We start from the raw sequence: 72,089 nt of genomic DNA, 5'->3' as shown, positions 1-72,089 counted from the left end.
ATATTGTAGTGAATCTCAATGTGAGGCAAGGGAATTGATGTCGGCATCAGCTCTTGGTCCCTATCAAGCATGGTGAGCCACACTAACTTCGGGATCTAGCTAGGGTTCTTTCACTAGGCCCAAAGGTTATAGATGCTGGTATGCTCCCGTCGCCTTGAATGCTCTTCAATGTAGTGCACAGCGTGACATTTTTTGATAACCTGAGCTGTAATTTCTTCAGAGAAACAATGGGCAGGCAAGCCTTCGATCTGCAGACACACATGGAAGTCAAAGTGGGTGGACTCGGCGAATTTGCGCTCACTCCAATCCGTAAAACAGAAGTCACAACCATAGAATGGAAGGTTGTAGGTTCAGACCACCTCATCGTGGATCTGGCGGTTGCTAAAAATGATGAGGAAATCCTCAGGATGGTGCTTCACCGCCTGACTCTCGTGCACCCGGACCCTGAAGGCTGCAGACAAAGCATCAGTGAGATGGTAAGTCTCTGTTGTTGATCGGGGGCAAGCCAGCCAATAGACAACCGCCCTATCTATCGACTTCTCCATTCTTCAACTGATGTTCCCTGTCATCGAGACAACCACATCCTCCTCCAGTGGTCACGTCGTAGGAATACCCTCGAAAGTAGCCCTCAGGTTTGTTACTTGTTGCACCTTCTTTAGTGTTGTCAGGGCGCGCAACCAGATTGGACAGGAGAGTTTTCTTGTAGGAAATGGTGGGATTGCTTTTCTGACTTGTGTTGCTTGCAGCCTCAGTTGCCTTGGGGCAAGACTCAGGCAAGAACGTGTTGAGTGGTTGTAGTGTGCTTCTTGGTGGCTTGGATTTGGGATGACTCTTGCACTTAAAGGAGCGATGGCCAGAGCAACGACATCTCCAGCATTGCGATGGTTCATGGTAGGAGGCAACTTTGTGGCTAATGGTGAGAAAATTCAGGCACTGCCCTCTTCTGTTGCGCTCTCGGTTGGAAGTAGTGAGTAGTGAATTGGAGCTGTGCTTTCTCCACCAATGTAGTGATTTCACTAGCTGCCAACTATCGTCAAAAGCAGTAACTTCGCAAGCTCGAGCCCTGCGCTCTACATCCTTGGAGGATTCGGCATAGGGGATGGTCACGTAGCCTTGCCCATTACCCTGAAGGTTGCATGTAGGCATCAACCTCGTACAACTGAGGTTTGAATGCTCCAGCCTGGGAGAGTATGTTGTGTTGATCTCCTGTTGCTACTTCCCTCTGGACTGACCCAGCGCAAGGGGCATGTTCTTCTTTGTTCTTGCATCAAGGTCAAACTGGAGACGAAGCAGATCTTGTGGGATATGACTTGCAATCCCTGGAGTAAATGAAGGCCGAGGGACCTTATTTGTGTTGCTCTGAGGGAGACGAGTGTCGTTGCTATCGCCGAATTGATGGTATCAGGCAGAAGGAGATGGGGCATGCGCAAACAGCAACTAGTTAATTGGCGCGGCGCAGCTAGGCCCTGATGGTAGCGCGGTACTGGTCTGCTTGCACTGCTGAGAGATATTGGGTTGGCAGAGAGGATGAGCATTACCTGCAGATGCGAGTTGTCCATGTCATGGCCGGGCCAGGGTCGCCGGCCGTGACGGAGCATTTGCCCCCGGGGGGGGGGGGGGGGGTTGGAACACAAGATCTCACAACCACTAACAACATGCTACGAAGCATCGCCGGCTAGAGCCACAGCTGGTGAAGTGGCCGCACCCAGAGCCCTGGAAAAAACCGCCGTGACGAACACATCGACCCGATCTGAACTCAAAACCTACTTGGGGGAACTTGTGTGGGAGGGAAGGATCTTGTTGGATCTAGCGGGGGAATGGTTGATTCAAAGGACATGGTTGTATTTCTTGGTGGGATTTGGATTTCGGGGGCGAGTCGCCGCGCCTATCGCCAGGGACCCATAACGGTTCCATCCTTGTTTTTTCTTTACAATATACTTGTAATATTGAGCCATAATAATAATGATTTATCGCTCGTGGTTTTTACCTTTGTAATAGAGGGTTTTTTTCACGATAAATCCTTGCGTCTCGTGTCCATCAATCCCTAACAATAACAAACTCGACTAAAATCACAAAAGGCAAAAATCCACATAGCAATCTCTAATTATATTAAGTATCACAACCTGAACACTGGTTTCCTAACGACCTAAACCATAACAACAAACCTCTACGTTGTCTGATTTGAAGCTTTGAATCAGCACCTATGCAGGCAGCTGATGTGCCTCCTGCCTAACCGAAATCACGCTCACGATTTATCATCAGTACTAGCCAGCTAATAACGTAACACAAACCAGTTCTGATTGTCTCAAAAGTAAAGAAAATAAAAGAGAAGTGAGCTCAACTTCTGAAGTAACAACAGCTTCAGACAAATGTCAAACTCAGCGACGTCAAGCCGGATCCTTGTCGACTTCAGAAAACGATTTCTGAAGCGACGATCGATGGAGACATGTTTACATTGACCTCTTAGTGCCGTCGCCCCGGCCGGCCGGTGCACGCGTGTGGAGAGATCTTCCCGGCACCTGGTGCGCCACCAACACTGCCGTTTGGCCGCACCTGCCTGTCCCCTGCGATGCCCTGCAACGCAGCTCGGCCCCTAACCTACCCTTCCTTGTGACCTCCGCCGTCTCGTCCGCTAGCTTCCCACCCGTGCATGGCGTACCAAGTCCATGCAACGATGCAAACCATTCCAAAACTCCTTGCGAGCGGTGTCAGCTGCGCGCTGAACTCTCGTTTACATCAGGGTTAAGCCGTACCCGAGCAGGTTTAGCTACTTCTTGCAGGCGCCTTCCCTGAATATCATCGGGTTGATTCAATTCGTTCATGGGAAAGAAGATCTTTGCTGCTGCGGTGGTTGCAGCACTGCTGCTGCTAGCGTGCTGCTTCTCCGGAGTGCAATGTCAGGAACAGCCTGAGGTGAGGGCGTCCCTCGTCGCCTTCCTGCCCGAGCTCGCCGGTGGGGATGAGCAGGTGGCGCGGGACCTCACGTGGAACGCGTCGGTCGACCCGTGCGGCCGCGGCGGCGGGATGCGGTGGCCGGTGGGTCAACGTCACCTGCGACGCCAACGACGGCCTGGTCAGGAGCATCTTACTCGAGGGTCACGGGGCGAGGCTGAACGGCACCACCAACGCGACGCTGCTCTGCGCCGCGACGGCAATCCACGTGGTGAGCCTACTCCGCGTGCAGGAGCCTCAGCCACCTCTTCCTCAGCGGTAACCAGCTCTCCGGCAGCCTGCCGCCGTCCCTCGCACAGCTCAGTCTCCGCGTGATTGAAATCTCAAGAAACAACTTCTCTGGCGAGATTCCCAGCGACCTTAGCAAGCTCCAACTAAAAAGATTCATGGCGAACGATAACCATTTCAAAGGCACCATCCCGGATTTCAACTTCACCGTCTCAATATGTTCGACGTGTCGAACAACAACCTCACTGGACCAATCCCCAAGAACGCCAGCAAATTCGGCAAGGACAGCTTCTTGCCTAACGCCGCCGGCATGTGCGGGCTGCCAATATTGGGGCCGTGCAAGTCATCCCCTTCTCCATTGCCGGGGACGGCCCCATTCGGCGCGCCGCCTCCGAGCTCCGACTCCGAGGCCGAGGACGGGCAGGGAAAGAGCAACAAAAGAAGAGTACCAAGGATCGTTATGTAACTCGGGTACGTCCTCCTCGGCGCCGCCATAGCAGCCTTGGTCCTGTACAAACTCTGCTCCAAGAAGAGGAGGAGCAAGCTGGGGAGGAAGTCCAAGCTGGGCGGGGGCAGGCGGGCGTACGACATCAGCAAGCAGACGACGACGGCGATCACGACGTCGGCGAGCGCGAGCAAGTCAGCCTACTCGCTGCCGACGTCGGGCGAGCAGAGCGCGGCGGCGGGCGCGGGCGCGGGAGGACGTACTACTGCGCCATGCAGAGAAGCTGCAAGCTGGTGGTGTACGAGTTCCAGAGCAACGGCAGCCTCTCCAAACTCCTGCACGGTAACCTTCTTCGCCAATAGAAGCATTACTCTAGAAATTTTTAGTTGGACAAACTTTTAAGGGAGCTGCTCATCCTCAGTTGCCTGGAAACTTAGAAAATCTCAGTCGATGAACGTGAATGGTCGGATCCCCATCGGACCACACTGCTTCTTTCTTCCCCACCGAGCCATTCTTCTCCACCGTGTTGCTTCGCTCCACTGCGCCGTCGCTGCCAGGGTTCCAAATTTTGCGGGCTGTTTTTTTCGCCTACAGGTGAAATCACCGAAATTCATGAAATTCAGGTGAAATTTCGAAAATCTTGGATAAAGTGACCCAACCAAAATTCATAATTTTCGACCAAAGTTTGACCGAAACTACCGAAATTTCTTCGGGCTGCAACAATTGAGCCCCGGTTTGACATCAAATTTGGACAAAAGAATGAAAATAATTGCGATACATGTCACAACTAATCTAACTAAACTTGCAAACAAAGAATCATTGTTTGAAACTGTACGAAGATAGAATACAATATCATCGTTTTTACCTAACCAAATGAACATTTGAAAAGAATCAAGAAGTTCCATTCAGACATTGGCCCCACAGACATCAATATTTTATCTCTTTGAGGGTTGAGAATACTGTCAGGTTCCTCATCCAAGTATTATATGCAGCACCAAATTTCCAGTAGGAGGAGGAACATAAGTTACCGCTATAATATGATGAAAAAAAAGAGTTATGGTGGTCCCGAGCAAAGACCTTAAAATCAAGCTGTGCCAACCTAAATATTTTTTTTACGGGAGATTACCTCAGCTTATATTAAAAACCAATTAAACAGAGTTCACAACCATCCAGTAAAGAAAAGAACAAACACTAGAACAGAACTGAAAAAGGACTTGGGTTACCAGAGCACTAGATACAATGACGTTGAGAAACACAGGGTGGTAAAACGCTATCCTATTACATAAGAGGTTGGGAGGCACCAAATCAAATGTCGCAAATATCAGTGACTGAGCCGGGATTCGAATTAAAGCCTCGTAGCCACTCCTGGACTTGAGAAGAGACACTACCCACCATCAACCTATTGTCATCACGGTGAAGGATGCACCATTTTTGCACGAACGATATAGCGATGGTCTGAACTTCAGCAGGCCTTTTGGGGAACTTCTTTTCCATCGCTATAGTGTTCCTTGTCCTCTAGAGAGCCCAAGCAGTACCTACAAAAACAAAAAAAAAAACCCTAGGTTTTGAGAGATGTTAAAAAACTTCGGGAGTCAGCTTGTCCATAAGTCAGCTACCGAGGTAGGGAACCCATTCCAGCCAATAACATCTCTAAGGACACTCCATGAAAACCTTGCCAGCACACACCCAAAGAATATATGGTCGACATCCTCAGGTTTACCACACAGACAACAGTGTATGTTACCTCGCAAACCCCTCTTCTTAAGGGAGGAAGCCACTAATAACTTATTATGTAGAAGCTGCCACAAGAAGATCTTAAATCTGAGCGGTAGTTTGGTTGACCAGATTTCTTAGCCCTCTTGCTGAGAACCCCCTCAGAAGTCAGGAATCTATAAAGGGATTTAGCAGTAAATCTCCTTGATTTATTGAGAGCCCAAGCCACATCATCTTCTGAGTCATTCAAGTGCACATTACGCAGCTTATGCATCTGCTCTTCCCATTGGAGTAGATCATTTGCAGTTAAACTTCTATTAGAATGAACCTCCCACTCATTATTGTCCCAACAATCAGAGATAAGTGAATCTCGGTCAGCACACAAGCCGAAAAGGCCAGGGAATTGGACTTTTAGAGGAGTCTCTCCCAACCATACATCTTTCCAGAAGAGTGCCTTTTTATATTTATTCACTTTATAGACAGCTACCCATTGCGAAAGGTGTTTAACCTTGTGCCATCCCTACAAAAACTGAGAAGTGTCTCTCTGTCTGGAGGTGAAGAAGTTTCTATCTAGCATGTATTTGGCCTTGGGGAGTTTCAACTAGGTTTCCTCAGACCCAGAGCAGATCTTCCCAATCCATTTAACAAGCTGTCATTCATTCATAACTATTGTGTTTAGACTGCCAAGACCACCATAGTCTTTAGGCATGCAAATAGCTTCCCATTTAGCCAAGTGATATTTGTTCACATCCTCAGCCCCCCTCCAAAAGAACCGAGATCTAATAGTATCTATTTTCTTGTGTACCCTCCTAGGAAGGAGGTAAAACCCCATGATGTACATGGGTAGACTGGCTAGGCATGAATTTGTCAGAGTCAACTTGCCCCTATAGGTTAGGTTTTTTCCCCTCCAAGGGTCTAACCTTTTGACCATCTTTGATAGAACCTAAGTGATGATCAGTGACAGGAATACCCAGATATTTCAGAGGAAGCACCCCTAGTTTGCAGTTAAGCATGTTGGCCACTTTTTGCTAATCTTCTTGTTCCATTCCAAAGGCAAAGACCTCACTTTTATGAAAGTTTATCTTGAGCCCATATAGCCATTCAAAATAGTAAAGAATGATCTTAAGATTGAGGATGAAACTGTCAGAGCCATCAATCATCAGGATTGTATCACCAACATATTAGACATGGGTGATCCCTCCTGGGATCAGATGTTTAACCACTCCCTCAAGCTGACCTTCGAGTAAGCTTTATCTATCATAGCATTCAGAACATCTGCTGCAATGTTAAAGAACAGAGGAAAGAGAAGATCACCCTGCCTTAACCCTTGGTAGGTCTTGAAAAATGGCCCCCTTTGGCCATTAATATTAATACAGTCTTTGCCTCTATTGACAAATTGCATAATCCAATCAATCCATATTGGGGGGGGGGGGGGGGGCGACCCTTTCCCTTTCATGACTCCTTCAAGGCAACTCCATTTTATCTTATCATAGGCTTTTTCAAAATCTATCTTCACCAGCAGCCCTTGCTTTCTTATTCTTCTTAACTCATGGATCACCTCATGGAGAGTCACCACACCCTCCAGTATGTTCGTACCCTTGATGAAAGCAGTTTGGCTTGGGCTAATAACTGTCAACCTAAACTTTGTAGATAATATGAGACATATGAGGTAATCAGCACCAAATGCGAATACACTAATATATCACCCAATGCTGAATGCAAAAATCTACCGCCCTAGGTTGTCCAATTTGGGCAAGTAATATAGAACAAAAAATAGGAACAAAATTAGTAGCATACACAAGTTGCGGACTACAACAGTGGTAGCAATGCCCTCGGACACCATGGACAGCACTGGAGGGTTGTGGTACGGTACAACCACGGGCCGCAGAGGGGCGCAACGATAATGCAACACTTAAGCAAGAATGCAAGATAAACACTGGAACAAAAAAAGGGGGAATGAAACCAGAAAAGCAAAGAACCTATGTGCTGTGGCGGAACGTCTGCAACAACGTGGGGTCCTGAAGGACGACGGAATGTCTGCAGCAGCGTGGGGTCCTGGAGGACGGTGGAACTTCAGCAGCAGCGTAGGGTCACGAATGAGGCCAGTCAGCATCACTGCCACTCGGGTGGGACGAGAGAGGCAGGAAGACACACGGAGCCACGAACGCAGTGGCTTAGCGGTCGTTGCTCGAGTGGGATAAGGTACGAAGGGAGGCAGGAAGATGCGCAGGTGCATGTAGGGTCCCACCATTGCCAGAGAGATTCAGCACGGGATCGAGAGACCAAAGAGAGAATCAGAGGAGGAGGGAGGCGAGAAAAGCACGGAGGCGAGAAAAGCACAGAGGCGAGAGGAAGGTGATGGTAATTTTTGCTCATCATTTTCTCCTTGGAGATAGCTCTCCGGTTCAGTATTTATACAAGCCGCTAGAGATGGGTCTTATCCCGACCAAACACACATGTACACGGCCCATCAGCCTAGATCAACTCTAATACTCAAGCCCAGAACACACACATTTGAATATTTCACCACCCGCGTGTTACTTCGTCCTCCTTGACGCTGACACCGGCATGGCGCCCATTGCAGCCAACACAACTGCGACATTGCCGCCCCCTTCAGACCGAGCTTGCCCCTAAGCTAGTGCAGATGGGAAGCACATCTTCAACACTTCATAGTCTTCCCAGGTTGTGAGGGTCAACGAGAGCTGAATTGCCGCACTTCACCAATTGTCTGTCGACGATCACTTCAAGAACTGTGTCAACCATTGATACATCTTCCACAAAAGGTATATGTGCAAATACTGGTGAGTGGTCAGGCACAAAATACTTGAGCTGAGACACGTGGAACATGAGATGTACCAGGCAACCGTCAGGTAACTAAAGCTGGTATGCTGATGAACCAATTCGCTCTTGAATAGTATAAGGACCATAGTATTTGTATGCCAATTTACGATATGGTTGATTTATCACTTAGGCTTGAGCATAAGGCTGGATTTTGAGATAGACTTGCTCACCCAACTGAAATTCTCTAGCACTGCGATTGTGGTCAGCCACCTGTTTGATACATAGATGAGCCTTGTGGAGTTGAGCATTTAGAAATTCAGAGTAGAGAGACCTCTCTTTGAATAGATTAGACACCTCTGAATTGGAGATATGTGGAAGATCTGGGAGCATACCGTAGTTTGGCTTAGTGCCGTATAAGGCTTTGAATGGGGAATACTGAAGAGATATATGAAAACATGTGTTATACCAAAACTCTCCAACTGGTAACCACTGAACCAATTTCTTCAGTGTCTCATGTATAGCACAATGGAGGTACATCTCAATACACTGATTAACCCACTCTGTTTGTTCCTCCGTTCGTGGATGATAGGCCGTGATCATAGCAAGAGTATTGTTCCAAGCTTTGAATAACTCTTTTCCAGAAATTGTTTGTGAATACTCGATCCCTGTCTGTAACTATGGACTTTGGAATCCCATGAAGCTTGACCACATGCTGAAGAAAGAGCTTAGACAAACTAATTGCATTGTAAGGATGGCGCAAGGGAATGAAGTGAGAGTACTTGGTGAAGCGATCAACTACCACCAACATGACTAAAAATCCCTCTGAATGTGGAAGACCCTCAATAAAATCTATAGAAATATCTCGCCAAGAACCTTGAGGAATTGACAATGGTTGGAGAAGTCCTGGTTGTTTGCAATTTTTCATGCTTTGCCTGCTGACACACTATGCATTGTTTGACAAAATTAGACACATCTTGTTTCTGGCTAGGCTGAGGATGACTTCGGTGATGGCGACGACGAGGACAGCGACGACGATGATGACTTCTTGTCCTGAACTGAGTATCATCATGGCGGTATCTTAGTCACGCGCATTTAGGGTTTTTACACACGTGGGTTTAGGGTTTTGCACACGGTCGTATGCATGACGTTAGCTTTTGGTGTACAGTAGGATTAGTGTGATATAAACTCAAATATTATGGTGATTAGTAATATAACTCTGGATTAAATTAATGTATGAATACTTAAATTTTTATTTTTTTTGTCTTAGAGTGAGTATCACTGCTAGTTCATAGCTAGAATCGACAGTAATAAGTATACAAAAAGGCAGAATAAGTTCAATAACAGGCAAAATAAGCTCAAGCTGTCACTGTCGGTTCTATAACCGGTAGTGATAATCATAGATTATCACTGCCGCTTATTTACTGCCGGATTAAAAACCGACAGTAATACAGTTTGTGAACCGGCAGTGATGATCTTTTCTGTAGTAGTATTGCCATATAATAGAGTGGCAAATAATTAATTCCCTCCCAGTGCTAGTGTCTCATACAAAGCTATCCATGTAGGATAAAAGATGATATGTCAAGTGATTAAAAGAAGAAATAGAACAAACTAGTGTGTTTCATAAGAAACAAGCTGGGCTAAAAAAACTAGCATAAAGAAATAGCTAAGAAATGCATTGGAGCTTGAGCACACAATCCAAGAGGTAAGACATAAGCAAAACAATGCATTGGGGTGAAGGGTAGTAAGTGTACAAGTGATGTCTATATTTATTGATTGGTCTCACTATCATCCACTAAGCATTTTGAGAGTTTATATCTATGCTAATATGTAAATTATGTGGAAGACTAAGACATTACTTGCATTGAGAGCGGTCTAAGTGTATATACACGACTTCTTCCAGATTGTCAGATGTTTGAAAAATGAATGGTTTCATATGAAATTCGTACATCGTAAGTGACTCCTAATTAGTCGAGCCCAGCTAAGGGTAAGTACATTGGAACACGTTAGCCAGCTTATAGGTTGTCTCATACAATGACGCCTAAAATTTTAGGTGATGTGGAGGAGAGAGAGATAAGGATGCAAGATAAAGAAGTCGTTGTTTCACGATATAACCGTCTCATAAGCTAAAATTTAAAACTATGAGACTACTCCCGCAACATTATATAAATTATCATTACCATATAACTTACAATATTTATTTGTTCTACGCAAAAATTAAGAGATTGTGTAATCTATTATAGAAGCTATATATCTATTAAATCATTTTAAGATTACGTACCAATACATAAAGCAGCCTATAACATGACACCAATGTACTTGCCCTAAGTAGGTCCAGCCTTTTTTTTTTTTTTTTTTGAGGGGAGTAGGTCCCGCCTGTTGATCTGAGTAGCCGAGACGAACTATATTTCACGGCTTGGGCCATAGTCTGCTGACGAATGGCTTAGTCCGTTTCCGTTTTAGTTAGATTCCGGGCCAGCTTAGCATCATGTGAGCCCGTCGTAAACTTACCATAGTCCAGTTTACTGGGCCATTCTTTACTTGTCATTAAAAGTTTTGCCTCTTCCTTTCTTTTCACTCCAATTTTTTTTTCCCTTATCTACAATCGCTTTTATCTTTTGTGCCCTCCATCCCATTCCGTCATACTGCAGCAGAACTACAGTTCAAAATTACTGTTCTCATGTACTGTTTACACTTTCTGTCCATAGGTCGCAGCGGCCTTTTGTTCCTTAAAAAAATTAATAGTCTTAGGTTAAAATTCTCAAAAGAAAGTGTAGCAAAAATGATCTTATTAGATTATGATTGTGATTTCTTATTAATGATAATATAGTCAATGAAACTAATATGTTTATTAAGAATATATGTTAGTAGATCTTATGGATATAATACATGAAGAAGTCATCGCAGCCGAGACAAAGTTTGACTGAATTGGAGAAGTTTCAAGAAGATTTACTTGACCGGATGGTCCGGTGCTCTGGATATTGAACTCACCGAAACATATTTGACAAAGGGAGGGAGAGACCTAAAGACCTCACCGGAAGGTCTGGTGATCAGCAAGTGTGCTCACCGGAGCAATTCTTCTAAAAAAGGGTGTCGTGCTAAAAAAATGAAGGCTAAGTCTCACCGGATAATCCGGTAATCAAAGCATGGCAACACCAGAATGTTTATGTCCAGAAGGTTGGATGGAATAACCTACCGGAAAGTACAGTGATCCCAGGAAGATACACACCGAAACATTTCCACCAGAGAGGGTTGCAGCCGTGGAAGATCGAAGATCAACACGCAGGCAGGTCCGGTGATAAAGCAAAGCTACACCGGACAATAAACAGTGCAAAGAGGCAAAACAAAGTTCAAAGCATCGGATAGTCTAGTGATGAAGTGTGAAGTGATGTGCACCAGATGCTCTCACCGAAGCAATTTACACAGAAAATAAGGAAAGGTTCGGATGACTCAGGATAACTCACCGAATAGTTCGGTGGTGGAGATGAAGTATACACCAAAGTGTTTGGTATTCACAGAGACTTGAGTGGGGTTTCAATGGCTAGTTTATAAGAGTGTACTCACTGGATGATCCAGTGTTAGTACTATTGTTCTCAACGGATCATCCGGTGTTAACAACTTTTCTGAATTGTTGGGTTAACGGCTAGTGTGTGGGTTTGAGGCTATAAATACCCCTCCACCCAGTCATTTAAAGTGGTGGCATACTGCTGGAGTCTAGAGGAAGCTCATACACACTTGAGAAGACATCCAAGCCATCAAAGTGCTTAATGTGATTATACAAAATGATTAAGCACAAGATTTAGCGAGTGATTAGTGCTTATAAGCACCGGACTGTCTTGGCGTTGTCAGCAACGGTGATGGCCCTTGTTGGCCTAGGGATTTTGATCACCTGGTATGCGTAGTGGGTAATGGCCATAAAATGGGCCATCGTTGGTCAGCCTAGGATCGCGTTATGTAGCCCCGAAGTTGGTCACATCGAAAAGGACTCTTTCAGTTCTGAAGTTGTCCAGCGAGTCGAAGGTGACGGGCAACTCGATTTGCCCTAGTGGCTTGGTCGAGGAGCCCAGAATGATCCCGAAAAAAGGTGGAGACGACCTCAACGAGCTTCTCGGAATCTGTAGGGCATCTAATACGTTGGCGAAGAGGAGGTTGATCGAGCTTCAGCCGTCGACAAGCACGCGGCCTAGGCAGATGTTCTGTGGCATGGGTTCAACCACGATGGGGTAGCAACCAGGGCGTTGGATGCACGTGGGGTGGTCGGCCTGGCTAAAAGTGAGCGGTACCTTCGACCACTTCAGGCACGGGCTTGGGTCTGATGCGGTTGCCCACACCTCCTGGACCACCGACTTGTATTCCCTATTAGATGAATATGTCACGGTACCTCCGAAGATGTGATGGACCATATGATTGGCTTGCTGGTACCCCAGTGCCGACTGGTCAGGGGTGGCCCATCCTTATCGTCATCGCCATGCTTGTACTTGCGCTCTCCGAGCTCCTGGTCGATGATGCCTCGTATGACCTTGCATTCGGTCAAGTCATGGGCGTCCGTACGGTGGATCGGGCAGTAGCCTCGACCCTTTTTTCCATCTTTCTTTTTGAAGCGCCGGCGTGTTAGGCCAATTTCCTCTACCGCCAAGACTTCAGGAGGTCCGGCCTTGCGCTTGCTCTTCTTGTCCTTTCGGTCGACCCCTTTGGTAGGTGCGGGTCATTCGGAAGCAGGTTGTGGCCTGGTGTCGATCTGTCATTCTCAGGCCTCGGCGGCCTGCGCGCACTTATCTGCGAGCTTGAAGAGCTTGGTTGTGTTCGGATTACCCAGGTGGCCAGTTTCTCGACCATTTTTTGATCTTTGACCCCCCGTTTAAACGCTATGATTCCTGATTCTCCCGTGATCCTTGGAATGGTGTTCTGGCGTTCAGTGAGATGCCAAATGAAGTCTCGCAATGACTCTCCTTGTCGCTGCTGACGTAGGTCCCCTGGAAGTCAATGACAAACGGGTCGCATAAATCCTCCCAGAAGTGAACCAAACCATGAGGGAGGTTCATCAGCCAAGACCGGGCAGAACCGGTTAGCGAAGTAGGAAAATAGTTGGTCATGACCTTCCCATGGCCTCCCGGAGCTTGCACCATGGTGATGTAGATCTGCAAGAATTCTTCCGAGTTGGTCGAGCCGTCATACTTCTCGGCTGGGACTAGCCAGAACTTGTCCAGCCAGCGCACTTCACGTAACCTGACGGATAAGGCGTTACGCCCTGTCCCGTAATGGGGAGCCACTCGTTGTTGGGCGGCGGCACGTGATCGAGGAGAGAGATGGCGGTCTCAGTATTCTGGCGAAGGGGTGGAGCCATCTGATGCCTTCCTGCACGAGGAAGGTGTGTGGCAGGGCTGCTTGCCCTTTTTCTGCTTGCACCGAGCCCTGCCCTCTTGCTCTCTAGTGGCCACCTGGCTCTGGATCACGCCTCGGAGGTCACATTGATGTAGAGAGTTACGCAGGTCAGAGAGTTGGCTGTCCTGACATGGAGGTGGTTCGCGAGTACTCCCCGTGGTTAGGGGAGCACGAGACCTATTCCACCGTGGGCCCTGTTGTGATCCCTAGCAATCGTGACCCTAACTGGCCCTTGCGATAGGCGCGGTGCAAGTTGATGTGGTCTGGTGCCACGCGGTCTCGACCAGGAGGGCAAGATCACGCAGCCATGGTGCCCCAGGCGAGCCCTCCTATACAGGTACTGGTGGGTGGCTAAGGAGGATCTGCAGGGTCTGTAGGTTCTGTGCTGGCATCATGGTCTCGTAATCGAGACGCTAGGCGCGGAGCGGCGATAAGTCGTGTGGTAGGGAGCCCCCGACGTTTGGGTAGTACGATGTCGTAGGAGACAACGCCATCGTGGATTGTGCTCTGTTAAGGGACTCCTCAGGATGGTGCTAGGGATGCGGGGGTTGTCTTGAAGCACTTGCCTGTCCGGCACCAGGCTGGTTTCCCTCTGGGCGTAAAGCCGGGGTTTTGCCACCGCGTTTGAGGCGTATGGGCCTTCATTTCCTCCCGCTGTATGGTCTGCCATGTAGACCTCGCGTTGGGTCTCAGAGCTCTCGAACTTTGGCTCGGTGTCCCGTGTCTGGAGCACTTTGGGTTCATCCAGGTGGTACTCATGACGAACACTTCGCGGAGGCCAGGGTCCTCGGAACGGGACTCAATGGTTGCCGTGGATTCGACCATGGGTGGCCTGGTCAAGTTTTTTCAAACTTACCTGGTACGCCAAATGTCGAGGGTAAATCCCTGACAGTGATTTCGGGGTATGCTGGACAATGGGCGCGTGGACGGTGTTTCGGGAAACAGGTGTATGTGTGTGTTTGGTGAACTAGGGGACACAAGCAGTTATATAGGTTCGGGCCTCCCGGATGATAATAGCCATACATCATGTGTGTGTTATGAAGGATCTCAGTTGATTACAAATGATGTTCTCGCTAGTTCCCAGACCCTTCCTCTTTCTCCCTTTAGGAACGAGGTCCACATCCCTTTATATAGTAGGGAGGAGGAAAACTTACATGTGGGTCCAAACAGAAGACCTCTGCTCATCCTAATATCTAATCCAAACCATCATTACAGAGGACCAGACGTGCCGACTTGCTCTGAGGGCACCATGCATCTTATTGTCGTGCGCCGCCGTGCTGGCCTGCAAAGTTCCACCCTGTGATATTTAATGCTACGGGACGGGACAAGGTCCTTTTGCGCCGACCCCATACACTTGCCTGGTCGGGCTGCTGATGGTGTCTCATATGTTGTGTGCCGCTGTGCCGGCCTGCAAAGTTCTACCCCGCATCATTTAATGCTACAGGATAGGATAATGCCCTTCTGCGTCGACCCCGTCCACTTGCATGGTCGGGCTGGTGACAACGTCCCATCCGCCGTGCGCCATCGTGCCGGCCTACAAAGTTCTACCCCGCAGCATTTAATGCTACGGGACGAGACAATGCCCAACTGCGTCGTCCATAACTTCGTCCTCTGGTGCTGGCACCTAGGGAAAGAAAACACTTGAGTGGATATTAGCAACTGCACTCTAGACATGTTGCGTTAAATCTGACCCTGTGACCAGTGGGGCTGGTCGCAAGTGTAAGAGATGGTATAGGGAGACTGGTCGTGCGGGCGTTAGACTGGTCACTGTGATCGTATGATCGACCAGACCTCGAGGATTATGCTCCTCTAGTTGTTAGGTCCTCTAGGCAGGATACCCTTTTACTTAATACACTGACAGCCGGTATCTTCGAGTCTTGGTGACTCACCGATAAGCTTATTGACCCTCCGACTTAGTGTGGAGCGGCGACGAGAAGCGTGTATAGGGACGCGTAGACTCTTGCCTTGGTGGCTCAAGCTCTGAAATAATCACGACGGCAAGGAACCGAAAGAGAGGCTAGTGGTGAGACCTTACCTTGGTGGCTTAGTGGCTCATCCGGGTGGAGGCCTTATCTTTATTACTTGGTGACTGAAGAGCCATGATCGGGTGCTGACCAGGAACATATCCTTTGTGGAGCTTCAATCTCCATGAAGGAACTTGGTCAAAACAATTGATCACATTAAGAAGAAGAAGAAGAAGACCAAGAACAAGAGGGAGACAATGGGAAGAGCCAAGGCACTTGCTAGCATAGAAAGATGGGTGAGTTATGATGAAGATTTAAGCTCAAGTAATGAGAGAATCACCATCTATTCCTCGAAGAGGAGCTCTTTCTCAAGGTCGTCATCACACAAGTCGTCATCGCGCAAGTCATCTCACAAGTGTCTTATGGACAAAGGTATGGATAGCGATATAAGTGATGATGAATCCGATGAGGATTCTTCTTCCTATGAAGCTTGTGGAGGGGTCCACCATGATATGCTTCAAATGCCATCAAGAAGGCAATAAATTCTTCCAATGCAAACAAGTGAAGAAGGAGACAAAGGAGGAGAAGAAGGTGATGAACCTCTCCAACAACACATCCAACCTCTACACCAAGCCCAACTATAAGAACAAGATCAAAAGCAACTACTACAAGCTTAAGAAGAAGGAAAATGGTAAGGTGGTTGTACACATGGATTGGAGAAAGGATTAGAGGTGGAACCAACCCATTTAGGTGCCTAAGGAAGTCATCACCAACAAAAAGAGACCCTAATTGGTTTGTGTTCCAAAGAAGATTTGAAGCCAAAAGCTGCTATAGGGATTTGGAGACTTGACTTACAAGATAAATTGAAAGTTCAAGCAAAGAAGTCAAGGATACAAGTTTGGACGTTTTGATAAAAACCATGATCATCGTATACCCAAATCCCCGTCCAAACGTAAAAGAGGTAAATGGTATCTAGACTTGTTCATGCATTTTGGGTTTTTTTTTTTTTACTTCTAGCTTATTTGCCTCGTCTAGGTTTGAATATGCTTATTTCAATTTATTGTAATGCCTAGTGTAGGTTTTCATATGGTTGGCTGCTTGTGTTTATCTCTAACCCATGCACAACCTACATAGTTTATTAGTTATAGGTTTATTTCATGGCACTAGTTTTTATAATTTATATCTTTTATGTGCCATGATCCAATGTATATGATAAATCCCTATTGTTATAAATAACAAGTGCATATATCTCACAAGTATTCAACACTTATATGCACACTTTTAGAGGGAGTATATCCTATAGGCTGTGATATTGAGACTAACATGTGTTCCAAGTTGTATCTTATCGGAGGGTGAGCTCCTGTCGCAGGGATCCCGAGAGACCCCTTTTTAGAGATTCGGCCGGGGGGATGATCCTGGATAAGCTTGTTTGGGAAATAAGCGGGAACGGAAACAAATGCAATGGCTGGTGGGAGATGATCGCCCTGATGCGAGAAAAATGGGTGCACTGGGGTTTAGACAGGTTCGGGCCGCACGGAGGCGTAACACCCTACTCCTGTGTGAGTGTTATATCTGCCCTTGAAGGGAATTCTTCAAGGATGTATCTGATTACAAGAGAGAGCCACTTACTGAGAGCTTGAGGCTCTCGTGTTCTAGCTTGGCTTGAGCTGGTTTGAGCGTCTGCGTCCTCTTCTTCACACACCCACCATCCCTTTTACGTGTTCTCCATCCTTTCCTTTTATAGGCGCACCAGCCTCAACATATCCTGAATGGGAAAGAGGGGATGCCAAATGCCAAGGTGCCACGGAGAAAGGCGTAATTATTTCGTCTTGGCGAAGTGACAGGGGCGGTGGAGAAATGAGGCGCGCATCCGACCACCCGCCACTGTGGAAGCCCTCGGGCGCCATAAAGGGGGCCCACCGGGCAGCCTCAGAGGTGCCCGGTGCGCCCACTCTGTCTTGTTCTTCTGCCAGGGCAGGGTGGCAGGCGGAGTGCTTCGATTCTGGCAACGTTATCCCGAGGCACCCGGGTGAAACGGGACGGGACCCGTGCATTTAATGGACCCACGCCCTCCTACCAGTGCATGGCAGGGTCTGACACTAGGGCGTGGGCAGCTGAGAATGTCAGGATGTCAGGATGTCAGGCCGCGCGTGCCTATTAAATGCGGCATTGGGCCTTTGACTGGATGACACCCCGACGATGGGACCCTTCGGGTCGTCGGATGACCTTGCGCGAACCTTCGGGGAACCGAGTCCTCGGGGGCTGCCACGTGCAGCCCCCAGCACTCTCTCCCGAGCACTTCGGTGGGACCTTCGGGGAACCGAGTCCTCGGGGGCTGCCACGTGCAGCCCCGAGCACTCTCTCCCGAGCACTTCGGTGGGACCTTCGGGGCACCGAGTCCTCGGGGGCTGCCACGTGCAGCCCCGAGCACTCTCTCCAGAGCACTTGGTGGGACCTTCGGGGCACCGAGTCCTCGGGGGCTGCCACGTGCAGCCCCGAGCACTCTCTCCCGAGCACTTGGTGGGACCTTCGGGGCACCGAGTCCTCGGGGGCTGCCACGTGCAGCCCCGAGCACTTCGGTGGGACCTTCGGGGCACCAAGTCCTCGGGGGCTGCCACGTGCAGCCCCGAGCACTCTCTCCCGAGCACTTCGGTGGGACCTTCGGGGCACCGAGTCCTCGGGGGCTGCCACGTGCAGCCCCGAGCACTCTCTCCCGAGCACTTGGTGGGACCTTCGGGGCACCGAGTCCTCGGGGGCTGCCACGTGCAGCCCCGAGCACTCTCTCCCGAGCACTTCCTTCCCGGTATTTGGGCTCTGCGGATCATCGGGGAGCTAGGGTGCTCGGGAAACAGAGGTGGTGGCCCCGAGCACCTTCTCCCGGGACTTAGCTTCTTCTTACCTTGCAGGGTGGTGACATGTGGCGGATGGCCGGCCTGGTCTCGGGACTTAGGGACCCCCGGTTCCGAATACACCGACATATCTCTTATAGTCTCATAGAGCAATCAACATGTCCCTGGTGGTATGCAATGCTCAAATGCTTCAATTGGTATCATTGTCAAATCTTTTATTCATTTAAGCTACCTCCATGCATAATATAGCTTAAACTTCCTATCTTGATATATTGTTTAGTTGTGCATATATTTCTTTCTTATTATATGTATGCACACATATAGGGAGAGTTTAAACTATATTATGTGAGGTTCATAAATTATGATCTATGTGCTTTCATAGCCTACAATTGGTATCATTCATTTGTAGTGATATCCATACAATTGGTATCATTTTAATTGGATCATGGTTTGTGAAGCTCTCTCCCATGTGCTGTAATGTTTTTCCCTTTCAGTTTAACATGTGCATATATAGCCTTTTTGGAGATTATTGACAAATGGGGAGAATTTTGATAACCAAAGTAAGATGCAAGTTGCAAGATGAACATTGTGGAGGAGAGAAGAACAAAGCTCTTGCAAGGTCGATCAAGGGAGATAGTGGCGATGGAGAAAGGGGGAGCCACAACAAAAAAGAGACTAAGTGGTAAGAACATGCATCCAAATAATGTGGTAAGACTTTATGCTCGCTTATGATCTTTATATTTGATATCATTTATTATTTGTCACTCGCTTTGGTTGTGTTGTCGTCAATCACCAAAAACGGGGAGATTGTAGCGAAAATGACCCTATTAGGATATGATTGTGATTTTTGTAATTAATGACAACATAGTCAGTGGGACTAACATGTTTGTCAAGAATATATATTAGTAGATCTCATGGATGCAATACATGAAGAAGCCACCGCAGTTAGGACAAAGTTGGACTGAATTGGAGAAATCTCAGGAAGATTTACCTCACCAGATGGTCTGGTGCTCTGGGTGTTAAACTCACTGGAGCATATTTAGCAAAGGAAGAGAGAGGCCTAAATACCTCACCGGAAGGTCCGGTGATAAGCAAGTGTGCACACTAGAGCAATTCTTCTAGAGAAGGGTGTCGTGCTGAAGAATGAAGGATAAGCCTCACCGGATAGTCCAGTGATCAAAGCATGGTAACACCAGAGCGTTTCTGTCCAGAAGGCTGAATGGAACAACCCACCGAAAAGTCCGGTGATCAGAGGAATATACACACCGGAATATTTCCACCAGAGAAGGTTACGACCGTGGAAGATCGAAGAGCAACACGCATGAAGGTCTGGTGATGAAGCAAGGCTATATTGGACAATACACCGGATAATGAACAATGCAAATAGACAGAACAAAGTTCAAGGCATCGGATAGCCTGGTGATGAAGTGATGTGCATCGGATGCTCTCACTGGAGCAATTTACACAAAGAAGAAGGAAATACTCGGATGGCTCGGGATAACTCACTAGATAGTCTGGTGATGGAGATGAAGAATACACCGGAGTATCTGGTGTTCATAGAGACTTGAGTGGGGTTCTAACGGCTAGTTTGTGAGAGTGTACTCACTAGATGATCCGGTGTTAGTACTATTGTTCTCACCGGATCATCCGGTGTTAACAACTTTTCTGAGTCGTTAGGTTAACGGCTAATGTGTGGGTTTAAAGCTACAAATATCGCTCCACTTAGTCATTTGAAGTAGTGGCATGCTGCTAGAGTCTAGAGGAAGCTCATACAAACTTGAGAAGAGATCCAAGCAACCAAAGTACTTAATATGATTATCTAAGGCAATTAAGCACAAGATTAGTGAGTGATTAGTGCTTATAGGCCTAGAGAGAGTGTTGGTAGGTGATTACTGCCTAGAGATTGGATCAAGGAGTGATCCAACCTTGTACCAAGTGGTACGCCAGCACCTTGGAGTCTTTGTGACTCGTCGATAAGCTTATTGACCCTCTGACTTGGTGTGGTGCGGCGACGAGAAGCGTATACAGGGACGCGGAGACTCTTACCTTGGTGGCTCAAGCTTCAAAGTGATCACGATGGCAAGGAACTGGAAGAGATGCTAGTTGTGAGACCTTGTCTTGATGGCTTGGTGGCTCATCCAGGTGGAGGACTTGTCTTTGTGAATTGGTGGCTCAAGAGTCGTGACCGGGTACCGACCGGGAGTATATCCTTTATGGAGCTCCAACGTGGACTAGAGGTGATATTCATACCATTGATACCACGGGATAAAAATTCCTTGTGCCGAGTTTACTCTCTCTACCTCATTTACGTTTCCGCATTTATATTTTTGCAATTTACCTTTTTTAGATAGGTTGCAAGTATTTTGATCAATAGAGTAGACACACTAGATAAACCTAAAGTACATATAGATAAAAATTGATATAGGTTTATCTTGTGTAGATTTTAGAGTCAAATATATTCTAAGTTTCCTAATACACCCCTCTTAGGATGTCACTGGTCCCTTCAGAAGGCTACTTTTATAATTTTTAATAGTTGTTAGAGTGTCAAATAAAATTCTAAAAATCTGGTAAAATTTACTAATATTCTTCTTATATGATGGATTAATTTTTAAAATTATTTAGAGCCCTATATTATACGGTGAAAAGTGAGTTTCTTTATAATGCTCTATTTATATACATATAAATAGAGTATTATAAACAAACTCATTTTTCGCCATATAAACTAAGGTTAGAAATAATTTTATAGTTCATCATATATGAAGAATATTAGTGGATTTTATTAGATTTTTAAGATTTTATTTGATGCTCTAATAATTGTTAGAAGTTATAAAAATAGCCTTTTTGAGACTTTTAATTTATATTCTAAATGCGTTTTAGGTGAGTCTAATTAAAATGGGTTATAGATAGATTATGAAATAGAGAAACAGAAGACCACAGATTTTGGAAGTAACAGAATGCCGTTACGCCGTATGAACAGTAATTGGGAACAGTAACTTTCAACGTAGTTCCATGGGCCGCCTGAAGGAATGGCATGGAAGCCACAATAGATATAAGCGATGGCAGATAAGGAAATTTGTTTTTGGAGTGGCAAGAGAGAAGAGGCAGAAAATTTAATGGTAAATACGGAATTTGCCCATCCTAATATGCTAGTACATCCTTAAAAAAATGCTAGTACATGCACGCAAAGCAACATGTTCTATGCAAATTTCAATCACGATATAGGTGAAAAATGGATAGTAGATATCTGTATTATTGGATATTTGTATTTGGTTAAATGTAAATATGGTAAGAAAAATTTATATCCGATTGACAGATAGATTTGAATATGGAATTCGAATTCATTTGTCAGATATGAATATGGACATATTCGAATCTGTTTTCCTCAAAATAGATAATATTTGTATCCGAATATGTAGAAATACTTCTATTGAATATAAATATGTGTAACATAAAGTTCTATTATTTTATCTTATTCTCTTACTTAATTATTTCAATTCTACCTATTATTCTATTATTTGATATTGTACCACGTATACTGTAGCGATAAGTTTGACCATTTCATCTCCCATTCAATGGTCCAAAATCATCTGAAATCATAGTATTGTATTAAAAGTGGCTCTTTGTCTTGAGGCAGAGGATCATCAATTCATTAAAAATGAAGTTTTTTATGTTGAATTACTATTATGCTTGTGTCAAATAAATTTATTTCACAATTTATCATTAAATCTGCAGAATATTCGCATACAATTGAGTCTAGTACGTATTTAATGTGGATTCGTATTCGAATAATTTGATTCATATTCGCATTTGAGGATATTCGAATTTGTATTTATATTCGTATTAAAATATGGATAGTAATGTGAAAAATATACTATTTAATTTGTATCCAATCTATTTCAACTCCTACACGGGCTATCTTCTTTTTGTCCCAATTTGTTTGAGATCATTTTCTTGTGCAAGCTTCGTTAGGCATCATTTGCCAATGCTTAGTACACATGTTTTGATTAAGAGACTAGCGTGGAGTTCACAGCACAATGTTTCATCTCATGGGAAATGCTAATTTGCAGGTTCCATAGAGAGTAGCCGGAGTTCCTGGACTGGCCGGCGCGCCTCCACGTCGCCGCCAAGGTCGCCGACGGCATGGCGTTCATGCATGCCGCCCTGCGCGGCGACGGCGCGAGTTCTAACTCCAACTCTTCCTCCTCCGACGAGGCAGAGGTGGCCGAAGATGGACCGATCGCCCTTGGTAACCTCAAGGCCTCCAAACTTCATCTTCAACGCCCGCATTGTCACGTGCATCAGCGAGTACGGCGTCACCGCGCCGCCCCTGCCCGCAAACGACGGCGGAAGCGCCAATAGCAGCGCTGCGGCACTCCGCGCCGACATGCGCGATTTCGGCGTCCGTCTGCTGGAGCTGCTGACCAGGAAGGCCACGGCGGCGCAGGGCGACGGCGCGGAGCTGGCGCGCTGGGTGACCTCGGTGATCCGAGAGGAGTGGACGGCCGAGGTGTTCGACCGCGCGCTGCTCGCCGGCGGCGACAGCTCCAGCCAGCGAGTAGCGCATGGTGTGGCTGCTGCAGGTCGCCATGAGGTGCGTCGACGCCTCGCCCGGGGCCGCGCCCCCGACCATGAGGGAGGTCACCGGCATGGTCAACGCCATCTGCGACGAGGACGACAGGTCGGTCTCCTTGGAAGCATGACTCGAGCGCTATGCAGTTCAGCGCCCCGCTAAACCGTAAGTCCATCTATAACCATATTTTCTTCATTTTATTTTCATTCCCTTTATTTTTTTCTATTTTCATTCTCTTTATTTTTTTCTTATATCCAACAACTTCCATTCGAAAAGAATCGTAAAAGAAAAAGAGAGAGAATCCCGTCCTAAAAGGAATGACCTTAAAAATTCCAACGTGACGGAAACCGTAAAAGGAAACGGTTGAAACGCTGAAGGAACAAAAATTCCTCCACGACAAAATTTTCATCCCCGAAGGGAAGCCGTTGGCCATGGTCTAATCGGGAGCTTCTCTTTCCCAGTTGCCTGAAATCAGGAGAATTTTCAGTCAATAACCGTGAGCCGTCAGATGAAGATTCAGTGGTTCACAGCTTTCTTCAACCTTTTGACATAGAGCTGCACACACACTCTCTGCCAAAAACCATCACGCCATCTATCTCCCTGGAAACAAATTTTATAGGATCCGATATAAAAAGATCCCTGCGAGACTCTGATCCACACCGTACATCTCTGATCTAACAGCTAAGAGTGGTGCGCACGTGAAGAAGTGGGACACGTGTTGTGTTGAGAGCAGGAGTCTTTCGAAGGACCGGCTTCTATAGAATTTATTTCTATCTCCTCCGCACCGCTATATGTATCCCGCTGCTGGATCCACAACCACCTCCCACCGTCTCACTAACCAATCAGCCTTGTCCCGTGCCTCTGACACCGTCCACCGCCCCATGCCTAACCCACGGCTCTGGCCAGGGGCAGAGGGGGAGCTTGCCCCCAACAAAACACTGACCCCTAAACCTTAAGGCTAATAAGGAATTAGCTCTATAAGAAAGCCAGAGAGCTATCTCATCTATGATCGTTCGGTCATTCCGCAAAACACCCACCGCATCGTTCAATAAGTGTTGCTAGCTCTCATGCTGTCGTGCTCGTGCATGCATAGGGCGCGCGTACGTGAGACGCGTTGTTTGTTTCGGTTTGACGAATGGTTTGCTTGCTTGCTTCCTATCGTACGTACCCTTCTAGTTTTGTTCCATGCATGCACGCGTGGTCGTGCTGTTTGTATCTGATTTGGATTTTTTATACCTGTATTCTTCCCTATGCATTGTTGTAAAGGGCCGGTGTGTGTTATCTTGCGCGCTGGTGCTAAGTTCAAATAAAGTTTGGTTTTCAGCTATGAAATTAGTGAAGATGTGTCCGCGGAATAAAACGGTGATGATTTCATAAAGTTACATGATAGTTTATATTGAAAATAAATTGACAAAGATTAGCGTTGTTGATATTATTAAATCTTATGTGATCCCAGTCAGTTCTCGTAGAGATAAATTCAAGTACATAGAAATGTAATTCTTTTGTATTGTCAATCATACGCTACCTTGTTTTTGTTATATATCTTATGTTAGAGCTAATTAGTAGATAAGACAATTAACCTTATTTGGTATCATAAAACATAAGTCGCTATAATTATTATCTATACTCTGGTTGAGTCAATATATGTACATATATACCATCATATCATATTTCTTATCGATAATTGTCGTTCACATTGGCAAGTTGCCACTCCCCCCGATGTTCTATTCTTGGCTCTGTCCCTAGCTTCGGCGGCGCCACCCCGTCTCTTTGCAGCCCACCGCTGGTCCAGCGACCTCCCAAAGCTCTCCTCTAAGCCCGTCGCCACCCAAACCCTAAACGTATCCCACCCTGGAACCTTAACCATGCCAGAGGCTTTGAAAGCGCCGTTGACCTAGAGCTGTTCCGATTTTAGTCGACTGGAGACCAGACATTCCGTAATCGTTAAAACCTCAGATGATAATATATAAAAGCCTGTTTGAGTATTCGCAAAAGGAGAAATTTTTACATTTGAGCTTATTTGAAATACTCTGTAACTATCGTTTGCTTAACTCAAAGGATTATATATGTATTAATTTCATTGATAACCTGCATATCATAATGTTTAAGTGCTGGTCCATTTTTAATTTCATTAAAAGAACAAAAACAAAACCAATAATGTGTACATGTGTACATGATGGACAAGCCAGGAAACATCATATAAGCCCTACTCCATCTACATGATGGCTGTTCCTTAAATGTATGTCTTCTGTTGTAATTTGGTGTGTGCCATGCTTTCATGGACGTACGCAAACAACAACTGGAGATCGAGATGGTCGATCAGATGGCAGTTAATAGTTGACTCTAGCTACTATGTGCATTGCTTAATCCACCGCACCTTTCTTCTTTCTTTGAGCTTAACTATACATATATACTTTTTCCTCGCTTCCATTATTGATAACGGGTCATCTATCTCTTCGGTAAAATTTGATCGCTAATTTCTATTGTAGTATACCAAATAAAAGATGATGACATTATTATATTATGAAATCTTTTTTGAAACAAATCTACTCGTTCATTTTTCTTATGTTAATTTTTTCCATTTTTCACCACACTCAACTTAAACGACTGCAGTGCAAGTAATTTAATGGAGTTTCCCTTTCTTGACAACTTTTTTTTAAGAGAAGGGCTGACCAGCAAGTTCACCTAAAATAGTTAGACCAGCAAGTTCACCTAAAAATTTGACCAATCAAGCAAAGGTTGGTGGGCAATCTACTCCGACATTTAGGTCAACCCCAACCGCCTGTGTGCATAGAACCTTGTTATGACCTTGCGAAATCGTTACGTACAAACCAAGAAATACTGAAATCGAGTGAAAAAATACAGTGAGATGACCATGCTACTCCTAATCAATGTAAGGATGAGAGTAAGTAATTCACCAACGTTGAAATAAATGCATACATATACTCAAGGACATAGCAGGAAAATAGACCATAAAAATACTGAAATCGAGTGAAAAAATACAGTGAGATGACCATGCTACCCCTAATCAATGTAAGGATGAGAGTAAGTAATTCACCAACGTTGAAATAAATGCATACATATACTCAAGGACATAGCAGGAAAATAGACCATAAAGTATGCTTGGTTACCACAATGGATAAACAATTTGAGACAGATACTCCCAAAGCTATAAACAAACGTTGCGAAATTGAGGGAGTAATCATTAGGCACGACGGTTGGTCTATTTTTATACATTACTACATAAAAGATCACAACTACTAGTTTAAAAACTGCATTACTATCAATTTTTGAACCAACAATGATTAAGCAGCAGTGATAATCGATTATCACTACCGGTTTAAAAACCGGTACTGATATTCATTATCACTGCCAGTTGGATCAACGAACCGGCAATGATACAAACTATCCATACCGGTTCTTAAGCCCAATCTGCCAATTGATATACTTATCACTACCGGTTCTAGTTACGAACCGACAGTGATACTTAATCAAAAAAATCAAAATTTAAATAGGTAGACAATAATTTATCCGAGCTTTATATTATTAATCTTTAGAATTATTGGTTTAAATCAATCTAATAATTAATTAAGTCCCTATTAATTCTTCTCATCTCCATCATTGTACACCAAAAACAAAAGGCACGGCTGCGCACGCAAAAGAACCCTAAAACTGCTGGTTCGCCATCGTCACAAAAGGCTGCAAGCTAGTTCCATCGCACTCATCTACCACGGCCACTTGGGGTCAGCCACAATGACAAAGAAGTAGTCGTTGTCGTCATCATCATCGCCGTCATCATCCTCCTCCACGATGTCCTCCTCCTCCTACTCTTCGTTCTTGTTTCGTCCTCGTCCACTTCATCAGAGCTGCTCTGGAGCCTCTTTGCCTTCGGCACTTCGATGAAGTAGTCCCAAACATTGTCCTCGGAGGGGGGCCCCACCGATCCGGAGTTCGAGGACTGCGCCTCACCCGAGCTCTCTAGCGGCACTGTAGCCTTATCGTGGGATGAAGGCGCTGGGGTGGGTGAAGTGGCCGGAGATGGTGGTGGTGGAGGGAAGAGGGCAGAAGAGAGAGTGCGCCTGTGAGAGCGAGAGTGAGCTAAGCGATCGATGCTAGATTTAAATTTAAAGGTGTTCAGGAGAAGCTGAGTAGGCGGGGGCTAGAAGCCGTATGGTTTTTGGGCTATCGCTGCTAGTTCATAATTATTGTCCGCAGTGATAGCCATTAACACTATCGGTTATTAAAGGCACATCTTTTTATAAGCTAGTATTATTGCTGGCAAGTTACTAATGACTCAACTTTTTATGTGCCCATTGAGCTTATGAAGCGGCAGTGATAAATTATCATTGTCGGTTATAACAATAACGATAGTGATAATAGGACATGGATGACTGTCACATTCCAAAGCCGTAATTATATAATTAAGCATAATCATGCTTCATAAGCATTAGGTTTAATTTTGAGTAATTTTTGTTTTGAAGCATTACAGCACTTCTTTTTAAGTCATTTAGATGAGAGAAAGAAATTTGGAAGAGAAAGAAATAATTTTGCAGTTGAAACATGCTTATTCTCTAATACGTGGGCCCCACCCGATGGGCCAACCACCCCATCTCCTCTTAGGCAGTAGCCTACCTACCCCCTCTCCCTCTCTCTCCCTAACTCTCCCTCTTTCTCTCCCTCTCACCATGCAGCCTGAGCTCCCCCTCTCTCTCAAGCTTTCTCTCTTTCTCCCTCAATTCCTCCCTCTAGAAGCAGAATTGAGGTACACATGTGGTGTTCACATGATCACTAGCTCATAAGCTCCTCATCCATCCAATTCATTTTTGTTTTCCCAAAGGATTCGAGATGGTTTTGATGTCTTTTGGTGTTATTGGTTTAAGCACGAGGAGTACCGGTGTTCTTCCTCTTCCCGAGTTTTTCCACCTTTCACCAACGATCACCAACCTCGGCAAAGCATCTTGGGTGAGTCTCCTAGGTTCCCATGGCAAGGATGCGCATTTTGGTTGGACAAGTTCTTGAGCTTTGGAGAAAAAAGAGAGGATTCAGATGAATTTTGTGCTAGGAATCGTGTTACTAGGTTGGTGAGTGAGTTCTAGACTCTATGAACTATCTCAAATATGTTTTCCATTGATTTGGAGAGGCTCGCAAATCAAATCGGCCAATTTTCCCCCCTCGAAGCAACCTCTCTGGACAACCCGGATAGTCCAGGTAGAACCCGGATAGTTCGGGTAGCCCAATGGAAATCCCAATGAATTGTGCTAAATAATCGTTAGGGTTTATGGTGTAAGTTGAGTCTAGAACTCTTTGTATAGTGTATATGTATGTTTGTGTTGGATAGATTTAACATGCGAGTCGAATCGGCAGAGAAAGATCATCGAGAAGTGCAAGTCTACCCAACCCGGATAGTCCGAGTTAAACCCGGAGGATCTGAGTTAATTTGATTTAGATTTAACTGAGCACCATCACTCGGAGCCTCACCCGGATAATCCGCCCAACCCGGAGGGTACGTGTTAATTCGATTTAGATTTAGCAGAGAACCCCTGTCAAGAGTACAAACTGGAGGTTCCGAGTTCAACCCAGAGTCTTCGGCCTCCCATGTTAACTTTCCAAAGTTGTTTAGATCGTAAAGTTTGCTTTTATTTCGCAGGTCTTGCATATTTAGCTTGTTATTATACATATTATAGCATACATTGTTGCACCTCATTCATGCTCATCATTGCATGCGTTCTTCTTTAGTGTATAAGGATCCAAAGCGTGACGCAGGTGTGGTTGATGGTGGCCACACGAGTTCTGTGAATTCTGTGTGGGTAGCATCAGGCAGCCGCCTGAGTAGTAAGACAAGCATCTAAGCATATTTCTCCTATTAATTTGGATCATATATGTCTAATATGATAACATATGCTTTATGTATGTTTGCATGTTATCGAGTCGGCATTGGGTTTTGGTATGGGTAAAACCTATATTGATGCATTATATCCCTGTCTTGAGATTTTGATGATCTATATCTTTGTAACCGGAGTTTAACTTCATGTTGTCTAATTAAAAGGTTAACTGAATTACTTAGCCATGCTTAGGTTCTTCGGTAGAAGTCGAGCAGTGAAATGAATTCATCATTCGCGAGCTATAGGCTTTAATTACTGTCACATTGATAACAATATTGGGTTGATGGTGTTGGTTGGTTGAGTAGTGAGGATGAGGTGAGATGTTGGTAGTTTTAGGGGTGTTTCTCCTGCCTTGATGTGGAGTTCCCCGGGGTAGGTCGGGAGAGGAACCCAGACACCGTACACCGCTTGCGTCGCTTAAGAATCAATCATTATTGCAGTTGGCTCTAACACTTATTGTACTTACCACATGTCGATCAAATGGTAAGATAAGTTGAATACCTCTATAGATGTGATCATTTGAGCTTGCACATCGACAGTGTGAGCGGGCGGGCTTGTAAGAGATACTTGAGATTACTTCGGGAATTAACCTAAGTGGGCGCCACACCGAGCGATGCCTGATTCAAATGGTTGAGGCTTATTAGGAAAGGTTAACATGAGTACCCTCTTGGTGAACCTGTGTGGTCACTCAAGCCGTATGGTCCTTGAGTATTGTGAGTAAAGTTGTACCCCCTATGCAGGGTGTAAAAATATTTTGAAATACGTTGCTCTCGGTCATGAGCATATTTTTGTCCATTTGCAGTAGTCGTAGAGTTTTGAGTTTGGTTTGAGGTGGTTGATTGGTTGAGATGGTTCTTTACAGTTTTTTTTATATGGTTCCTTTTACATATATGTTCAGTGGATGGTTATGGGTTAGATAGTTGTGTTAGTTAAGTCTAGATGCTCACATATGTTTTTATCAAATTTTACTTTTGTATATAATTTTACTTAATCATGTGGTCGTATTCTTGTTAACATCCTAATTTATAATCCTTGGAGTCAGGTTATCTATAAGTCACCAATATGGATTAAGTCTTACGAGTACTTTTGAACTTACGCTGCTCTTTCAGGTACTACCGACCAGGAGGAGCTGATCTTTAGCTACTTCACGCCTATTGAGAGTGGTGACGAGCATGAGTAGGCAACTAGCCTGAGGCCGTGTTGTTGTGATAGAGCCTAAGGGCATATAGCTCCATCTTTTTCTATAGTTTTAGCTTTTTGCTATATAGTTCTCTTCTGTCTAGGAGTTGGTTAGTTTTAGTTTTCTCCTAGCTCTATTTTGCTGTAAATTGTAACAAATTATGGATACTTAAGAACTTATAATATAATTAAATTACTCGCTATTTGTTAAGCTTTGTTATGATGTGATATGTTAAAAAGACATATGTTCCGATTAGATATAAAACACATGTTGAAACTACCAGAGCAGTATTCTGATTAATCATTGAAATCATAATTAAATAAATAATCGATTTAATCATTAATTAAAATATTATTTAGATGGTTTCTTATAATAATCTTTTCTATAAGAGTGGTATGACGTTATCAAATCCAAATAATACGGACGGCACATTACAAGCTCGTCATCTTGACACATTACACGACGGCATGCATATGCTACCTAGCGTGTCAACCCTATGCGATATACCATGTTATTTCAAATAGTTTGTAACCTGTTCGAGTTAGACATCAATTCACTTAATGTGTGTGCCACCTCATCAGGTCATCAGGGAATGTAACGTATGTTGCTATCTAGTTCTTACTTCTACTCCCTTTTTATTTGTGTAAATGTAATGCGAAATGCTTGCTTATCTAAGGCCAGATAGTTGGATAGCTTCCTTCTGCGTAGTCTTTAGTTTGAATGTGTTATTAGTGATTCGTCTCACAATTCACAAGCAACATTTGTATCAATTGCAATAACTTATATTAGGTTAGTAGTGATCTATGTCACACGGGAGATTACAAGGTCCTTTAATATAATTCGTTTTCTCCTTCTCTAATATAATTCAGCAACTCTCTTGCCGTCCTTTCGAAAAAAAAAACAAGGTCCTTTAGGGCAACCCCATTGGCCCACTCATCCAAACAGGTAAGTGGTTATATTTGCAAGCCAAAATTTATGAGATAATTCCCCCAAATGCCATTGAAAGATAGATAAATTTCTAATTCACCATAATAAAAATTGCCGTTCCTTTCGTGCCACTATTTTAAACACTGTATTAAATTCTTGGTTCCCTCAGCGTCACTTCCGTCAGTTGGACACATCAAACGACTGTTATGTGGCGTTGAAAAAGACATTGTTGCCCTTCGGTCCTCATGTAAGACTTTCTCTCCCTCCTTTCTCCATTATTTCTCCCGTAAAGGAGCATGCTGCCATATCAGATGCCCTGCTTGCGACCTTCCTGTGGATGACAAGGAGCAGCGGCCAGTGAGGAATGCTGCGGGGAGCTAGAGGGGTACGAGACCACGACGAGCTCATGCATGTCCACGGTCAACTCGGCATCGACGACAGCGCAACGAAGGGAGGGAAAACATGACAACAAGGGAGGTTGAGGTGGGATGGGTAAGCAGAGTTGGCAACGATCACCAGATCCGATGGGGTCGTGGACCTATCTGCTCTCCCACGTGTTTTTCGGTGCGCTCCTCCACCGCACAGGTCACCGGAGAGATGGAAGGTGGTAGTGGTGGGCAGCAAGATGGAAAGTGGTGATGAAGAGTGAAAGGATGGAGAATGGTGGACGAGGGTGATGGCCTGGTCTAGAGGGTGGCGATGCTCGTGGGTTGGAGGCAAGCATACACTGGTGCCGAGCTCACCGAAGACCATGGGCCTTCGATGCATTGGGACGGAGAAAGAGCTGAATTGGTGCAGTGGGAGAGTGAAGAACCCGAGAGGAGGGGTGCTTGGAGCCTTGGAGGCTTAAATGTAGGGACCACTTGTAAGAGGGGGCACTTTGGTCATTCCTGTAGAAGACTGACATCTAATGTTGACTGAAACACTCACCAACTAACCAAAGTGGCACAAAGGGAACTGAAAATTTAAAATAGTGACACACGAGGAACGATGAAATTTTCGATGGCAGATAAGTAATTTTCTATGTTTTAATGGCATGCGAGGAATTGTCTTAAAACTTATTATGCAGTAGATTAGCACCACGTGTATGCGTTGCACTATGTTTCAGGCTCAAATATTTACAATGCTACCTCTCAACCGGTTGCTCAAATAGGACAAAGGAACATCTTGAATCAACATTGCAATAATTCCATAATAAAAAATTGTAGCCCTATGAGTTTTACACTCTTCACATGGTAGTAGTGCTAACTTTCCTTCTTTCTGAAAGGGAGAACAACTTAATTTTCTATAGAACATGATGCTATGAAAAAACATCACAATAATTGAGTTAGTTTCATAAACTGTGAATAATAATTACATGTTGAGACACAATTTATCCTTTTGATTCTATTATGATATCACAAACAAACCTGCTTCAGTGATCCGAAGAAAAGCATTAGGTAGGCAATATTATTTGGTGATCCTCCTTTCTTGCGACATCGTGTTTGTTGATCATCTAGGCAAATTCTATCTAATTTTTAGGAGACGCATCTATGCACAAGTGAGCTGTGAGCTCTACATGTTTGCTTCCCACTCTCTGAAATAGAAAATAAGAAGCTAGTGCCTACATTTTTTATACCTTTGTAGGATTTGTGGAGATTAATCGGTGTGCTATGGGAATTCCTACGTATGAAAAGTCATTTGGGAGTATACGAGGAACCATCCAAATTTATTCGAATTAATTAATCAGAAAGTCGTTTAATAAGATGAAAGATAGCACACATTCGTTTCTCGACATGCCACGTGCTAACCCACATCTCACTACAACAATGACATCCACTCCATGATTAAAACGAATCCAATCACGGTAGACCCAGAATATATTTTATACCTAAGATCAGAACACATAACTTTTACAACAAACTTCATCATATCAAGACATAATAAAGAGCAAGTAATATAAATATATTACAAGCCTCTAAGTCATTACAAGTTTAACGGTTTAAAGTTTCAATGCAACATCAACGAACGCTGGGAGGAACAAAACACATCAAGTTTATATTCTAGCTTGTTGATATTACTACGCAGCGGAATAACATCTATAAACAATAAAATAGATAGTGATGTTTGCCCTATGGCACTATCGAGTCACCATAAGTAGCCCACCACTACTCTTGCTTGTCACCGATATCGACGGGTATGAAGTAATCATACACTAGATCATCCTCACCTACAAAAACTCATCAACAGGAAGGTGAGTATGAAGGTATAAATGCACTAATAACCAGTATAAATGCTATTACTCTGAGGGATAGCAACATCGTCTGGAAATAAAAAAAATAAAGAGAAGTGGTCGTCATTACCAGAGTAGGGGTTGCTACCTCTCTCACTTCTATCAAGCTTGTTCCACTAGTGGGTATCAGAGCGTCGTGCTTTGTTGCTGTTTGTGTGGAGTGTTATTATTGGTGTTGGCATAATCCATTGATGTGTTGGTTGGGTTTGCTTGACAAGCCCAGGTGGGGTTGCCACTGTGGTGATACTCTAGTGTAGACGGTTATGCTTCAAGTCTTTGCAAGTTGGTAGGTTTTTGTAGTTTTGTGTGTCGTGGTTGTGCACTTGTTTTGTAAATTATGGGTGAGGCTTTTTATTTTGTGCTTTTAGTTAGCTCTGATCCTTGGAGCAAGTGCTGCTTTCAGTAGGAGTTTCGGTCTGCAACATTTTCCTTGGTGTTACCTCTTCCAGGACCGGCGTAATTCTCCTCTTCTTGAAATGAATAATAGAAAACTTGCTCTTGGTGTAAAAGGAAAATTGAGATTTCATCATATGGAACATGTGGCTGATGTGCCAAAAGAAGTTAGGGATGATTGCAATATGTGCTTGCAAATGCCGGTCTCTAATATGAAGCTTCATGCACACAATATGGTGGTACACACCAAGGAAGCGTCACTTATCAGGCATTTAGTGGGCAGTATGCATACACCATCAGTTTATTTGAAAACTTAAGGTATCAAGAGTAGATACATGAGCTATATACAATTCACTCCGTCTACCACTGAGCAAATATAGAAGTGATGACTATGTGTCATGATTTTTTTTTAAAAATCTTATTAATCATCAAGCCGTCACGAGTCATGATGGTTCACTACAAAGATCATCACTGCCGGTTCAAACTGTTGGTTCAAAAACCGACATTGATGTCATTTTTGAACCGACAGTGAATTAGCGGTAGTAGTAAACCATCTACATGTGCAAAAATATGCTACTACGAACTTTTCAGCATGAGGATCTGTCTAAGTTTGATCTACATTCACAATGACAAAATATTCGTGGTAGAGTATTTTATATCTAAATCTACATTCACAATGACAAATAGGAACGAATGTTGTGAAACTGATATACTGGAGCTCTTGTAATGTTCCAAGTCAAAGAGCTCCTGATACAACCGCCCTATGCCATCTATTTTACATCATGCGCTATCCAAGTGACAGTAATAAGTCTAAACGAATAGTGAAAACAAATTGGCTCCAAGATGATTGTGTTTTCTGTCATTCATTTAGATCTACCTATTGTCATAATCTTTAACCCTCAAACTTAGCCACTTGTTTAGTTGGAGAGATGGGGAGATGAGGAGATGGGGCTACGAGCTTGGGAGATAGGGAGACGGGGCTACGGGCTAAGGAGATGGGGAGATGGGGGCTATGGGTTCGAGAGACAGGTGATGGGCTCGGGAGACGACGAGGTCGGTGATGGGCTTGGTAGACAGCGAGGCCAGCAACCGGTTCAGAGACGGTGAGGTCGACGATGGGCTCGGAGATGATGAGGGCTCGAGGGAAGAGGGGAAAGAGGGCAGCCACGAGTTGGCTCAAATGAGGCTAGGCCCAAGGGCTAGAGGCAGCCACAGTGGCAACGATGACTATCGTACCATTTCGACCGCCACTACCCTTTGGGAGCGGATTCTGGAGATTGGGAGCACGATGGACTTGGTAGATAGCGGTCACGAGGTGGCTCAGGCGGTCGCGAGGTGGCTACGGGCTCAGAGACAGTGAGGTTGCTCGGGCGATCGCGGGATGGCTCAGGCTCGAGAGACAGCAAGGAGCTCAAAGAATGTGGAAGCCAGGCACAAGTGGTAGAGGCGGCCGCAATGGCGATAGTGACCATCGTACCACTTTGATCGTCACTACCCCTCGGAAGCGGCTTTTGGAGATCGGGAGCAAAGTGAGATGGGGTGCAGCTGAGGGAGATAGGCTCAAAATTTATATAAGTATTATTACTGTCGGTTTGGAATATGAACCAACAGTGATAATAATTAACACTGTCGGTCCATATTCGCTCAATTATTACTCTATTGGTGAGCATATGAACCGGTAGTGATAATCCTTATCACTGCCGGTTTGGAATACTAGTCGACAAAGATAATCCTTATCACTATTAGTTTATATTGGCTCAATTATTGATCCGTCGATGAGCTTTTTAAACCAACAGTGATACTCATTGTTAGTTCGTAACGCCTCACAGTTAGATATGCTAGTTCAGCTTATGAACTAGCAATAATATCTTATTAGTTTCAATTATTTTTAGTGATGATTTTTTTATAGTGGTTGGTGACATATTCATTCGTGGCCTTATCCAAATAGCGCGGAATGCATGGCGCACACTAAACTCACCTCGTCACATTGTACGGCATATATGCTATCTAGAAAGCGTGTCAGCCCCATATATGTTACTTCGTTATTGTACTTCAGTACTTGTGCCTGAGGGATAAGCGGAAAAAATCGAAAGACAACAAAGCTGCCAAAACCTACAAATATGCACGCCAAAAAACAAATGAAATTAGCCTCCCTCTCTATCCAGTATCCACACACATGTTTCCAGATACAACAAAACGTAATCATGCCTGGCTGCCAATAATGCAGGCACACGTCGAGTCGAGCCAATGCAAGCTGCAGCAGATTAACCCATAACCCGGCTACTGGGTTTGACTTGGCATGCAGCGCATAACCAAACATTCCAGCCAGGCCCAGCACTTGCACCTAGATACTAAGATACACACTGCATGAGCCATGCATTATTGGCAGACGCCGACCCGTCACTGGACGCAAAATGCAAATCAACCCAACACCAAATTCTGTGGAAAATTCTGTGGGGTTCCCAAGAAGCTTGCGTTTCCCGTGCGAAGCGTCCGTTTCGGAAAAGCTGTTTGAATTTGGGGGCTTTCTGATGTGGCCGTGGTTCCTACAATGACGGTACGTCCTCTATGGCAACGGGCAAGTTCCCGCGAACCCCGACGACGGCCCATCGACCGTCCGACGCCGCGGATCCGACGGTCCTCAAGCGGCCACGTTCCCGTGCGACACAGTTCGTCTTCAATCGCCTCGGCGAAGGCCACCGTGTCGCTGTCGCAGCCATTATGGTTTAGGGCCGAAGTTTCAGGCAGGGATGGTGCACCGCTGCTGCATGCGCTGCGCAGGGCAGGAGCTAGCGCACATCCATCCATCCATGGGGCCATGATCCATGCATCACCCAACCACCCCTCAACACTGACATGATGTCCATGAAAGGCAACTCGGTACGAACACACACGTTATCTGTTTCGATCTATTTCTATCATCTAATATTTATCTATCTATTTATTTTTTTATATTTTATAATTTTTTTCATCTACAACTCTAACACTTATATATCTTATAATTTTTTTATCTACTCTTCTAACACGAATCTCAACGTAAATAAACGATTTTGAAAGCTCACGTCTGCAAGGGCTAATGAAATTTTTCACCCCTCTTAGGTCCTTACGAGCTTTTGTTGAAAAGCGATTTTTACTAAAAGCTGTTTATAGTTTATATCAGAAACTTTTGTTTTTTACGAGAAATTTTTTAAATTCTCAGCATAAACTTTTCAGAAAAATCACTCATAACTTATCAATTTTTAGTTCATTTTATCAGCTTTTTAAAAATCAATAATAAACCAACATTTTAATTTTAATTTATTGTTTTATAAAGTAGAAACTAATAATAAACTATATCAAAATGGACCTTAATTCTGCTCGCTTTCCGTGCGTCAAGAGCGAGGAGGCGAGCCCAACCGCGCACCAGCAAGCACAGACACGCACCCAGAGCGCGCGCGGGGGCAGAGACGAGAGAGAGAGCGCTTCACATGCCGTTGCTGGTTGCGCGCAATAGAAAACGCCTCCCCACCCGCCTGCACGGCGGGACGAGTTGGTAGCAGAGCTAGCGCATATATCCCGAGACGACGAGCGACAGCGGCGGATAGAGAGAGATAGAGGAAGGTTTTCGTAGAAGCTTAGCTATTCATTCCATCAGCTCGCTGTCTGGTTGACTTTGTTTGGTGATTTGGGAGTTTCTTGTCTCGGGTTTGGTGCGTGATTGCTCGAGCGCAACCGATCGATCCAAGAGGGCGGGTGATCTATATGTATTAGGCAGGCAGAACGGAGAGGTTGGCGTCCGGTTTTGTCGTGGATGAGTGCGGCTGCGTTGCCGGTGAGTGACCGAGCGAGAGGAGGAGCAGGAGAAGGAAGAAGATCATGGAGGCGGTGAGGAGGGCGGGCGGGCGTTTCATTCTTGCGGAGGTGATCAAGGACGGCGGTGCCGATGGGTTCTGGGGTGGGGGTCGGGGTGGTGCGCTGTCTCGCGCGTTGGCGGAGGGGCCCGCGGTGGACGCTCCGGCGACGGCGGGGAGGGAACCGGCCCCGGCGTCGATGGCGGCGAGGGTCACGCCCGCGATGCTGTTCGTCACGGTGGTGCTGGCCGTGGTGCTGCTCGTCGCCGGGCTTCTGCACGTCCTGCGCCGCCTCTTCCTCAAGAGCCACCACGCCGACGCCGGCGGCGCGGAGCGGCAGCTGCAGCACTTCTTCTTCCCACCGCACGAGGACGGCGCTGGTGGCGGGCTGGACCAGGCCGCCATCGACGCGCTGCCGGAGTTCGCGTACGGCGAGCTGTCAGCCGCCGCCGCCTCGAGCAGGAAGGGAAAGGAGAAGGCGGCCGGGCCGTTCGACTGCGCCGTCTGCCTTTCCGAGTTCGCCGACGGCGACCGCCTCCGCCTGCTCCCGGTCTGCGGGCACGCTTTCCACGTCAAGTGCATCGACGTCTGGCTCCGGTCCAGCGCCACGTGCCCGCTCTGCCGCGCAAAGCTCTCGGGGCGCCACCTCGCCGCCGCCGCCGCGGACACGTCGTCCGTCGAGCCGGACATCGAGGAGCAGAAGCAGCTGCAGGAGGCGCCAAACGAGGCCGTGAGCAGCGTCGTGCTCCCCGTCAGGCTCGGCCGGTTCAAGAACCCCGACGACGGCGAGGAGAGCACCAGCGCCAGCAGCCGCCTCGACGCGCGGAGGTGCTACTCCATGGGCTCCTTCCAGTACGTGCTCGCCGACGAGCACCTACTGGTCTCCGTGCACCTGAGGCATGGCAATGCCGGCAGCATGGGCGACGGCGCCGGCGTACTCGCGGCGAGCAGCGACGCTGACCAGCTGGGCAAGAAGGTGCTCGCCCGCGGCGACAGCTTCTCCGTGTCCAAGATCTGGCAGCGGCGCGGCAGCGACAAGCGGCTCCCGAGCCTCTGCGCCGGCGACGACGACGGCTTGCCGTGGGCGCTGCCGGCGAGGGATCAGGCGAGCACTTGCACGAAGCAACAACCCGACACTCGATCATCATAGACACCTACCGACACACACACATACACACATGTATGTCTAGCTTCTCGTCGATTAGCGGCCAGCAATAAGCGTTTCTCGACAGAATTTTGGTGGTAAAATCATTCGAGTAGCCATGCAAAAAGAAGCATCTTTTTGGGTGATCGATCTTGTTTTGCCTTTTTCTGTGCAATATCATGGTATATCATAACTGAACGTTCATCCCAGGTTGCTAGCCTACAAACTTTTGTACTTTGACTGTAATATTCTTGCGTTTAATCTCCTCGAGCTCGTTTGAACTGTGCAACAAAGGGATGGCCGGCCGTTCAGTCAGTCAGCCAGTCAGGTTTCTGTGGCACTGTCCCATTCGAAGTTCACTGGCACTGCCAAGTACAGTACCAGCAGCCCATCGTAATGGTTGTTCGACAGGTGACATCTCCTCTCACCTGTCTTGTCCATGCTCACCCCAGGTGATTAGTGAAGGTGAAGAGGCGGTTGAATGGATGGTTAGGGGAAGAGTTATGAACGATGAAAGGTTGCTCGCCAGCTAACTCATCTACTAACAGTAAAACCCTGCAAGCTACTGTACTCCATTTCTAGCTGACGGCCATGCTCTCTGCTCTTGCAGTTGGTTGCACAGTGCAGCCCAGTAACTGACACTCGCTGGTCACTGGACCACGGCTTGGAGATGCATGCATGGATCATGAGGGGTTGGAATCCAAGTGGGGCGGCGCAACTGGTATTGTAGCGGACCGTACTGTCAGTATTACTGCAACATTAGGCTTGGATTAATGGCGATGATTCCAGATTCCTTGCTGTGTCTGTTACGAGGCCGGTTAGTTGACCTAATACGATTTCAGTCAGTTACGAGGTGACGATTCCAGTTTACAATTTCACCTCAGATTTAAAAAATTTATGTTAAAATAAAATGATTTAAGTATATATTTTTGTATCAAATAAAAATAAGATGATTCAACCAAACACTCTAATTTTAAACCTATAAATTTTTAGAGCTAAAATATCTAATTTTAAAAATTATTGGAATGCCCTTAATATGGTGAAGCAGAGACGGGAACTGGGTGCAGCCGTTTGTTTAAGGTCATCGAGGTAAACGACTGGGCCAATCTTTTACTGACTCCGATCGGAGCTGGTACCTGAGTGCCGATTGGACATCAGAGCACGTGTGACTGACCGGAAAACGATGACCAATCTTACTGTAACCTCTAAATTAGTTTTTTTTCCTTGAATTGTCAACGTGTCAGTTCTAGCCAAAACTGAGATATATATATATATTTGATTATTTATAGAGACTCCGTAGAGTCGTTAGCCTAGCATGGCTTTCGAAGTGAGAGTGATCACATGACCAGACCCTGCAGCTGTCAGACATTCAAACTGACAACCAGTGGCGGAACTGGGTTGTGGTCAAGTGGGCCGTAATCCTCCCTGTTCCAATATAAACATATAAATTAACAGCTATACGAAATGCTATTTAGGTACATCTGTCACATATTTCTGCTATTCAGCCTCTGCTAGAGACCAGCTCACTTTACTGGCTCCTACTGATTTTTGGTCCAAGCTTCGCCACTGCGGACAACTTGCTTTGCGGCAGGCAGAGTATCATGGCTCAACAGTTCCTGGCTCCTGAGCAACCAAATCGAGCTCAGCTGTCGATGGACCTGGATAGGAAGAGTAAGCTGGAGAAAGATGCATGGAGAGCACGAGCACTAGGCACACTGTCGTCGTCGCCTTTGGAGTGCTGGAGCCAGAGACCGTACGGTTTGGGAGCTAGATAGCTCCATCTGCATGAAAGTGTCTGCTACCTTTTCCTCTGCAACCTTTTGCGGTCGTTTTCGGCAGCCACAAGAACCAACCGGTTGTTCGTAGGCCGGGTTCGGTGTTTCCGGGACCGGCCGAACCGCAGACGCTGGAACATAGCGGAAAAAGGAAAGGGAACAGTTGGTGACAGGTTTACAGCCAGTTTACAAGAGTTTTCGGGTCATATTCTGACAAAATTCGCGTGCTACTTTGTTTTTGAGATTGGTGTTCAAAATTCCAAATGTACTATTTTAGCGAGAAAGGAAAACAGTCGATAACAGGTTACAGGCCGGTTCATTTTCAGGGTCACGTTTCGCTGAATTTCCTTGTTACCTACTTTTCAAACTGGACATGTTTAAAACTTCATCATATGTATGTAACATAAAGTAGTATGAGCATCATGTGCAAAATAGGGGTCAATTGGGACTAATATTGTGCCTGAACCGACAGGAACCGGTACAGAAAACCGGTTTATGAGCTGGCTCCCGGGGAACTCCTGAACCCATCCTGAACACCGGTGGTTCCGCTTTGTCTGTCTGTCTGCCCTGCTGATGCTTTACGGCGAGAAGCACGAGACCTTATGTACAGGCAACATCACTTCTGGTAACAAGCAAGTAGTCCACACTCCACACTATGCGGAGTACAGACAGCTAACAATCCGGCAACCCCACACTCGGTCACAGAAACAAGTAAACGTCTCTTTCTCCCCTCAGGTAGTATAGGGATCAAGTGCCCGGCACTTCACTATCACAGCCATTAATTTCTCACCGGTATGTGGGCGAATTGCAGCCTACTGATACTGCGCTAATCAGCTCACGACAACTGTTTGCCCTTTGTCTTGTACACTGAAACAACTTACATGATGGACCAATATTCTAGACTCTAGAGTGCATCACAGACGTCAGGAGCTAGTTGCAACTATGTGCAAGGCAGGAGCTATACAAGGTCCAAGGCTTTTCTCCTTGGTGCTCCAAGGGTTCAGATGAGGAACTTACAGGTTGTGAGTGCTGTTACCGCTGTGTATGCTTCATATCAGCTGATTTAGAACTCCACGCGACAGTTTGGTTTTTGAATGATGGGTAGCTAGCGGGCGTTGGATATTTGACGATGACAGATTGAATAAGCTTTGCTTTTGATAAATCGAGCTAATTGCTCGTGGATCGACTGGCAACCTCGAGCATATCATTGAAGGTCGCATGGCTATGGCTGACAGTATCCTTTCGGGACGAAATGGCTGTTACACCTTTGAGTAACCTGATCACTTCACAGCAACCATCGACGTAGTACTTTGCTTTGCTGGCCTTCCGGCCAACCGAGCAGGCAAATACCTCTGGATTGGCGGGGAAAGCAACATTGGAGGTAGCATTGTTGATGCTCTCGAACATGTCCTCATCCGAACGATCATTACCAATGCACATCAAAAAGTCTGGTGCTTCCCCGTTGTTGACCAGCGTCTGAATGATCTTGTCAACGACAATCCCCTTGCTGATTCCCTGTATCAAAAGATGGCATAGTTACTCAGATATTGCAAGATTCACCAAACATCTGGATCATAAATTGCAGGAAGCAGTTGCAGAATATATGATGCAATACCAACCTGAGGTTTAACTTCTACAATCTGATGGCCACGCTTCACGACCACAGGTTCATTTGCTAGCACACGCTCAAGGTGGCCCGCTAGCTCCTTTGCCTGACAGGAGCCAAAGTCATGATCTGTGTTCTGGTAGTGCCATACTAGAGCACTTTCCTTTCGTTCTATGAAGGACCCATCAGTTGTCTCCTCATATACGTGCATTACAGGTTCAGCAATGTGCTTCCATTCAGAATCTAGACCTGATGAGCTTGTTTCCCATTCAGCTGCTTTGTTCCATCTGCAAGAACAAACATGGTTAATCACACATGCTAATTACAGGAAGTGAATCACACATAAGATGCAAGATTCTCTGATCGCAATACCTGGTAAAGTATCCATGTTCAGCAGCAATACCAAGATTCTCGCATGAAGCAAACCACTCGCTTAGTGAATCTCGCCCTCTTCCACTGACTATAAATACAATGTTCTTCGGATCATTGCATAATCTGTTAAGGATAGATATAAGTTCTGCATTTGGAGCTTTGTTAAGAGCCGACTGGGGCACAAGGGTGCCATCATAGTCCAGAAATATCACCCTCCTGTTAGCCTTCTTATAAGAAGAACCAAAGTGCTCTTGCGACAGTCTTCTAAACCCAGGGGACAGAGCAATGACTCTAAAATTCAGACCAAACCCAGTTATCCAACACCTTCGGCTATAGTGCTCCTTGCATGCTCTCTCCAGATCCTGGGAAAAGCTGCGCGCCCAGTAAGCAACATCGTGAGACCTAACATAGCGATAATGCTTTTCATGGCGCAGCTTCTTCTCATACTGTGTCAGGTCTGCTGCACTATATAATGCATCAGCCACGTCTTCAACACTCCACGGATTTACCCTGAAAGCACCACTAAGAGATGGGGAGCAACCCACAAACTCGGACACAATTAGTGTGCTTGTATGAGGCAAGCTCTTATCAACACCTCTGAGCTGATCAATCTCCTCATTTCCCTGCCTGCAGACAGTGTACTCATATGGTATTAAATTCATACCATCCCTCACAGCGTTTACAATACAACAGTCAGATGCAGCATAAAATGCAATCTTTTCGTAGGAAGGTATGGGATAGTCAATAAGGACAACAGGCTTGTAATCAACAGAACCATACTTATCATTTATCCTTTCAGCTACAGATATGGCTTCATTTATTGCTTCCTCAACATCTTTTCCAGTGCTTCGTGCAGGGTTAATAATCTGTACAAGGACAACCTTCCCTCTAAGCTTAGGTGTTCTCTCCAAAAGAAGCTCCAAACCAAGCAATTTTAGACTGATACCTTTGAAGATGTCCATGTCATCAACACCTAACATCACCAACTTGCCCTTATATCTGTTCTCAATTTCTTGAACCTTGCGAACTGTAGCGGGCAACTTCAACATAGACTCAAGCCGGCCAACATGTACACCTGCAGCAAGGATCTTGAGGCTCACTGTTCGGCCAAAGTACTCTATACCAATGTGACCACGTTTAGACTCATAATTAAGGCCTAACAGTCTGCTGCAACATGAAAGGAAGTGGCGGGCATAGTCGAATGTTTGAAAGCCAATGAGATCAGCATTAAGAAGCGACTTTAGGATTTCATCCCGCACTGGCAGAGTCCTATAGATTTCAGAGGAGGGAAATGGGCTGTGGAGGAAGAAACCAACTTTGATCCGGTGCAGCTTCTTTCTTAAAAAGGTTGGGACAAGCATAAGGTGATAATCATGAACCCACACACAGTCATCATCTGAATTGATTGCCTCCATAACTTTGTCAGCAAAGATTTTGTTGGCCCGCACGTAGGCTTGAAAAAGGGAGCGGTCAAAGAGTTCACCTTTTTCATGGCAAATAGGAAGCATATAATGAAAAAGTGGCCATAGTTGCTGTTTGCAGAAGCTGTGATAGAACTGCTGCTGGAGGTCAGCTGGGAGAAAGGTAGGTATGCATTTGTGTTCCTTGAAGAGCTTTTGAGAAATTTGATCTTGCTCACTAGGATCAATGTGAACCTTTAAACTACCCACATAAACAACTTCAGTCTCAATTGGAAAACCATCTTTAAGTTGGACAATAAGTTGATTATCATCCATTGCAAAGGACCACTGTCCGGTAGCTTCATCTTTCGTACAGTTCAGAGGAAGGAAGTTGGCTACAACTATTTTTCTCTCAAGACAAGAAGGCGCAGAACCAATGGAATCAACATCAGTATTAGTTTCCCAATCGGGATTGGATATGATGCCAGGAGAGGTCACCACACGAGGAAGAGATCTAAAAGGTTGTTGGAAGTCAAACACATCTTCGCTGCTCATATCTAGTAGATTCGAATACGACTTCAAAACCATGGTTCCTGCAAAAATACACCAAAGAATACAAATATTTAGGCTTTTACAACAAAAAATATTACCTTTAGGGACATGAATTATGATAAGAACATATGAACACTTTAGCGCACACACTGTTTATTTTCTCAAACATAAAACATTACTAACATGTTCATCTTCCTTACTAACCATCTAATCCATACTAAAAAGTCTAACTCATGGCTTATAGTTACCTTGGCAAAAACGAGAGAGAGAAATACACAAAACATTACTAACATGTCCATCATCCTTACTATCTAATACATACTAAAAAGTCTAACACATGGTTTATAGTTAGACCTTGGCAAAAACGAGAGAAAAAATACTAGAAATATTCCGCAGAATATCCATCCCTCAATCTGGTGGGCCCTAATTACAACAAATACTGCAATTGACTATTTGAACTCAGAACATGATGAAAAGCAACTGAAAAATAAGAATAGCCCTTGTTATGATATACTCAAAGTCAAATTTGAACTGTGAAAGACAAGGAATGTAGCATACTAATATTCGCCAAGCAGTTATTCGGCCAATTGATCTAGTTAAAGGAAAGACTCAACGCATAACTAACTGCTACTAATGTGCATGATCTGGGACTGAGTTGATTCAGTATTTCCATTCTCGATTTGCATTGGAAGATCACAAGTTATTTTGAGCCAAAAAAAAGTGGATAAGAAATTAATGTCAATGAATAAAATATAAAAGAGCACACACAACTTAAAGTATTTCCATGAAAATAAGAGCATAAACAACAACAAAAAACTTCTTTGGATGTGTAGTAGATACAGAATAATATAGTGATAAAGCAAACATGAATGAACTAGTGGCGTGTATAACAGAATATTATACTCCAGGGAGTAAATGCAAAGCATATGAAAATAGAAATTACAATACTCCAGTTTACACTGTGAATTTAAGTATTACTAGTCGAAAGCATATCATGATTTGCTTCAAAAGTTCCAAAATAAAGCATATCTACCTTCTCAAGGCCTGTTTGGTAGAGCTCCAGATCCAAGAATTCTTGGAGCACGGTATTCCTAGCTTCAGAAATTCGTGGAGCTAGAGCTATAGGTACACCAAGGGTGTTTGGGTGAACCATTTTGTTTCCATTTAATCTAAAAATAGAGAGTTAAACCACCTTATCTTAGCCTACAAACTCAAGATCTACGTGGCGCTGAGAGTTGAAGCCATACCAAGCAGGGCCTCATTTAGGGCCACAATATCCAATCCAGCCATCATTTAAGATAATGGACCACACTCTCCAACCGATATAATACAAAAGGACAAATTCAAGGACCACCTTCCAGCAGCATGAGGCAAACAACACTTGACCTAGTCATTTCCTTCTCACCAATCACAAATATTACCACATAACTACGATGTCATACCACCTATGCTAATGTAACGTATCTACCTGCAAGACCTGACATCAACCAGGACATGTCATCATGCCAAATGAACTGACTCATACATAAACTTCAACACCTACTTGGTAAGGTCCGTCCTACAACATACTGATACAGACAAGGCAAGGTGGTCAAAAGAGATCTATCCCAATCCTGTTCATTCTATTTGGCAATAGCGTGTCAAATGCAACTGGCATTGCCATTAATGCAAGTAATATATGTCCAAAATCCAGTCTGTTACATGCTCTATTACAGTCTCCTACAGCACAACGATTGTTGCTCAACATAACACCATTTGGCATGGCTATCAGGATGTGGTGGTGACCAAGCTCATAGCACAAAAAGGTACAGACTGAAATTATTGGGATTGACCTTCCTTGCTGAGACAACACATGATGCTGCCTAATAATGGTGAGACCAAGAGTTAAATATAACAACCATCATACGAGACATCAGTCAGATCAGCAAGCAGCAGTGCACCTCTTTATTGGATATTTTGAGGTCTAGAGGAAACAGCAGAACTGTATGTTCCTGCCATGACACAAATATTTGGGCTAAAAACATAATTGTGCCTACTGCCTACAAACCAGATCTAACATAACCACAAAAACATTTTAGGATTAAGAGCTGAGCAAGCATATCAAGGGGTTCATGGCATACACAATTCATATCCACATACATGGCATGAGTGCTGAAAGGCTATGTCTATATAAAAAATGTCGTAACTGCATAATTTATAGAATGATGATATGCATCTTGTTCCATTTCCGTTACTTTCTTTCCCCACTTCGAGTAGGGATAGCTACCAATTATTAAACGCAAATGCAAGCGAGATAAGATGAGCAATAAGCAGGCTTACAAAAAAGCGGCGTGAAAAATAAGACATTCTTCGCATCAATATCCCGCTCCCCTAACTCAGGCCTAAACTAAAGCAATTTCGTCCATGAAGAAAAAATATCGCATAAGACCATCAAATCAATCAGAAGCTAGCCCCTAAAGATTGCTCTTTTCCTTGATTCAAAAGCAAACCCGCTCTTCTAACCTATAGGAAATTAAGAACCACGGGAAAAAACACTGGAATGGGCCAATGAACATCGGGATCAAGGAGAGGAAGCCTTTCTCACCACAGCGACGAATTTAGCCACTCCCCGAATCCAAATGCCTGTTTCTTGGCACCGCGTCCTCTTCTTCCCCTCTACTTCCAAGGTTTCTTGGCTCTTGCTCCCACCCACCACGGCAAAGCCCAAGCAACAGAGAGAGAGAGGAACAAGAACACAGGACTGCAGGAGATGTTGGGACACGGGATGAAAGGAAATGTCTTCCGGCTCGTGAGGCTTTGAGGATTCGGAGGCTGCCTCTTCCTTTGGGAAAATCGCAACGGGCTCGGTTGGACGGTTCTGCCCCTGGCGGTCGTGCCGATCTACGCGAACGCCACCGCGGATAAGATCACGCTGTTCTTTCTCCTCGTGCTTATTATATTTTTGACGTCTCCATTTTGCATTGTGGGTGCTAGTATTTTATTTCGGCATCCAGAGAGAAATTCCAGGTCAGATGCTTGGTGCTTGCAACTGATTTGCATCGTAATCTCCGTGCTGATTGCACGTATTCTTATCAGGTCGATGTCTCCCTGAATTTTTTATAAGGATTAATTTCGTTTTCGAAGCCTATGCGAAGACTGGGGCGTGGATTCACAAAATGTTTTTATGTGACTTCGTCGTTGCAGGAGTCGAACGATGGGCTGCTCGCTAGAGAGAAAAAAATAAATAAATTACAGATAAGGTCGTCATAACAATTGACGTCGACCTGTATTTTTTTTCCTTGTTTCTTAAATAGAGAAACGTGGAAGCTTTCTATCTTCGTGCATATCTTTTAACTTAGGTCTATTTGATAGAGTTGTAGCATTAAAAATTTTTAGGATTGATCATCTCTGTCTTTAGAAATTTTTAAAGCTATGGAAAAATTAAGGTTATTTGATTTAGACATCTTGTTTTTATTTTTTATTAAAAATAAATATTTAAATTACTCTATTTTATTATAGAAACTCAAAATATTATATAGATCTTAGAACTGTAGCTCAATCAAACGTGATCTTATAAAGTACTAACAATCAAGCTATGAAATAAACTGATTACTACCGAGATTTTAATTTTCTATAGTGCCTATACATCACTCTAGCACCATCCAGCTAAGCACCTAGATACTGTCGAACCACATGAGAATTTTCCTCCGAGACTCTCTCTCCAGAATCCCAAGCATCCAAACAGCTCAACTGAACAGTTCTTGTGTCGTAAAATTCCTCGTAACTCAGTAAACATGGCTTGGCAGCTGGTGATAATGTCAACGGACAGTAATTACAGTCCGCAAGAAGGGAAGGTAAGATTCTTGACAAGAAGAAAAAGCAGTTCCTCCTCTTCCATCAAGAGCAAGAAAGAGCAAACTTGTGAACTGTGATTAACCACTATTGGAGTATTGGACACATAGAGATTAGCATGCCGTATGCCCGTATACATAACTTGCAGAAATTAGCAATCGCGAGGCCAGTGTGAATTTTATTTAAGAGTTTTATTTAATCCTGGTAAATGGTGACCTTTTCGAGGGATAGTTAAAAAGACGATTAGATGAAGCCGTTGGGAGCACTCTCGCGACACGGCGAAGGTGTCTCCTCTCATTAAGATCCACGAAAATCCTTCAACCCCCATAACAGATCTTACTTGATAACTTTTTTTTCGAGTCCCTGCACTTTCCCCTTTTCTATCCTCTCTGAGCCAGGTTGTACCACCTTCTCACCCAAGATGTGAAAGGATCAGTTTCAGAGATCTCAGATCTGTAGCTCTAGAGGTTGTTCTCCGGCAGAATCTGTAGTTCCCTTCCCTAGATTCGCTGCTCCAGAGAGTCGTCGTAGCTACGGGCAACCTGTCTGATCAAGCTTTGATGGATCCCCGGGCGGTGACAATTGTCTTGTTCTCAGAAAAGGCTTTAGGGGCAGTCAGGAGCTTCTCCATCCTCGGATCTTCTAGCACAAGACCTTCTGCGGTGGGTGGCTCGGCACGCGAACTTCATTGCTGGATAGGATGGGTCGTCTCACCGGTCCACAGTTCTATCTGATCTGCATTTGATGGAGCTACAGCTATAAGAATTTTTAACTTAGGGTTAGTTTGATAGAGCTACAGCTGTAAGAATTTTTAGAGTTGATCATCTCTGGCTTCAGAAATTCTTAGAATTGTGGATAAATTAAGGGTATTTAGTTGAGACATCTTGTTCTTATTTTGTATAGAAAACAGATATTTAAATCATTTTATTTTATCTAAAAACTTCAAATCCTACATAAATCTTAGAGTTGTAACTTGGCCAAACAAGATCTTATAAAGTACTAACAATCAAGCTATGAAATAAGCTGATTACTATTGAGATTTTAATTTTCTGTAGTGCCTATTATTAGGAACGATGACGTCCTAAGAGGACACTGAATTAGGATATTTAAAAACTAATAGTTCTAAAAACTTCACAAGATAAATCTATCTTAATTTCTATCTAAATGTGCTCTAGATTTATCTAGTATGTCTACTTTACCGTTCAAGAGGATTGCAAACTAATCTAGCAAGGTAAATTGCAAATATGTAAATACGGAAACGTAAATAAGGTAGAGAGATAAACTCGACATAAGGGATTTTTATCCCGTCGTACCGATTGCATGAATGCCACCCTAGTTCACATTGGAGCTCCATCAAGGATATGCTTACGTTCGGCACCCGGTCATAACACTTGAGCCACCAAACTACCAAGGTAAGGCCTCAAGCACGATGAGCCACCAAGGCAAGATCTCATCACTAGCCACTTTTCCAGTCACTTGCCATCATGATCACTTCGGAGTTTGAGACAACAAGGCAAGTGTCTCCACGTTTGTAGCGAAAATGACTCTATTAGGCCACGATTGTGATTTTGGTAATTAATGACAATATAGTCATTGGAACTAATATGTTTGTCAAGAAAATATATGTTAGTAGGTCTCATAGATGCAATAATCAAGAAACCACTGCAGTTGGAACAAAGTTTAATTCAATTGGAGAAGCCCCAAAAGAATTTACCTCACCAAAAGGTGCAGAGGAGTTTGCACTCACCGGAGCATTGTGCACAGAGACTGATAGCCTCACTGGATAGTCCAGTGCTCTATGTGTTGAACTCACCGGAGTATTTCTAACAAAAGGAGAGAAGGCTGAGGACTTCACCGGATAGTCTGGTGATCTGCACAGGGTAACATCAGAGCATTTCTTACAGAGAAGAATGCGAACGCAAAAGACTAAAGATCAACCCACCAGAAGGTTTGATGCTTGGTTTGTGCACACCGGAGTATAGCACCGGTGCATTTCTTGCAGAAGCGACTGCAATTGCGAAAGAAATAAGATCAACTCACCTGATAGTCCGGTGATCACAGAGATAGTTACACCGGAGCATTTCCAGGGAAAAGAAGATAACTCACCGGAAGATCCGGTGATGGATTTGAAGGCACACCGAAGTATCCCGTGTTCACAAAGGCTATGAGTGGAATTTCAACGGCTAGTTTCTGAGTTTGTACTCACCAGATAATCCGGTGTTAGTACTACTGTTCTCACCGGATCATCCGGTATTAACAGCTTTTCTGAGCTATTGGGAAAACGGTTAGTTGGCGGATTTAAGGCTATATATACCCCTTTACTCTGTCATTTGAAAGTGTAGCATGCTGCTAGAGTCTAGAGTAAGCTCATATATACTTAAGAAGACATCCAAGCCACCAAAGTGCTTAAAATAATCATCCAAAATAATTAAGCGCAATATTAAAGAGTGTTTAGTGCTTATAGGCCTAGAGTGAGTTGTAACTAGATGCTGCAGCTTGAAAAGGGGATCGATGAGTGATCCTAACTTGTACCGAGTGGTACGTCGGTGCTTTGAAGTCTTGGTGACTCATCGATATCTTGGGCCTTGGTGGCTCAAGCTTATTGACCCTCTGACTTGGTGTTGAACGACGGCAAGACACATGTACGAGGACGGGGAGACCATTGCCTTGATAGCTCAAGCTCCGAAGTGATCATGGCGGCAAGTGATCGGAAGAGAGGCTAGTGGTGAGACCTTACCTCAGTGGCTTGGTGGCTCATCGTGCTTGAGATCTTGTCTTGGTGACTTGGTAGCTCAAGAGCCGTGATGGGAAGAGACTTGGCAACCGGGAGCATATCATTTATGAAGCTCCAATGTGGATTAGGGGTGGTATTTATGTCATCGATACTACGGGGTAAAAAACCCTTATGATGTGTTTGTCTCTTTACCTTATTATGTTTCCGTATTTATATACTTGCAATTTACCTTGCTATAGTATGTTACAATCCTTTTGAGCTGTAGAGTAGACATACTAGATAAACCTAGAAGATATTTAGATAAAAATTGATATAGGTTTATCTTGTGAAGTTTTTAGAGCCAATTTGTTTTAGGTTTTTAAGTGTCTTAATTCACCTCCTCCTCTTAGAACGTCATCGTTCCTCACATTGTCCCCGTACACATGTCTTGTCACCACTCCGCACGAAGTCAGAGGGTCAACAAGTTTGAGCAACTCTAGCTCAAGTTGTCGGTGAGTCACCAAGACTCCAAGGCACCGGTGTACCACTTGATACAAGCTAGGATCAGTTCTTGATCCCTTCTTCAAGTTGCAACATCTAGTTACAACTCACTCTAGGCCTATAAGCACTAAGCACTCTTTAATCTTGTGCTTAATCACCTTAGATGATCATTTTAAGCACTTTAGTGGCTTTGATGTCTTCTCAAGTGTCTATGAGATTCTCTGGACCCTAACAGCATGCTACCCCTTAAAATGATTGAGTGGAGAGGTATTTATAGCCTCAAACCCGTCAACTAGCCGTTTTCTCAACCGCTTAGAAAAGCTGTTAACACCGAATGATCCGGTGAGTATAACCTCATAAATTAGCCATGGGAACTCTACACAATGCCTCTGCGAACACCTGACACTTCGGTGCACTTTCAAATCCATCACCGGACCTTCCAGTGAGTTATCTTGAGCCATTCGAGCCTTTGCAGCCTTTTTGTGTAAGATGCTCCAGTGCATTCATCCGATGTTCATTCCATTCACACCGGACCATCTGATGAGTTAAACATTCTTTTCTTTCCCTAGAAATGCTCCAATGCAACTATCTCTGTGATCACCAGACTATCCGGTGAGTTGATCTTCATTCTTCAACATTTGGAATCGCCTTTACAAGAAATACTCCGATGCTCTATACCCTTCATCCTGACTATCCAGTGCGGTCCTCAGCCTTCTCCTCCTTTGTCAGAAATACTCCAGAGAGTTCAATACACAGAGCACTGAACCATCCGGTGGGTTGATCTTCAGTCTTCTGCACTTGTATTCTTCTCTGCAGGAAATACTCCGGTGTAACCCAGTGAAGATCATCGGACTATCTGGTGAGGTCCTCAGCCTTCTCCTCATTTGTCAGAAATAATCCGTTGAGTTTATGTCCTATTCACCGAACTATCCGGTGAGGCTATCAGCCTCTGGATATAATGCTTCGGTGAGTGCAAACTTCTCTGCACCGGACCATCCGGTGAGGCAAATCTTCCTGAGACTTTTTCAATTTAATCAAACTTTATCCTGACTACGATAGCTTCTTGATGTATTGCATCTATGAGACCTACTAATATATATTTTTGATAAACATATTAGTCCCAATAACTATGTTGTCATTAATCACTAAAATCACAATCATAGCGTAATAGGGTCATTTTCGCTACAATCTCCCTATTTTTAGTGATTGATGACAACATAATCAAAACAAGTGACAAATAATAAATGATACCAATCGTAAAGAACACAAAGTCTTATCACATTGCTTGGATGCATGTTCTTACCATTTAGTCTCTCTTTATTGTAATTCTCCCTTTCTCCATTGCCACTATCTCTTTTGATCGACCCATGCAAGAACTTCTCCTCCTTTGTCAATCTAAGTGCCTCATGTTGCTTCTTATGTCTTCTTCTTCTCCACTTTGTCAACTTAGGCATTCCTAGATATCTTATATCTTGCTTCTTAGTTTTGTCATCAAATTTCTCCTATTTTGTCAATAATATCAAAAGGAGCTATAAACATATGTTGAACTCGAGGAAAAGCATTAGAGCACATGAGAGAGAGCTTTATAAATTATGATCCAATGAAAATGATACCAATTGAAAAGATATACCAATTATAAGGATAGGAAGCATTGATATCAATTGAAAAAGATAAATAAGGACTATAATTCATGAAAATCACAAGATATAATTTAAACTCCCTCTTTATGTGTGCATATATATAGTGAGACCCACATGTGAATACCACTTGTAGGAATGTAGCAATATATGCACATATAGACAATAAGTAGAAGTATGAAGTTTAAGTCATATCATGCATGGAGATAACTTAAATGTAAAAATGAGTTGACAATGATACCAATTGAAGTCTTTAAGCATTACATACCTTGGGGACTTATTGATAGCTCCATAAAACTACAAAAGATACATCTAGCAACACATGTTAGTCTCAAAATCACAACATATAGGATATACTCTCTCTAAAAGTGTATATACAAATGTTGAATACTTGCGAGACATATGCACTTGTTATTAATAACAATAGGAATAGATTGGTTCATGACACATAAAAGATACCAATTGTGAAACTAGTGTCATGAAAGAAACTTTCAACTAATAAACTATGTTGGTTGCTTATAAGAAAGAGAGAAACACAAGCAACCTATCATATAAAAATCTACACTAGGCATTGCAATAAATTGAAATATACACATACAATCCTAGACAATTGAAAGATTTTACATCTAGTTCCATTAACTTTTTTATCTTTGGATATGGATTTGAGTATATGATGATCATGATCTTTATCAAAACGCCTAATCTTATACATTTTACTTTTTTGCTTGAACCTTCATTTTATTTTGTGAGCCAAGTTTCCAAATCCCTATAGCCAGCTTGGGCTTCAAGTCTTCTTTGAAATCCAAATCAAGTATAGCCCCTTTATGTTGATGATTACTTCCTTGGGTACCTAAATGGGTTGGTTTCACCTCCAATTCTTTCTTCCAATTATGTGTGCAACCATATTGTCATTGTTCTTTTTCTTGAGCTTGCAGTGGCTGCTTTTGGTCTTGATCTTATGTTAGATTTGGTGTAGATGTTGGAGGTCTTGTTGGAGAGGTTCATGATCTTCTTCTTCTCCTGGATCTTCTTCTTGACTTGCTTGTATTGGATGGACTTGTGACCTTCTTGATGACATTTGAAGCATATCACGGTAGACCCCTCCGCAAGCTTCTTCACCATGGTAGCATAGTTATCTTGAGGAGGTTAGACATAGTTCTTACCCTTTAACCTTGCTAAGTATTCTTGTGCTTTCACTTCTTGCTTGAGTTCATCATTTTCTTGTGCAATGAGATCATCACATATTTCTACAACAATATTCTTAACATATATCTCATTGCAAAAGAGTGAGCTAGACAGATCAATTAAACCATCACAAGAAGTACAAGCATCTACTTTAGTATTGAAATTAAATAGAGATGTAGATTGCTCTAAATGGGCCTTATATTGAGATTCAATGTAATCAAATTTTTCCTTAAGCTCTTCATACTCCTTGTTTAGTAAATTGAATTTGCTTAATAATTGCTCATAATTAGAAACAAAGGTAGCATGAATATCATTGAGGACAATGAATTTCTTAAATTCTTTAGATTGTTTCTTAAGAGTCATTTGTTGTTCATTGATCAAATAAAGAAGTTCATCATAGAAGGGATAATCCTCATTGGATTCATCATCACTTACATCACTATTCATACATTTGGTCATAAGTCACTTACGTGATGACTTGCGCGATGATGACATTGAGGAATAGCTTCTCTTGGAGGAGTAAGTGGTGAAGCACTCATTACTTGAGCTTGAATCTTCATCTTTACTCACCCATCTTTCCATGCTTACAAATGATTTGGCTCTTCTCCTTATCTCTCTATTCTCTTGCTCTTCTTCTCCTTCTTGATATGACCAATAGTTTTTACCAAGTCTTTTATAGAGATTCGATGACCAATGTTATCATTGATTTTCTTGATGTTCTTGTCCAATTGAGAGATGAGTTTGATTACTTAGGGGTCTATTTTTTCATCACTTGATGTGCTTTGCTCATTATCTTCATTGTTCTATCTTCATCTTTATCATCTTCGCTTGAGCTTAACTCTTGCTCTTGCCTCCTCATCTTCGTCTTCATGTGTGGGCATGGTGCCTGCTTGCTTGTGAGATCTTGGCATCGGTTGAGAAAGAGACTTCCACTCTCATGTTTATGGTTATCTCATAGGCGATGATCTTGCCGAGTACTTAACTTAGAGTTATCATCTTGATGTCGTTGTTGTCGTAGATGATGGAGACTATCAACTTGTACTTCAGAAGAAGAGCTTGAAATATTCTTCTTACCACTTGATCATCATCAATTTGCGTCAAACCTAACCTATTGATCTCATTGACAAGAATATTTAAATATGAGTACATGTCATTAGCACTTTCATGGGTAAATTGTTTGATGCTATTGAGCTTAGTAACAAGTACATAATATTTCTCATTGCGCACATTTTGTGCCTTCATGAATTTCAATGAGACTAGTCCAAATATCATATGCATTGGTGAGAGAATAAACACGATTAAATGCATCAATATTTAAAGATGGTAAAAAGATACTCCTTGCCAATGCATCTAATTGCCTCTTATTGTTGGTGATGCGAGGTCTCATCCCTTTCTCAGTGACTCTCTAAACATCTAAATCTTTATCTTGCAAATAACAAGTCATTAGAATTTTTCAACGAGTAAAATTAGTACCGTCAAAATGTGGAGCGCTATGGGTATCCATCCCAATCCTAGACATCACAACTCTAGGATATTAAGCCTATCAAGAGTACGATGCTCTGATACTAGTTGTGATGAACGGTGACGTCATAAGAGAGGAATGAATTAGGACACTTAGAAACTAATAGCTCTAAAAACTTCACAAGATAAACCTATCTCAATTTCTATCTAATTGTACTCTAGGTTTATCTAGTGTGTCTACTTTACCGCTCAAGAGGATTGCAACCTACTCTAGCAAACTAAATTGTAAGTATGTAAAAGCGAAAACGTAAATAATGTTGAGAGACAAACTCGGTACAAGAGATTTTTATCCTATAATATCGATGGTATGAATACCACCCCTAGTTCACGTTAGAGCTCCACCAAGGATATGATCTCGGTCAACACCCAATCATGACTCTTGAGCCACCAAGGTAAGGTCTCACTACTAGCCTCTCTTCCAATCACTTGCCGTCATGATCACTTCGGAGCTTGAGCCACCAAGATAAGGGTCTCCGCATCCCTGTACACGTGTCTTGTCACTAGGGGTGGAAATGGATAGCTGGATATCCGAATTATCCATATCCGTATCTGTCAAAACATGAATATGGATATCCGTATCCGTATTCGTTTCTGAAATGGATACTAAAATGGATACATTCGAATTCGTTTTCGAGATTTAGATTTAAATGTGGATGTCCGAATTCAAGATATATCCGATTTGTATCCGTATCCGCCAAATTTTGCTAAATTTTTAGAAATTTAGAGGTGAGCGAAATTCCGGACCAATCAAATTGGAACAAATTTCAGTCAAATTTGATCAAAGTTCAGTCAAATTTTATCAAATTCCAGTCAAATTTGGCCAAAAGTTTAAATTTTTGACATAAATTTCGAACCAAATTTCTAAAATTCTATCCCAATCAAATTAGAACAAATTTTAGTCATATTTTACCAAATTTCATTCAAATTTTATCAAATTTTAGTCAAATTTTATCAAAAATTTAAATTTTAGACATGAATTTCAAAGATAGAGTAGACATCCGAATGCGAATTCGAATTCGAACTATCCATTTTGTATTCGTATCTGAAGGTATCCGGATCTGTATTCGCATTCGGATTAAAATGTGGTAAATCGTACTATCCGAATTCGGTTCCATGCGTATTCGATCCGTTTTCACCCCTACTTGTCACCGCTTCACACCAAGTTGGAGGGTCAACAAGCTTGAGTAACTCCGGCTCAAATTGCCGATGAGCCATCAAGACTCCAAGGCACCAGCGTATCACTTGGTACAAGGTAAGATCACTCATTGATACCTTCTTCAAGCTGCAACACCTAGCTACAACTCTAGGTCTATAAGCACTAAACACTCTCTAATCTTCTGTTCAATCGCCTTGGATGATCACTTTAAACACTTTGGTGGTTTGGATATCTTTTCAAATGTCTATGAGATTCCCTGGACTCTAGCAACATGTCATCCCTTTAAATAACTAAGTGATGGGATATTTATAGCATCAAATCCGTCAACTAGCTATTTTTCCAACGGTTCAGAAAAGCTGTTAACACCGGATCATTCGGTGAGTATAACCTTAGAAACTAGCTGTTGGAGCTTCACTCAATGCCTCTGTGAACACCGAACACTCTAGTGTACCTTCAAATTCATCACCAGACCTTCCGTTAAGTTATCTTGAGCCATCTGAGTCTTTGCAGTCTCTTTGTGTAAAATGCTCTGGCGCATTCATCCATTGTTTATTACATTCATACTGGACCATCTGGTGAGTTAAATCTTTTCTTCTTTTCCTTGAAAATGCTCTGGTGCAACTATATTTGTGATCACCAGACTATCCGGTAAGTTGATGTTCATCCTTCAGCACTTGAAATCGTCTCTACAAGAAATACTCCAGTGCTTTATACCCTTTATCACCGGACTATCCGGTGCAGTCCTCAATCTTCTCCACTTTGTTAGAAATACTCCGGTGAATTCAACACATAGAGTACCAAATCATCAAGTAGGTTGATCTTTAGTCTTCTGCACTCACCAGAGCATTCTTCTTACAGAAAATACTTCAGTGTTATCCAGTGTAGATCACCGGACTATCCAGCGAGGTCCTCAACCTTCTCCCCATTTGTTAGAAATACTCTGATGAGTTTATTTCCTATTCACCGAACTATCCGGTGAGGCTATCAGCCTCTGGATACAATACTCTAGTGAGTGCAAACTTCTATGTACCGAACCATTTGGTGATGCAAATCTTTCTAGGACTTTTCCAATTTAATCAAATTTTGTATACCGGTGACTTCTTGATGTATTGCATCTATAAGACCTACTAACATATATTCTTAATAAACATATTAATCATAATAACTATATTATCATTAATCATCAAAATCATAATCATAAACTAATAAAACCATTTTTACTACACCTATACACCATTCTTAGTTCTATTTAGCTTCGCACCTGCATATTGTCGAACCACATGAGAATTTTCCACCAAGTCTCTCTCTCCAGAATCCCAAGCATCCAAACAGCTCAACTGAACAATTCTTGTGTAGTAAAATTCCTCGTAACTCAGTAAACATGGCTTGGCAGGTGGTGATAATGTCAACGTACAGTAATTACACTCCGCAAGAAGGAAAGGTAAGATTCTTGACAAGAAGAAAAAGCAGTTCCTCTTCCATCAAGAACAAGAAAGAGCAAACTTGTGAACCGTGATTAACCACTATTCGAGTATTGGACACATAGAGATTAGCATGCCGTATACACGACTTGCAGAAATTAGGAATCGCGAGACCGGTGTGAATTTTATTTAAGAGTTTTATTTAATCCTGGTAAGTGGTGACCTTTTCCTTGATCCAGATAGATTAATCTTTTGGTTCTTTTTTGCATGAATATTTCCTTTTCGCACGGGATATGCGAGACCTAAAAGGCGATTATGCACTTCTGGCCAAAGCAAAATTATCTGTTCTTGTGCTCATCTTAGCTCTTAAGCAGCGGTACGTGTTGATCATTTAATCTATCTTATTGCTGGTAGGATATTTCAATCTTATCCTGAATTGCAAAGGTGGTTGTCTAGTTGGACACTACAACTGGAAAAAAGAGGAGGAAAATACCATCTGGCACTTAACAGCGACATCTACCTTTCAAAGATGACAATGTGATCGGATCAGATTAACAGCGACATCTACCTTTCAAAGATGTTACTGGCATTGTAGCAGAATACGGTATATCCAGTTCTGTTACAACGGATACATGGGTCAGGAGACCACAATTTTTGTTGTGCTTCTCTTCTGGCTTTATTAGAAAATAAAAGATGGTTTCTCTTTTTACTTGCTATACGGTAGTAGTTTAATTATTCGCGAAAAAAAGTAGTAGTTTAATCAACATTGGTGAATCAGAAGATTCATTTGGATGTTATCCATCGTTGAATCCTACTGGAGATAATTTCAAAACCAGGCGTGCGTAGTATCGAGGATTAATATTCTGCACCGAGATACTAACAAGTTGTCAGATATTTTGCCTCGGTCGATCAAACTGTCGTAGAATCTAACAACACAAAAATTACAAAAATTACTAGTGTAATTAAATCAAATCTCTCACGGTGCTAACGGTCAGTCGAACACGATTTCACTAAGTCAGATCGAGTTCGAGACTCGACATCCTCTTAATGAAATCTCAGAGAACGTCCTCCCTCGGTGCTATTTTTTTTACTAGTATAATTAAACTAATAAGAAAGTTCACATGTTTTGTAAAGTGCTAATATTAGATGTTTACAGAACTCTACGCTGACACACTATGATGAATTTAGGCATTGTTGGATTGGATGCTATGGACCAACAAAGTAAGGAGGCAAGGCAGAGGTGAACTGGTGCTACTGGAAAGCACCCGTTTTTGGAGAGCAAGCATGCATAGGTAGCACTGTACTCCCAATTCGAAGTGTTGTCACTGGGCACGTCGCACTGTGTGGTCGCTGTCAACGGGACACCATTATTAGAAAGAGTCCCAGCTCCCAAGCCAACTGTGACCCTTAACCTGCATGTCATGCTCACATGACACGTCTGCTGAAAAGAACAACTCAAAATGGCCAGACCATCTCCAGCTATCTCTGTTCTTCAGAAATGCTACCATAATGATCCAATGAATGGAGCATGCTCAGATTATGGGCTTCAGAGATGGAGCACTAGACGAGCCTAGGGTATTTGTTGCCTCGTGTCATGGATTCTTTGGTAACTCAGAGCAGCATCTATCTATCTCGGAGAAGCAAAGGTCGCAACACCGATATTAGTTTAAGAGCAGCAATGTGATTGCGGGGAAGGATCAACAGATGCAAGGAGCATTTGAAGCCACACTTGAGATGATGGCAGATGATTACATAGCTGTTCTCACAGATACAATCTCCACAGATATCATACAAACAAGTGACACATGTCGAACAAAAGAAAATAAAGGGACGAAATTGAACAGGTACAGCCATTTCTGCGACTAAAATTCCAAGCAGATGGCGAGTAGCAGAAGTGAATTTTTCATCAGTATTGCAGTACAATCCCTAAACTACCAGCTGGTGCAGTATCCCATCCAAGATGCGAATGAAATGTGCAATCACAGCAGAGTATCGATCAGACCATGTATGTCATACCGACACGCATGATGTTTGAGTGAGGAACCTTCAGTGTTGCAGTGCCAGCCCTGCAATTCCTCCTGAGGAATGCATAGAAGTAGTTGATGATAAACTTCTTCATGAAGAGCGATTCCTTCCTCGCCCTCACATCGCCATGGGCCAAGAGATATGTGAACCCAGATGCCATGGCTTCTCTCAAAGCTGCCAGCTCGTACTCTAAACCAGGGTCTTCTTCTGCGGACATGGAGCTGGATGGAAGCAATGGAGCACTACCTTCCGTGTTGAACATTCTATTGTCATCAACCAATCTCTGATCAGAAAGCAGTGGAACGTGCAGATCCCCAGCACCAGCAGGAGATGGAGGCACGTCAGATACAACAGAAACGTCGTCACGCTCTGCCTCCATTGTGCTCGCCTCGAGCGCGATTTCCTGGGCTTCCCTCCTCATAAATTTCTCGAGGCTTTCAACCAAAAGTTGCTCAAAGAAGCCATGATCCTCTTTCCTAACATCCTTATAACCATACCGTGCAACACAGCGAAACATGTGGTAGTCCTTCTGGCCAACCCTTCGGAACAGGAACCTTTCTTCAAGAGGGACATATGGGACAGGAACATACTTTATGCAGACAAAGACGATCGTGGAGTGCATTGCTGGCAGTGTCACCAAAAGTTGGCCAAAGATTGACGGGATTCCCTGGACCAGTTCGTTGTACACAAGTCCAATCCCTGGAACTCTCATGGTGCCAAGTGTGGCTCCCAGGTCAAGAATGAAGTCCAGGGATATCTTGCCACGCATCTCACTCTGGTACTTCAACACACTTCCATAGTTCCATGTGTACATTATGCAGAGAAACAATGATGAGAAAGCTAGAGGTAACCACCCTCCTTCTCGTATCTTTGACAGGACTGCTGTTAAATAAACAAACTCAACTGCACCAAAAAGAATAGGGAAGCACAGCACAAGGAACAAGTTGGTTTGCCATATAAGAAGCATCACCAAAGTCACCAGTGCAGTGCTAACCATCATGACGCCAACTTCAGCAATGCCTGAAAGTTAAAAGAAAAAAATGGTATCAGATGCAAATGAGACAACTGTTTCAAAACTTTTTTTTTTGAGAAGATAAACTATGGGATTCCATTTCACCACATCATTTAGAATAGCTGTAGCTGTAGCAAAATGTAGCTGCAGTAGCTAGCCTGCCTACCCATAGGCTGATTATTGTGAAACGTAGAACATGGAATGGGCGATTTTCCGGGGGGTCAATATCTATCAAAAACTATTTAAAGCAGCCAAAGTAAAGATGCAGCTGTATGTTCCTTTAAGTTCAAAATACTCACCATATGCATTGGCAATATCGTTGGTACTCCTGAAAGTGGCCACGATGATGATGCACATGACCATGAGAAACCAATTCATCACAGGTATGTAAATCTGGCCCATGACTCTCTTGGAAGTATGGATTATCTTAATCCTAGGAAAGCAGCCAAGAGCCATAGCCTGCTTTATGCAAGAGAATGTCGCAGATATCATAGCTTGACTGGCAATCATAGCAGCAAGTGTAGCAATCACAAATACTGGCCAGAATAGAACTTCTGCATTGCAGATCAAAATTTAGACTGATACAGTGAACATCAGATAAATAATTTAGAGTGATTATAACCTAAATCAACCTGATACATTTTTTGCCAGCTGAAAGCTTTACCTGGTACAGAATCATAAAATATTCTTTCTACAGCACGTGGATTCTTCATCAAATACGCAGCTTGCCCCATGTAAGCAATAAGCAGGCAAGGGAATACCACAGCGGTAAATGCTACCTGGAACCCAAAACGAAATTGAAGAAGTGAAACTGAGTTTATTTCAAATAAAGAATGAAATATACAAAATATAACGTAAAACACACAGTAATCAGAAAAAGGGACTCGGTTGACTGGTAATGTGTTAACCTGTATTGATTTGACAGAGAAATGGCCCAAATCAGCAAACATTGCTTCAGCTCCTACAGTTGTAAAAGGTAGTGAGTGCACTTAATGGTACATGTAGAATCTTTAGAGTCAGGTTCTAATGAATAACCAAATGAATGGCAAATCAGCATTCTCCAGTTACCCAGCACAAGTGGCAAAGATGGTTTCGTAATACTGAAACAAGTGACAGAAACTCTAGTACAGGATGCACTCATGCAAGTTAGCAAAATGGAAGAAGATGCACTCATGCAAGTTAGCAAAATGGAAGACAGAGGAAAAGGCATTTTCATCACTCATGATATTCTTTTGTTCTGGACTTCTGGTAAAAGCATTCTTTGTGGTGCTAAATATAAGAGTTCAAAAATATTGGCTCTTGAGGACAAGAATCTATTTGACTGTGAAATTGGCCCTTGCTTCAAAAGACACCAAAATAAGAGAGGAAGGCTGTTGCCGGAGAAAGGAGGCACCTGTGATGCACAAGACACAACCACCAAGAGCTGACCATGCCTTAATGCCGTTCATATTGAAAAATAAATATATATAGACTGGATTGAATGCCTTCACAACAGATATATCATATTTAATCATATTATATATTCCGATCGAACCCAAATTAAGAAACCACAGTGCCAAAATAGGAGCAAACATGAATCCAACTTTGCCAGTCCCAAACCTCTGCACGCTAAACAATAGCATAAGAACAACGATGGAGACCATTACAACAGCATCTGCAAAAAGAAAAAGGAAGAAAGGATGGAAAATAAGGCACTTATATTCCTTATGCCAAGTAAATGAAATAAATGTTAATGGTTCGTCTGTAAGCCAATGCAAACAAAAAGCAAATTGTTGTGATAATTACAATGGGATTGAATATGGAGGATCAAACCTGTGTTGAATCCTGGAACCTGACCCTGTAGACCACTGACAGCAGACATAACTAAAAAACAAGAAACAAAAGGAGGGTAAGGGGAATAGCAATTACATAACATCTATTGATGGAGCAAACTAGGACCAAAGAGTGTTTGAAGCACCTGACATCGACGGAGTGAGAATGCCGTCACCAATTACCATGGAAGTCCCCATCAGAACCAAGAACAGGAGAATATTTTTGAAGAGTGGCTTTTTTTCTAGGCAGTCTTTGACACACAGAGCACGCTCAAGTTCAGGAGTTGGCAACTTAAGTCTAAAACTAGAAATATCTTCATCCACACGCTGCTGATTCGGAAGCAGACTAACTTTTGCATACCTGCAAATCAATGAATAGAGTGCAAAAGTGCCCCCTGCAGACCATGAGACGATACCATAAGTATGTCAACCAATTCAGAGAAGGGCATACCCAACATGAGGTATTGGAAATAAATTTCAAATTGTGCATCCTACCTTCGCCATTGTCATTAGCTTTCAGCACTATAAAGACGTATTTCGCGAAAGGGATTAACGCGATCGTGTACATAACCAGTGAAAGCGCTCCCAAGATCTCGACCTCCGACTTTATGGGCACCTTGCTGAATACATCGCTGAAGACATAAAGAGGGCTTGTCCCCATGTCGCCGTAAACCACACCGAGGGTTTGAAACGCCATCGCGACAGTGCTTAACAACGATATTTCCTGGCACAAATTGGAGCTAAGAGGTGTCAGTCATTGGTATCATGATTCTTTAGTACTAGCGCATTAGCTTATGAAGGGCACATGTTTCCATCTACCAGACACGGATAAACAATCTATGAATGCACAAGCTGAGCCGATTCTAATGCCTATCCAAAATTGCTGCAAATCCTACAGCAATCAACCCGTTCATCCAACAACTCATTGTGATAACGAAAGAAATGGTCAAAGCCCGCATTTTTTTTTTTTAGTTTTTTACACTCCGAAGACACGCGAGCGGCTCCAACTCGCCAACGCGATGGAGGATTCGATCCGCAGGATGCCGGACGCCCTCCGGGAGAACACACGCACCTTGCTGCTGTGTCCGTGCGCGCCGCGCACGTCCATGGCCTCGACGTCGAGCGAGTCCACTCGCCGGGGCCGCTTCCCGAGGCGCCGCCGGAACGCGCCGGAGGAGGCCCGCGACATCGCCCCCGCCGCGGTACCGACGGAGACGGTGGCCGAGGCATCCCCGGCAGAGGCGGCCCCGACCGAGCGCTCGTCGTCGAGCGACCACGGCGCGGACTCGGAAGAGTCGACCTCGCTGCCGTCGACCCACCGCGATCCCCCCGACCGCGTCGGCGCCAGGAACCTCGCTGTCGGCGGCTCCTCCTGGATCCCGCCGTCGTCCATTGCAACGGCGGCGGCGACAGGTTCGCGGGTCGCGGATCCGAGCAAGAGGCGGGCGGGGTGAGCGAGCGAGTGATTGGTGTCGGGCGCTTTTGGCGTTTGGATGTACTCGGCGCCGTGGCGTTGACGGCGCTCTTGTGATACGCGAGTACTGTACGGCTAGGATTTTTAGTGGACTCTGATAGGTTTTTGCCGATTTGTTTATGCTAGACTGTTCAAACGTCAGTCGGGCCGGATTTTATGTCAGACTTTGAAAACCTCCACAGAAAATCCGCTCGAGTCTGACCTAACCTCGATGTTGGGCTGGGTTGCTAAGATCATCTCCGCTAAAAACTTTAAAATTTTATCTCTATAATACTATTAAAATATCTCTTATTTTTTTTTTATCTACAACAGACATCCTATTTTATACTTTCTATTACTCTTTTTCTTCCATAGATGCACACACATACACTTAAACAGTGTTGTGGGAGCCATTTTTTTCTGTAAATTTACTGTGTCTCTCATCATCCTGCTTTACTGTAGCAAAGGAAAATACGATTTGAAGTCTCTGTTGGAGATGATTTGTTTGTTGAGATCGAACCCTATTCTATTATAGCACTCGAAAAGGCAAAAATATCGTCTTCATTGGAGATGGCCTAAGTTCGAGTCCGATCTAATATTTGGTTTTTTTTTTTTTTGGTTGGATTGGGTTTTTCGGGGTTTTCAGGTTTTAGGCTTGTTTAGAAATTTGAGTTTGATCCGATTGGAACTGTTGACATATGTTTTAAAGTCTGAGTTTAGCCTGCGTACTGATCAAATCAAGTTCTCAAGCCAAGTTATCCATAAACAGATCTAGTTTTTACCATCCGATGATCATATTTGGTTTTTTTTTTTTTGTCAATTCAGTCGTTGGTAAACTTCCTGCTGAGAAAAGAAATCAGCAAATTGCAACTTGCACGAAGTGTTTACCGGCATGGCTTATGCTATAGTCTTATTCTCTCTGGTTCAAAATAAGAATGTTTTTGAGTTTTTTATAGTCAATTATTTTAAATTTTAGCTATAAATTATTTTTTACGTATTAAGTTTGGATATTTGAAAATGACACTGATAGATTTATCTTAAAAAATATTTTTATAATTATATATATTTGTTATGTTTTATCAATATATTATAGTAAAAAATAGTAGTTAAAATTGTATTTTAGAAATCGTATGGATGTCTAAATCGACACTTATTTCGAACTGGAGAGAGCATAAGGAAGTGTTTGGTTCCTTGAATGAGATGGTACATGTACGGATGATCTGGATATACTTAGTCTTTGTGTTTGATTGCATAAACCATATCATCTTATCTATGACAGAGTGATACAAATTCTGAGAATATTTTCTTAATATCATGTACCATCTCATTTAGAATAATTGGCCGAATAACTCATACAAGTTATGTCAACTCTGCTGATCACTTTCGATTAGTAATGATTAGTGACTATCAATGGTTATTAAGGATTTTAGTTAATCAATAGTTACAATAGATGTTATTAACAATAACTAATTATTATGAGTATTTAGTGATGATTATTAACAAATGATTAACTTGAATTAGTAATAATTAGCACCAATTAGCATATTGTTGATAATAACAAATATAAAAATCATTATTTATATAAAATAATTAAGTTATACATGAATATAATACATGACTTTAAATAACTAAACATGTTCTTATATCATCCAATACATCTAACTAAATATATTCTTGTAATATCACATACATCTAACCAAATAACCTATTTATACCATCTCTTCCAAGACCATCACATCCATCTAGTTTGTTGATAATAATAAATATAAAATTGTTATTTATGTAAAATAATTAAATTATACAATGATATAATACATAATTTTTAAGCAACTAAACACATTCTTGTATGATCTAATACATTCAATCAAACAAATTCTTGTACCATCTCATACATCTAACAAACAAACTACTTATACCACATCATCCGTTCATTCAAAACGATATCATTTCATTTAACTTCGTTCATCTAACCAAAACTATCTTATGTTCAGTCTTTACGGGATACATGGCGTGGCTTATGCAAGAATTCTACACGATTACACAATCGTACTGCTTAAAAATTTTCTTGCTATTACTGAAGTCTTTTGAGATGAAAAAAATTGCTGATGTTACTTGTTTGTTATTGCCTCCCATGTATACCCGTACAGATCATCTAATTCGTGAGAACACAATAACCCGGCATTCCAGGTACAAGATTACATAGGTAGAAACATAATCTCAATAACCCGCAGATTTGCTACCACTGTCATGATCTCTTTGCAGCTGTTGAGTTCATCGAGGTATAAACTGGTGACGCATTGACGAAATAATTGGTATCATCTGTCTGCGATTGCTCCGCGCGCATCCGGGGACGGCATGTTCTGGTCCGCTGTGACCCCGTGACGGGTGCAACCGAAGTGCACGGATAGATGGAGAATTTTATTAATAATATTATTTTATTAAAAAATTATAAAAATAATAGTCAAAAATAAAATTACAATAATAGCTACATATCAACATACGAAGTACCGACAGATCTCTTATCGGTACTCCGCATGCTGATAGGCTACGTGGCACTAGGGCGGGGTTTGTCGGCACACGGAATGCGTAAAAAGGCATATCGATATTCCGCGTGTCGACAGGCCCCTAGATAGACACTGATATGGATATCGGTATAGTTCACAACCGATAAGCATGTTGGTACATGAAATACCGACAGGTTTATAAATATTCTAGGCCTATCGGTATTGCACGTGCCGACATGTTGCGTCTGTTTTTTAGCTTTTCAATAAAATTTGGGAAATATTAATGAGGCATAGCCTAACCTCAATGTATATTTTATAGAAGAAGTCACACGTGTTCGAAAATAGTAACTATGGCTACACGAAAGCTGAGGCAATGAGACGCGCTGATGTTTTGTAATGAGGCTGAGCTAACGGTATCTCGAAGTGGTTCATTTTTTTTCCTACTTTTGGTTCGATGTGATTTTGCCGATATTTATTTATTTACTTGATCTAAATTTGTGTGAGTAATTTTTCAGTGAAGTAACGTTGAGAGGATACAAAATCTAATTTTGCAAATAATAGTACTTGTGAATCACAATTATCATAGAACCCGACACAGATGTTACATATACTGATAACTATAAAGACATAACGATAACAAACGTTGGCATATACGGTACGTATAAAGACTAACCTAATAGCGTGCCATTGCTAATCCTAACATGTCTTAAGGAATAAAAATATACCGGGTTATAATATATGCTCTCTATTAAGTACATATAGGATATTTGCCCTTTCTCAGGGCATCGGGGCAGCGTGACGAGCTATCTCCCGCTTCTTTTTCCTCTTCACTTCGCATACTTCAGCCACAACGCGCTCCTTTGCAGCCGCCTTGATGTGCTCCTCCTCTTGCCGCTTCATCCGTCGTTCCTCCTGATGTTGCTCGTACTTGCGGCATTCGTAAGATTCCCTCCTCTACCATATCTCCATATCGAGCCACTGTTTTTTTGCTCATTTTACTCTATATCCAACCATTCTATGAAGTCACAGATAGGTGGAGGTGACTGAACAAATAAAATAAGAAGGGAGAATAGTAAGATAATGCATGAAATTGTATCGAAAAGTGTCATATGAGTAATCTATGTCGCTATACCGATGGCTACTCGTACAGTCCATATCGAGACGGGTCGTTAGCACACATGAAAAAGTGTAGGCCATAAGTGTAGGATATGTCCTAGGACTTACGAAGCCTACAAGGGTCATCAAAAAACACATCGACGATTCGACCCCCTAGGGGATGAAAATCCCCTAATGTTCTTTGTGTGGGCTTGGTAGAGTTGAGGAATACATTGCAATAAGAGAGTTGAGGGAGGATTTGTGCATCCATGGATAAGGGTGAGGTTATTGTAGTGGCTGCGGGCTCGTGCATGGGCTGAGTGTATGAGCTTGGCTGCGCACTGGAGCATGGAATTCCTTGTTAAAGCTAAAAAAGTTGTGGTATTGATGCTCTTTTGTGTGGTTACTTTGTGTCTAAAACATGATTCACGATGTGCATTAGTTAATACTGTAGTGCATTATATTGATGAAGGGGCGTCAGATACTCTGGTAAGATCATTAGCGTGTGTTACTGCAACGGTAGGGAAAATATGTCTATTATTCAATATTGCAGTGTGGTGCAGTCTAGAAAAAAAGACTTTTTAGTGATACATTTAATAGGCCGATGTAGTCTTGTCAATAGGCTTTTCAGTGCTACCACATCTATCCACTATTGCCAGGACTTCTCATATATAAACAAAACCCAATCGATTCTCTACTCACACATCTCATGACCTCGAATTGCATCGAGACAATAGTGTATCCTCATCCTCTCGATGGCCCAATCAATCCACCACCTCCACACCCCTATTTAGACGTCTATGGTAGAGATTTCTATGAAAAACACAATGCTATTTCTTCTTCATTTTGGTTGCCATGTCGATATGGAGATGATGTTGTAGTCCAAGTTTATGAGCATTTCGGTGACACATGCCATCATTCTTCCGTTGTCCACATTTCAGGGTACGAACAAATAATACTCACTTTCTTTCATATTTTGTCAACACCATTTACTTACCTCATGTATCACTTTTTTCTAGATAGATGATTGTGGGTTCCAATACTGTATTGACCCACGGATAGAACCACACATTCAAGAATACACCCATCACCTCCATATTGTTATCGAGGAACTGCAGGAACAATTGTGCCAAGAGAGATCTAGCAACGTCAGAAGGCGCTATATCTCGTCTCGCATTGAAGGTCGGAGGAACAATTGGGAGTAATATGTATATGTTCATTTCTTAGTTAGTATGACTAGAAGCAATGTATCTCAATGTACTGTCTTAGCCTTATGTACTATTTCAATGTATCGTGTTGTTTGTAATGTTGGATTTTGTACCATGTCATGTAACATTGGATTTTGTTTGCACATGTAATTGTAGTAGGATTCATAATGCGCATGGTTTTGATTTTGAAAGTTGCAAGTTAATGATTCATTGCATGACAGGATGACACGCAGATTTCGAAAGCGGATAAGATTGCATGATGCTACGCTTTAGGATGGAAGGAGAACACGAGTAATAAAACTATAGCTGATAACATAGTACTAGCATAAACATCCTACATGACATGACAATTACATAATAGAAATAATATGAACATGTACAAGTACTATATAACGACGCAATCAAGGGACGTCACCATGACCACAAATGTGCTTGCTGGACATGCCCGCTAGCCTCCGCCGGCCTGCTGCTCTGTGAGTACGTGGTCGGTGGAGTACGTCAAGGGGTCGCGTGGAGGGTGCCGAGGGCGTGCAGCGTCTGTAGGGGTGGCAGGGTCGGGCTGTGTCGCCTGCGTTGGTAGAGGTGCCCCACTGTCTGTGAGGGGCCCTCCTCGTCTGCCGGCAACGACAACCAGTTGTCCATCACGGAGTGCGAGGAGTTGGACGCTGTGTTGAAGGAGGCTAGAACTGTTGTATGGCAAAACTATGTCAAATGTCATGCATCAAAATATAGTTGAATTGGAAAAATACAATGCTGAGTGATACCATTGATAGTGACAAACCTGGAACTGAAGCACCTAAGTGGAAACAAGGAGTCGGCATGTACCACACCAGTGGTGGCTGAGACGACGAGGCTGGTTCCATGTGGAAGCGTTGTGGTGTAGCCCGAGCGCATGACGATGACCTCGTCTGTGTGGTAGGCTCGACGACGTCTAGTACCCGCTGGCACGAAGCACATCGAAACCCGTCGAGACAACGTCGTACCAGCCAATGCAGACTGGTCATCAGCTCGCCCGGGTTAACCCGTTGTGGGACCGACTCCCAGTGGTCCACAAGGTCTAGTAGCTCCGTGCCGACGTCCCTACACGTGTCCACCTGCATTGCCCAAAAGAACACAATTAATAAAAAGTATTAAAGTCAGTACAATGAAACATACTCACGTACCATTGCATGGTACACCATCGCCAGCTGCGTAGTGAACTCATGTCCGGCTCATGTTGCGGTGGCTCTGAAGGCACTGGGATGCACCTAACTCATGTCACCTCATGGAACCAGTGCAAGTACGCGTCCTCCATCCTATGGTCCTAAGGCCCGCTAGGGACGTGGATGTGTGCAGCCGCGTCCACCCATACTTGCAACTTACCCCTCCAAGTTGTATCGTATGTAATGTCCTGACCCTTTCTGGTCATCTTGCAAGACGAAGTTATGATCATGGAACTAAAAACATGAATAGTAAAGAACCTGTAATAACAAATACTTACAAGTGAGTGTTGTCTGTCGGTCATCGCGGCAAGGAGAAGTGCTGGTGAGACTTGAACTGCCTGAGCACTCTGTCCGGGTAGTAGGGCTCGACCGTGGCGTTGAACACCAGTTGTCGCCACATAAGCTAGAGAGCTTGGTCCCTGTGGCACAAGTCGGAGAGGCCAAGAGGCGCCCACATCGTGACCGCCTCGTGGCCGTACGGTATCCAGCGCACCCTGTCCCTCTGTAGCTGGTCGAATGTAGCAATGAACTGAGGGTATGGAGAGTGTGTCATCGTTGTCGCCCACCTTGGCTGCATGAAAAAGAAAAGTGTCAGGCATATAAATGTCATGAAATAATAGTACTGAAAGAAATGTGTTAACTTGTATTCCTTACGTTGCGCTTGCACCAAAGTGAACCCATCATAGGGCTATCCACTATGTCGTGCAGGTCAAACTCATCAGGGAAGTAGAAATCCTCGTCGTACGCATCGTACGAGCTCAGGTGCGGGCGCCCTATGTTGAAGCGCTCGCACGACCACAGGGTCAGGAACAAATGATAGCCTATGATCAACCCGGAGTCACTCCTCCTGTTGTAGGCCTTGCACAATACCCAGTATGTCTGTGCTAGGACCATGGAGCCCCAACTGTACTAAAGGACATGCTCCAGGGGACTGTTTGCAATCTGATACGTGAAGAAGATGAACCGCTTGTCGACAGTGTCCGCGTGTGTGCTGGTGAAGAGGACCAGCCCGAACAGCCAAAGTAGGTACACCTTCAAGTGTTGTCACACTCTCCAGTCCTCTGACTCTAGTGTTAGGCAGTCCGCCCGGAACTGCTGGACCCAGTCCTTTGATGGACCATGGGGCGAGTCAAAGAGGAAACCAGGGGCCTTGGTCCCTAGTCGGGTCGAGGAGACACGCCAAAGGAAGGAGACACGATGCCCTCAACCTACAGAAAATAAAGAATGTGAGTAAAAAACTGAGTGATTTACAACGACAAATATATAATGCACGAAGTTATTACCTCGAGATCCAACACTGGTCAAGCCTCTAGAAGTGGTTCGGAGTACGTAAGCGCAAGGCCAGGTACAACTTGGTGCCGTCCAAGTGTGTTCGATGTGTCGCATCGATCGCAGGGTTGATGAAGCTCCATACCTAAAATAAAAAAAGATTGTACTGCATAACATAATGAATACGACAAGCATATAGTAATGCAACATAGAATATGCAAAATAAAAATTGAACTTGACAGAAATAAAACACAAAGAAAAATACATGAATGAAATACAATATGAGGAGAAAAGCAGGTTGTTCAAAAACATCATATAGTGCAACACATTA

At 43.6% G+C, this 72,089-nt stretch overlaps 3 protein-coding genes and 2 pseudogenes across 4 annotated transcripts; 2 read left to right on the top strand and 3 right to left on the bottom strand.

The window, feature by feature from the left end:
- Nucleotides 1-2,820: 2,820 nt before the first annotated feature.
- LOC133901449 (probable inactive receptor kinase At1g48480) lies at nt 2,821-9,173 on the top strand (annotated as a pseudogene).
- Nucleotides 9,174-22,367: 13,194 nt separating this feature from the next.
- Nucleotides 22,368-22,971, bottom strand: LOC133901448 (uncharacterized; annotated as a pseudogene).
- Nucleotides 22,972-36,957: 13,986 nt separating this feature from the next.
- On the top strand, nt 36,958-38,657 carry LOC133901850 (RING-H2 finger protein ATL46-like). The gene has a single exon (XM_062343382.1). The coding sequence runs from the start codon at nt 37,391-37,393 to the stop codon at nt 38,513-38,515; it is 1,125 nt and encodes a 374-aa protein (XP_062199366.1). The 5' UTR covers nt 36,958-37,390; the 3' UTR covers nt 38,516-38,657.
- A 2,326-nt stretch (nt 38,658-40,983) lies between these two features.
- LOC133901362 (probable alpha,alpha-trehalose-phosphate synthase [UDP-forming] 10) lies at nt 40,984-47,044 on the bottom strand. 2 transcript variants are annotated; one of them, XM_062342716.1, is made up of 4 exons: nt 46,799-47,044; nt 42,263-44,255; nt 41,904-42,177; nt 40,984-41,799 (listed from the first exon to the last, which is right to left on the bottom strand). In XM_062342716.1, the coding sequence occupies exons 2-4, from the start codon at nt 44,248-44,250 to the stop codon at nt 41,452-41,454; spliced, it is 2,610 nt and encodes an 869-aa protein (XP_062198700.1). In that variant the 5' UTR covers nt 44,251-44,255; nt 46,799-47,044; the 3' UTR covers nt 40,984-41,451. The 2 variants fall into 2 exon arrangements, with proteins under 2 accessions (XP_062198700.1, XP_062198702.1); XM_062342718.1 differs by lacking the exon at nt 46,799-47,044 and adding an exon at nt 45,248-46,776.
- Nucleotides 47,045-59,878: 12,834 nt separating this feature from the next.
- Nucleotides 59,879-64,540, bottom strand: LOC133901591 (potassium transporter 23). The gene is made up of 9 exons (XM_062343003.1): nt 64,100-64,540; nt 63,523-63,751; nt 63,174-63,422; nt 63,029-63,079; nt 62,610-62,870; nt 62,125-62,177; nt 61,881-61,995; nt 61,516-61,770; nt 59,879-61,224 (listed from the first exon to the last, which is right to left on the bottom strand). The coding sequence occupies exons 1-9, from the start codon at nt 64,418-64,420 to the stop codon at nt 60,176-60,178; spliced, it is 2,583 nt and encodes an 860-aa protein (XP_062198987.1). The 5' UTR covers nt 64,421-64,540; the 3' UTR covers nt 59,879-60,175.
- Between the last annotated feature and the right edge of the window lie 7,549 nt (nt 64,541-72,089).

Source organism: Phragmites australis, chromosome 20 (assembly GCF_958298935.1).
Source record: "Phragmites australis chromosome 20, lpPhrAust1.1, whole genome shotgun sequence".
NCBI classification, from domain to species: Eukaryota; Viridiplantae; Streptophyta; class Magnoliopsida; order Poales; family Poaceae; genus Phragmites; species Phragmites australis.
This window is presented reverse-complemented; position numbering and strand designations above follow the sequence as displayed.

What these genes read in the sequence shown, in the direction of transcription:
- LOC133901362 (XM_062342716.1), bottom strand. Translation starts at nt 44,250, where the DNA reads ATGGTTTTGAAGTCGTATTCGAATCTACTAGATATGAGCAGCGAAGAT. An exon ending in GAACATGGATACTTTACCAG is followed by an intron (nt 42,178 to 42,262) that starts GTATTGCGATCA and finishes TTGTTCTTGCAG; the next exon opens with ATGGAACAAAGCAGCTGAAT. An exon ending in TTGTAGAAGTTAAACCTCAG is followed by an intron (nt 41,800 to 41,903) that starts GTTGGTATTGCA and finishes CTTTTGATACAG; the next exon opens with GGAATCAGCAAGGGGATTGT.
- LOC133901591 (XM_062343003.1), bottom strand. Translation starts at nt 64,420, where the DNA reads ATGGACGACGGCGGGATCCAGGAGGAGCCGCCGACAGCGAGGTTCCTG. An exon ending in TCTCACTCCGTCGATGTCAG is followed by an intron (nt 63,080 to 63,173) that starts GTGCTTCAAACA and finishes CTTGTTTTTTAG; the next exon opens with TTATGTCTGCTGTCAGTGGT. An exon ending in TCTCTGTCAAATCAATACAG is followed by an intron (nt 61,996 to 62,124) that starts GTTAACACATTA and finishes TTTGGGTTCCAG; the next exon opens with GTAGCATTTACCGCTGTGGT.
- LOC133901850 (XM_062343382.1), top strand. Translation starts at nt 37,391, where the DNA reads ATGGAGGCGGTGAGGAGGGCGGGCGGGCGTTTCATTCTTGCGGAGGTG.